We start from the raw sequence: 72,089 nt of genomic DNA, 5'->3' as shown, positions 1-72,089 counted from the left end.
ACAAAACATATCATAATTATATGACAGTGGTGAATATGCGGGCTACAGGGTGCTGCTTTGAAGCAAGGCATGCCACAGCAACCTTTTGAACTACAGGACTAGGGTCAACAGTCTAAGGCTGTCACCTACTGCAACACTATTTAATACCGGTCCACCCAATGTTGGTGCACAGTTCAATTTCTTGATGTTAGTATATTTCAGTTATTCTTAAAATTAAAAAGTTTCTATAAACTTAGAGGAAACATTTTTTTTATTTGCTTATATGTGGCATGAATAAAAACAGATTTACAGATCCTAGTGTGCAAATTTATCCTCTTATATGACGACAGGGAGAAATCATGCATGCAAATCGTGTATCAAAGTCATGATATGGGCTACAAATAAAATAAAAAATAAGGTATTCCAAATTAAACAAATGGGGGAGAGGGATGCTAAAGATGCTCTTCGCCTGGGGTGCCATTTGGTCTACGGCTAGCCCTGGCATCCCTGATCACATTGGCTAATAGCGATTGATGGACCATCCTCCATGAACTTGGCTAATTTTTTATAAACCCAGTTATATTTTTGGCCTTCACAACGTTCCCTAGCTACGAGTTCCACAGGTTGACTCTGCATTGTGTGATGAAGTATTTTCTTACATTTGTTTTAAACACGCTGCCTATTAATGTCATTAGGCGACCCCTGGTTCTTGTGTTATGAGAAGGAGTAAATAACACTCCCCTATTCACTTTCTCCATACCAGTCATGACTTTATAGACCTCTATCACATCCCCAACTTAGTCATCTCTTTTCTAACCTGAACAGTCCCAGTCTTTTTAATTTCTCTTAATATGGAAGCTATTCCATATCCCTAATCATTTTATTGCCTTTCTATATAGTTTTTGTAATTCTAATATCTTTTTTGAGATGGGGAGACCAGAACTGCCCATATTATAATGTTGGTTATTTTCACAAGCAACACAACAAAAAGCTTTATAAACCCCTGTGTTGTAAATTTACCATCTCTTTGCAAAAGTCCATGAAATGTTTTACTTGTGTTTAGTTTTTAAAATAACTTATTTATTTGTGCATGATAATTTGAATCAATTCCTGGAGCCTGGGACACATGAGCAACTCTAAAGTAACCAGGCAGCCTCTGTACATATGGGATGAAGCAAAAAACATAGCAGACACTGCTCTGTTTCAGGATTCATACTAAACAGAAATGATGGCCAATATTTCAAAACAAGATGCATAAGTTAGTCTCCTAAATCATAACTTAACATCTCTGTCTTTGTAGTTAATAACCTTGTTTTATTGTTCTATCTAATCTAGTGTGTTTAAAATAAATGGTCTGGGAAACTCCATTTGGGGTTACAAGTTGGGTGAATATTATTCCTTTAAAGAAGTAACAGACCTAATACAGTATCAGAGGGTTAGCTGTGTTAGTTTGGATCTGTAAAAAGCAATCTGGATGTGTTGCGTCTGACGAAGTGGGCATCCACCCACGAAAGCTTATGCTCCAATACATCTGTTAGTCTTTAAAGTGCCACAGGACTCTTTGTTGCTTTTTACAGACCTAATACATTTTATATTGTCCAGCAGAGGGCGGGGCAGTACAGGACATACATTTCTGGGGGGAAATCAAAGATTGGGTGTGTGTTGGAGTCACCCTACAGTATAACCAAGGCTGGTGAGAGCCAGAGCATAACCCACATTTGGCTGGCAGGCTGCGGTGTGGCTGCATGCTGGAAGAATGTTTTTGAGTGGGCCAGGTGGGAGCTACCTCAGGAAGACATTGTAAGGCACCCAAGGTCGCAGGGCAGGGGTGACACCACTACTCATTAGCCTGGATTGTACCATGATATATTACAATCAAGCAAGAGAATTGCATTTGTTTTTAACAGATGAATATACAGTATGCAGTATTTTGTGTTAATGTATATATTCTATGTTAAGTATTTATTTTTGGACAATGGACAAACAGAGACATACAGTGCACCTACTGCTTATAAATAAAGAAAGCTATATTTCAAAGGATTACTGTGGCAACTAAAAGTTCATATTATTTTAGTAATTATTGTGTAGCTTGGAGAAATAGAACTTAACGATTAATTGCATCCACAATAGGGGTTAGTGCTACCAGTAGGCAATGATGTAGCATGCAGTCTATTTATTCTGGGAGGGGGTAAGTCATTAGCTTTTCATAACCAACTATTTGCATTTATACTTTATAAAGTAAGGCAGTTAATGGCACAACTGCATTTATTTTTACTGGTGACCTTCCTTGCAGATTAAACCCTGATCCAACTGGAGTCAAATGAAAATTTTGCCACTGACTGCAGTGGGAGCAGCAAAGGCAGAATTAGTTTCTAAAGTGTACCAGTATGAATTGAAAAGCAACTAAAATTATGATAATCACATACGAGGAAATATTTAAGAAATTCTATTTCTTTAGTGTAGTAAAAACTATGCTAAAGCGGTGACAGAATGGTACTATATACATATGTAAAGATGTACCAGTTTGATTTTAATGTCAATAACTTATGTTTGATAGATACTAGAAATAAAATGAAGGAATTACAAAAGAGTCATAGGTTGACAGTGAGCAAGCTCTAGATTGACAATTCAGCCAGGATAATTAGCATTTTAAATTAGGATAGCCCAAAGAGCAGATGCTTCATGCGGTGGTGAGTGCTTACCTGGAAATAAGGGATGCACTTCAGTGTCTCTTTGTATCTTGTAGCCATTTACACTGATGCAAATTGATAAGCTGATTGCAAACTGCTATTAAATCAGAATGAAGATTTGGTGAATTGGGTCCAAGATATGAAGGAGGGACTGGAAGTCAATTATTGTCTTTGAAAAGGATGTTTACAGTAGTAAAAGTGGACCAGGAATATAAACAAAACCAAACCCCAGAAAATCATATCCAAAGCAACTAATAAAATCCTAAGAGGATCTGGAACACACCTAATGGACATTTAACAAGACACCAACATCTTCTCCCTTTGATGGCACATCTGGGTAAATATTTTTGTGGATAAATCGTGGGGACAATGGGAGATCTAAGTATCACAAAAGGAACAATTGAGAGAAATGGGAAAGGAAAGAGATCACAAAACACCTGAGATCAGAGGGCAAGTCACTGAGTTCTTATCTACTCTAATTACAACATGGTTGTTTATTAACCTTGTTATAACACAATTTTGTTTTCCCTGAAGGTAACATGGTTCCCCTGACATGTTTATAACATTATTTGGTCCGGTCCACACAGGCAAAAGCAAGTTGTGTCACAATATGATTAGGCCACAGTTGTATTGTAAACAGATCCCTACCATAGCTTGTAATAAGGAACCTAATATGACAACAGGGAAATAATGCAAGTGATGGAAAAGAATTATTCACATAGGATACTAGTCTTGTATTAATATGAAAGGTATTAGATTAACAGCCCTGGAAAGAGACTAGGAACAGCACAATGAGTGGCAGTGCAAACTTCCCCACATTTCCACAACTCTAAATTGGAAGGGCTTGGCTTTCTTTCGCTTTTCTGCTGAGACTACCAATGTGATTTAGTCTGGTATTTTGAGTTTTCATATTAATGCTTCTTGGGAAACAAATTATGATAGTCTATTTTGTTGCATTTCCACTAGAAGTTGGACTGAGATCCATACAGCTAAATTCGGATGGTAAATATATGAACGAATACCAGATTTGATAGGCTATATATCTCATCACTATTCTCTTAAGCCATTCAGCCCCGCCCCCATTATACAAATTTAACTGATTCCTATATATATTATTGTCTTATTGATTTGTCAGTTTTAATAAAAACCTAATACCTTCCATTAAAACCCATCTGAAAAAAACTTTCATTTCCCTCTGCAAATTTCCTTTAAAACAAATGATTATATGCACATTCATGTTGTAAATTCTGCTGCAGCCTATTAACTGCTTGATCCAGTTAGGAGAGATAAATTAAAGTGAACCTCAATTACATAATCTAGTGCAAAATTATGTAGTCTAATTGAGAAGCAACAGGGAGCTCAGAAATCAAAGAGGTTTTATACAAGTTGACTAAACTGAGTTAAAATCAATTAACTCCAACATAGGCAATAGAAGTCCCTTTTAAAGCCGGGAACATAATCTCTAGCTTGTTCAGTTGGTGAACAAGTTCAGAGTAGAAAACAAATGCATTTGTTCCTTGGTCCTGTTGGTTTGGGAAAACACTTTTCATGTCGAAATGACTGGCACATTTTCCTAAGGTGACCTAATGTATTACCAGGGTTATCTAGCACCATTCTATCCATCTAAAAAGAATGGCCTATTGTAGCATAAAACAGTGGCCATAAAGTTTAAAGTCTAGTGCTGTGAGGACCTTATGTTCAATGACCTCACATAATGCTCATTTCATAACAATCTCATCCTGTAAATAGTTTGGCTTCAAGGTCACTCATATTCATTGTGTTGTGTTTGCTTTGTTCACTTCTAATCTTCCTATGGTCACACCAGAAAGGGGGGGGGGGAGAACCATGAAGGGGTACAGTTTTCAACATTCTTATTAAACTGGGATGGAATATTAGTAGAACAATGTATTTTAAATATCAGCCAGAAGTAGATACACACACACACACACTAGGGGTAAATGCATTGCTGGAAGGCATTTGGCTTGCTGTCATAGCCTTAAAACAGACATTACAGAAACTTGCACATGATCTATTAATGATTTTGATAGTGGGAAAACAGTGTGCTATATGGTTTTAGAGGGGTAGCCGTGTTAGTCTGTATCCGTAAAAACAATGAGAAGTCCTTGTGGCACCTTAGATACTAACAAATTTATTTGGGTATAAGCTTTCGTGGGCTAGAACCCAATTCATCAGATGCATGGAGTGAAAAACACAGTAAGCAGGTATAAATATACAGCACATGAAAAGATGGGAGTTGCCTTACCAAGTGCAGTGTCCGTGCTAATGAGGCCAATTCAATTAGGGTGGATGTGGCCCATTCCCAACAGTTGACAAGAAGGTGTGAGTATCAACAGAGGGAAAATAACAGCCATTGACTCCCCACTTGGTAAGGCTACTCCCATCTTTTCATGTGCTGTATATTTATACCTGCTTACTGTGTTTTTCACTCCATGCATCTGATGAAGTGGATTATAGCCCATGAAACTTATGCCCAAATAAATTTGTTAATCTCAGAGGTGCCAGAAGGACTCCTTGTTGTTTTTAGTGTGGTATATGATATTCATGCCATGAAGGTGTATAATGACTCTTTTTTTAAACTAGTGTTTCCAGATGTACTGGTAAGTATATTTCAGATAATAGGATACATTTTTTTCTAAATATGCCATATAAAAACTATCATCATATTAGTAGGAGAGTTTGGCCCAAACCACACAGTTCAGGTTGAAACAGATTTTACAAGGAAGCTAAACTTGCAGGCTATAACTATACAGAGCAGTAGAAAGTTTGTTACCTCATTTCTGTACGTAGTTCTGTTAATAATATAGGGTTTATCTTGACACTGGTCTGCTCATCAGTAAGATGCTACGTGATACCAGGAGTGGAAGGCACAGCATGCTGGAAGACCCAGTGAGAGGTAACATTGAAATGACTGTTACGGAGCCTGTGCAACAGTATGTAACTCCCCAGCCCTCAGAATCAGGGGAAATGCTGAGTATTCCTGGAAACTGTACAGACAACAATTTGAACTGTATATGAAAGCCACGGGGGCAAATAAACTGGAGGATGAGCAAACGATTGCTCTGCTCTTAGCAGCTGGCACAGAATCCCTAGATGTCTGCAACACATTCCACACAGATGGCAGGGGTGGGCAGGAGAGAGAGGAAAGTTTTGCAGAAATAAAAGAAAAATGTTTGAGGACTGTTGTATCCCTAGAAAAAGTGTTACTTATGAGAGATACATGTTCAGGATGAGAACACAGAGGGAAGGGGAAACAATAGAGGAGTTTGTTACAAACTTAAAACTAAAAAGTTAGTCCTGTGAATATGGAATATTAACAGACTCATTAAAAACCAGATTGTTCTGGGGTGTAACAAAAAAGACCATGAAAGATTACCAAGGGAGATGGATCTGACACTAGAAAGGGCAATGTGTATATGCCAAGCAGCAGAACACACAGAAACACAAATAAAAAACCTAGAGAAAGGCACAGAACTCATGACTGTGAGCACCATACATAAACCAGTAAGGAAAAAGTTCACAGCAATTACATTGACAATGGACAGAGACATGTAAAGCAGGAAACAATGGCACTGATGTGGCAACCAGCATGAGTATAGGAAACACCAGCCTTCAGCAAATATGTAGAAACTGTAATAAACCCAACTGTTATGCTAGAATGTGTAGAGAAAGCATGTTAAGGTGGGTATCCTGGACTTTCTCCCCACACCACATTCTGTGGTATCTGAGTACCCGGCTGTAGAGAACAGATTTCTTGGTGTATTTAGGGTGGTTACTAGATCTCTGAAGGTAAGTACAGTGATCTTTGAATTTCTTGTATATACGGATCATCACACTTAAAATTGCCTTCACCAAACAAGGACACTCCAGAGAAGTAGATTGCATCATGGAACGAGCCACCCAAAAACCCTAAGAGAACCTGCTTCAATATAGAAGCCCCCCACCCTCTGCATGATCATACACTCCTATTTGTAACTTACCATCCCATGCTGGAACCCACACAGGGTACCATTAAACAATTACAACCCATACCCAATGGGGACCACATACTGAAAGAAATCTTTCCTGAACCCCCTCTTCTAGCTTTCAAATAACACACCAACTTTCCCAAGCTCATCATCAGAAATCAACTCCCTACAGACCAGGACCCACCAAGTCAAAGCTGCATCAGACCCTGCCACAACAGATGCAAAACATGCAGACATATCCCCATTGCTATGATGATCAATACCCCTCAAATCACTCCTTTCAAGATCCACGGGTCCTATACACCTCTCACGTGGTGTACCTCATCCAGTTCACTACATACCCCAGTAACTACTATGTGGGTGAAACTAGACTATCACTGTGCTCTCTCACAAACTCACACAGAAAAATGATAAAAGACAAAAACACCATATCGCCCCTGGGCGAACACTTTTCACAAAACCATCACTCCATATTTGACCTCTCAGTCCTTGTCCTCAAAGGAAACCTGTACAACATCTTTAAACGACGAGTCTGGAAGCACAAATTCATAACTTAGCTAAACACTAAAAATAATGGTCTTAATAAAGACATTGGATTTATGGCTTATTACAACAAATCTGTAATCCACTTTTTGTCCTATGACTACAAAGAGGTTAATGGGACACTTCACCTTGTATGGTGTCTTTTGTGTTAACTACTTATCTGTTCTATCTTGTGTTTAGCTGAGACACTGTGGGTATGTCTACACTGCAATGTAAGCCCAGGGTTAGTGAGACTCAAGGCAGCTGACACTGGGTTAGAGAACCCAGGCTTCACCATCTGAGTGTTAACCCTATGTTAAGAATTTTCTAACCCAGGCTCGAACCTGGGGGCCTGGTATCTACACTACAGCATGCAGACCTGAGTCACATCAGCCATATCCCAGACACACTAGCTCTCTCCAAAAATGTGCCTACTCTTCCCACAGTACGCCATGGTCAAAGGGCTAAATGTGACTGTCTACTCTGCACGTTACAGGTAGGTTTGAACAGCCTGCCAACACATCCTGCCAAGCAGCCATTTTGGTCTGTGCACTCCCAGCACCCAGAGTCAGCAATGTGGAGGAGGCGCCATTTGAAGAACTTTCCTTGCTTGCACTTTCACTCCTGTGCCAGGAAACGGGAAGAGCTTCTGTGAGATGCTGGTGGACATTTCAGCAGCATTTTCTGATCCACTGAAAGCACCTGTCAGAGCTTATGATGGAGTAGGAGGAGGAAGCAGCAGCAGAGTACCACCCAGGCATGGCAGACTTGAACTGGCTGATGCTGCTCAGGACACTCAATATAGCTTCTGATGCTCCCTATGTAGACCAGCGCTCCTGGTGCAGGGCCACAAGCACATACTGGTAGGATCACATCATCACACAGACCTGGGATGACCGACAGTGGCTCCAGAAAACTTTGTGAGAAAACTTGCCCCAGAAAGCTTGCCCCAACCCGCCAGTGTAAAGATGCACACCTGCGAGTGCCCTTGCCGGTCCAGAAGTGGGTTATTATAGACCTTTACAATGGGGTTTCCAAACTGCGCTGGGGCCATTGACGGGACTCATGTGCCCATACTTTGACCTCCTCAAGGAGCACATGAGGTACCAAAGGGTACTACTCCATTGTTATGCTGGCCCTCGTGGACCACAGAGACTGTTTTATGAATGTTAATGTGGGTTACACTGGGAAGGTTCATGATGCCAAGATTTTTTGCTGACTAGGAGTCTATATTCATGGACAGGCTGGGACAACATTCCCACCAAATGACATGGTCATAAATGGAGTTACTGTCTCCACTGTTATTATGGGCGACCCCACATACTCCCTTTTGACTTAGCTTATGAAACCATACCCTGATTTAAGAGGCCTGGCAAAAGATGGTTTAATTACACTCTTAGCAGGTGTAGAATGGCTGCTGAATGTGCTTTCAACAAATTGAAATCCTCTTGGAGAGGTCTACAGACCCATTTGGATGCCAGTGTCATCAATGCTTCCAGGTTACTGTGCTCTTCACAATCTTTGTGAAGCCAGAGGTGAGCCATTTCCCCCAAATAGATCTATGACAGCAAGGGGCTACTGAATCAGTTCCCTCAGCCAGAAAGTGCACCTACCCACAGCTGGAGCTCGATGCCCCTAGGCAACAGAAGTCAGGGATGCTTTGTGCTCCTACGATATGGGTTTCAGTGCTTGGGGAGGGAGGCGTGGGGAGTTGATGGTCATGCAATGTGCTTATGAATGACATGCCCACTTATGAAATGGGGGGAGGAGGGGGAGCGCCGCAGGAGAGAAGGAAGAAGGTGATTCATAGTATGGATCGATGTAGATAACTGTTTAGAGGAATGGTGTTTGCATGCTAATTCCTAATTGTCCCTGATCTTGTGTTTACCTTTATTATTTGAAATTCACATTGTATGATGTGATACAGTGATAGCAGTAAACTTTCTTGATGAAATACAAAGCTATATTTATAAAGATGTATTAAAAAAGTACAACCTGGACCTATTGCCAGGCAGGCCAGCTTCCATTACCACACCAACACTCCAGAATAAAGAACAGAACCTTACGGAAATACTTTTTTTAAAAAAGGTGCATGAACCAGTATAAACAGTGAAACCATGTACAGAAATGCCCTAGTATTGCATGTCCCCTGGTCCCCTTTCCTTTCTTTACCCCTTTGCTGTGTGCTTGGCACTGGGGGGAGGGGATTGGAGGACTCCACGGGGCAGAGGCTCAATACAGAGGGCTGCCTGGGGCACAGTTGCCAGGCCCATCTGCTCATAGGCCCTGATTGCATGGGCCACCCAACCATGAAGTTTTCCAAGCTGTTTCTGGACTGCATCACAGGGTACCGTGCTGGGGACTCAGGCTGTGGTGTCTGGGATGCATTAGCAGCTGATACCCTTGCAGCCATTGGTGGTAGCAGCCACCCACACAGTTTTCTGCTACGCTCTGCCCTCCTCCCTTAACTGCCGATTCTTTTCCAAGAACTGTGAAGCAAGTGCCTGCTTCCATGCTACAACACTGTCCTCAGGTTGTGCAGACAGACTGAGTATTTCCTCTTGCCATGCCTTTCCTCTAGCCCAGGGGTCGGCAACCTTTCAGCAGTGGTGTGCCAAGTCTTCATGTATACACTCTAATTTAAGGATTCGCGTGCCAGTCATACATTTTAACGTTTTTTAGAAGGTCTCTATAAGTCTATAATATATAACCAAACTACTGTTATATGTAAAGTAAACAAGGTTTTCAAAATGTTTCAGAAGCTTTATTTAAAATTAAATTAAAATGCAGATCTTATTAGTTCAGTGTGATCCTTGCCCTTGCTTTTCCGTGCTGAGTTTTCCAATGTCTGGCAGGTATTTGGATACTTTAAGCTGCACACGGGCTTCTGAGTTGATAACCGGCTGGCAGGAGGTCAGCGGCTGGAACCCCAGATCGGCAGCTGAGGTGAGTGGAGCTGGGGGCTGGTAGGGCCGGAGGCCTGGACCCTGTCTGGCAGGGGGCCTGCGCTGGAACTCCAACCAGAAGCAAGGTGATTGGGGCTGCGGCGGGGACCCCGGCTGGCAAGGGGCCAGCAGCCAGAACCCCAGAGTGGCAGCGGGCTGAGTGGGTCAGCCCGCCCAGCTCTGGGATTTCAGGGGTGGGCTGAGCGTCTCCGCCAGCCCCCCTCTGGGGTTTCAGCCGCCGGCTCCTGCCAGCCGGGGTCTCAGCCCGCTGCCAGCCTGGGGTTCCTTCCCCCAGGCCAGCAGCGGGTGCTCAGTGGGACCGGTGGCGGGACTCCGGCTGGCAAGGGGCCAGCAGCCAGAACTCCAGAGCGGCGGCGGGCTGAGCGGCTCAGCCCGTCCCGCGTGCCATCAAAAATCAGCTCGCATGCCACCTTTGGCACGCGTGCCGTAGGTTGCCGACCCCTGCTCTAGCCAATAGTCCCTCTGTCTTTAGTACTGGACCTGCTTGTTGGCCCTGTTTAGAACTTCAACTACAAGTTCACCATGGATATGCTTCCTCTTGGAACGGTCTGTGAAGGAATGTTGGCCCAGGCTTCTGCTGCAGCATGGGTGAGCTGTAGAGGTACTGCAGCCACTAGAGGTTGAGGGGTTCTTTGCTGGTATGCATAATCATCCCTCGTATTCTTACTGAAGTCTGCTGTTTTGCTGACCTTGCACCAGATATTTACCAAAATCTGGCTGTGCTCCCATGACCGTGAAGAGATGCACTTTACAAAAGGCTTGTTCTGTTCAGTCTCCATGGCTGACAGCTCTCTGATGTCAAGTATCAGAGGGGTAGCCGTGTTAGTCTGAATCTGTAAAAAGCAACAGAGGGTCCTGTGGCACCTTTAAGACTAACAGAAGTATTGGGAGCATAAGCTTTCGTGGGTAAGAACCTCACTTCTTCAGATGCAAGTAATGGAAATCTCCAGAGGCAGGTATAAATAAGTATGGAGATAACGAGGTTAGTTCAATCAGGGAGGGTGAGGTGCTCTGCTAGCAGTAGAGGTGTGAACACCAAGGGAGGAGGTTGTAGATCACTGATGATGCGTTGGAGAGGTTTAAGCTGAGGGCTATAGGTGATGGCCAGTGGAGTTCTGTTGGTTTCTTTTTTGGGCCTGTCTTGTAGCAGGAGGCTTCTGGATACACGTCTGGCTCTGTTGATTTGTTCCTTTATCTGTGTATCAGTACGCTGTTCAGTGTTATCTTGAAAGTATTCTTTGAGTCAGAGGCAACGAAAGTAGGCTTCCAGATCACCGCAGAACTGTATCATGTTCGTGGGGGTCACACAATAGCAGATGTTAAGGTAGCCATCTTACAGCAAAAAAACTTCAGGACCAGACTCCAAAGAGAAACTGCTGAGCTCCAGTTCATTTGCAAATTTGACACCATCAGATCAGGATTAAAGAAAGACTGTGAATGGCTATCCAACTACAGAAGCAGTTTCTCCTCCCTTGGTGTTCACACCTCTACTGCTAGCAGAGCACCTCACCCTCCCTGATTGAACTAACCTCGTTATCTCCATACTTATTTATACCTGCCTCTGGAGATTTCCATTACTTGCATCTGAAGAAGTGAGGTTCTTACCCACGAAAGCTTATGCTCCTAATACTTCTGTTAGTCTTAAAGGTGCCACAGGACCCTCTGTAGCTCTCTGATGGTGTGTTTGCAGCTCGGTGGTCAGAAGAGAATGCAAAGGTTAACTCTGACTCACTGAGCAGCTGCAGTACACCAAGAGGGGGTAGATTCTGTTTTCACGGGAGTCGACTGGAGATTCTTGGGATAGAGAGGACAACAGAAGTTGGCCCATGTGATTGTGGGATATTTTTCATGGGTTCCCAGGATCTACATTGAAAAGCATTAGAGCTTGAACCATTAGTCCTGACTTGACTGGGGAGGCCGGTTTCTGCAGATAACCAGACATGTAGTGTGTGGGCATCTGGGACTGGGGCCAGGCGGGACTGGGGGCAGAGCAGGGCTGGGTGGCGCTCGCTCCTTCCCTGCCCCTCAGGGGCTGACTCGGGCCCACCACGCCCCCCAGACATTCCCCTGTGCCCCCCACAGTTTGGGGACCACTGGATTAAAAACTGGCTAATTTATAGGTCTCAAAATGTAATTGTAATCAGGGAATCATCATCAAACTGGTATTTCCAGTGGAGTCCCATAGGGATCAAATCTTATCGCTATGCTATTTAACATTTTTTTCAAATGACCTGGAAGAAAATGTTAAATCATCACTGATAAAGTTTGCAAATGATACACAAAATGATTCTGAGCAATCTGGATCTCTTGATAAACTGGACTGAAGCAAACAATATGCGTTTTAATATGGCTAACTGTAAAATGTATACATCTAGGAACAAGGAATGTAGGCCATACTTTATTCTAGGATGGGGGACTCTATCTCGGAAGCAGTGACTCTGAAAAAAGATCGTGGTGGATAATCAGCTAAACATGAGCTCCCAATATGACGTTGTGGCCAAAAAAGGTAATGCAATCTTTGAATGCAAAAACAGGGAATCTCAAGAAGAAATAGAGAGGTTATTTTACCTGTTTTTGGCACTGGTGCGACCACTGCTGGAATATTTTGTCCAGTTCTTGTGCCCACAATTCAAGAAGGATGTTGATAAATTGGAAAGGATTTAGAGAACAGCCATGAGAATGATTAAAGTTTTCGAAAACATGCCTATAGCGATAGTCTAAAAGAGCTCAATCTATTTAGCTTAACAAAGAGAAGGTTAAGGGATTACAATGCAAAAGTATCTGAAGGAGAAAAATATTTAATAATGGGCTCTTCAGTCTAGCAGAGAAAGGTATATTACGATCCAATGGCTGGAAGTTGAAGCTAGGCAAATTCAGACTGGAAATAAAGCATAAATTTTTGACAGTGAGGGTAATTAGCCACTGGAACAATTTACCAAGGGCCATGGTGGATTCTTCATCACTGACTATTTTTAAATCAAGATTGGATGTTTTTATGTTACATCTGCTCTAGGACTTAATTTGGGAAGGTCTGTGGCCTGTGTTATACATGAGGTCAAACTAGACTCACTAGATGATCACAATGGTTCCTTTTAGACTTGGAATCTATGAATCTCCACAAGGTCACCGAATGGGCATGGTTGCCAGAGCATGAAAGAGAGTACAATGAGTACATTCTGACATTAGCTCCAGCGCTGCAATTTTTTGACCCAGTGAAAAGACTCTCCACAAATGCCTTGAAAGGACAGCTGGGAGCAGTACCATTAATGTCGAACTGATTTGTTGCCAGTCTCTCATGCATCTAGGTTTGTGACAGCTGCAGAGAAGACGTATGCATAAATTGAAAAGGAGATACTAGGTCTGGAATATGGACAAAATTTCAAGTCTTTCTTTATGGTTGTAGCTTCAAAGCAGAAACTGATCAAAATCCATTGACTTCAATATGCAGAAAGGGAATCAAAGAATCATAACCAAGGACACAGTGATCATTTTTGAAAATATAAAATTATGATTCCTGCTGTAGGATGATTCCAACCTGGATGCCACTTGGTAACAGCAGAAACACTCTCAAAAACATTTGCTCCATCTGACAATATGCAGCCTGATCTGGCACAAGTAGTAAATATACATGTGAATGTGATAAGTATCTTTGGCTGTATCTCCAGGCATACGTGATGAACTGTAGACAGAAATAACTAAAGATGAGATGCCACAAGCAGTAATACAAGCAATAAGTAAAGGAAGGGGGGGGGGGGGAAATCAACACTTCCCACCTGCATATTCTCACTACTAAAAAAAAAAAAAAAAAAAAGAGAGCTTTCAGTGATCTCATGAATGCTTTTGAAGGGGACGCAGGTTGTGGTTCCCATGGTGATGAGAAGGACAATACTGAAATGAATAAACAAAGGGCACTGGGAAACGACCAAATCAAAAAGGAGAGCTAGAGAAGTTGTATTCTGCCCACAGCTGAATAGCGACAAAGAAATGATGAGTAGGTGTGGAATGTATCAGAGGTACAGAGATTCACGGCAGAAAGAACCAAGAAAGAACCGCAAAACCAACTTGCAATTCCATGGGACAAAGTCAGAATAGACACGTTCAACCTGGGAAGATACGATCACCTGGTTACAATGGACAACTTTACCAATTTCCTAGAAGTAGTCATACCTGAAGACACCACAGCAGCAACAATTGTCAGGCACATTAAATCTGTATTTGCATGTCATAGAATTCCAAAATCAGTCATAACTGACAGAGGACCACAGCTCAAGAATACGGCGTTCCTTGACTTTGCTAAAATGTATGACTTTCATCCTGAGACATCCTAGATAGTCTCAATCCAATGGATTAGCTGAATGTGGAGTGTGTATAGTGAAGAACTTGCACAAAAAAAAAAAAAAAAGCAATGGGTGCAAGAGACAATCCATATTTAGTACTACTCAGTGTGGAAAGTCACCTGATGAACTCCTCTACAACAGACATATAAATACTCAGATTACCAAATATGGGACAAAACTAAAGGATTGCTAAGGAGTGTGCGATTGTGAGGAAAAGTACAATCAGGTGAAATATTTACAATAAAGGAGCAAATCCTCTCCACAGGTAAACGAAGACCCAGTGAGAACTTGGCAAGATGTGCACCAGCCAGTCAAGGCTACAGTAACCAAAGAAGAATCACCTTGCTCATACTCGCTGATTGCAGACAAAAGCAAAATCTTACAAAAGGAACTCGTAAGCATATCGTAAGATACCTGACAATTCAGCTGAGATAAGTGAAGTGAGAACAGACATACAAGTGGAAAACAATTCACCTGTTGTTGACTAAGACTGAACAGTCTGTTACAGACAAGGACTTGCCTAAGGAGGGTTTGCAATACAGCAGATTGAGAAGATTGCTGAAGCACCCAAAGAGACTGATTGAGACATGTTATTATTGCGCTGTAACCTGAAGGGTTGTTCAGTATTTGTTATAGTTTGTTAGTTTAGTTTAATAGTATTTTAATTCATTCAAGAAATTTAGAAAGGGAGCTAAAAAAGGGCAGATGTGCTATAAAGTAAGTCATCCGGGAAGTGTCGAGATGCCACACTCCCTGTACACTCTGTCACAGGAAACCAAAGCCTGCATAAACACTTCCTGCTGGGGGAGAAACAAAGAAGCACAGGACCGGGTAGTCACAGGCTGCAGCTACGTGGAGTAGTAGAACATTTGCTACCTCATTTCTGGACCTAGTTCTGTTCATAATAAAGAGCTTCTTGACACCGATCTGCTTGTCAGCAAGATACTACACCTCTCAAAGAAGGTGATCGCTCCTCACATCATATCACCAATAGACTGTTTTGAGATCTTGTCTTCCACTCAGTACTCTCACTAAATGAGTTATTGCTGAAATATACTAAGCTAAAATGTTCAAATTACAATGAACTAAAATGCTTATGCCAGTATTTATATGATATATTCCCCAGTAGAAGATCTAATGGATGATCTGAGACAAATTAGGAGGCGTTCTGAGAAAAGCAACAAACTGTTTAAGGGTCTAAAGGGATTGATTTAAGATTAAAAGAAGTAGCTATTTACAGCTCTGCTAAACAATGACAAAATATTTGAAGACTAAACAGGGAGTGGAATTATTTAGGGTAGTAGTCAAGGGTACTATGTAACTAAGAGCAAAACTTAAAATTAAAATCTAGGCTGCATATCAGAATTCCTAACAGTGAGATATATTAGGCTACACAATATTCTTTAAAAGGAAGAGTGGAAATTGTCTCATTTGGGATAGTTTAATATTAAATTACATTGCACGACTAGGCAACAATTCCACACAGGAAAAGGACTGGTACCTCCTCCTAATTATTGGGCCTTAAACAGAAATTTGAAAATTGCTTGGCCAAAGCTAGTTATCTGAAATTTGGCTGGAATTCAGATGAATAGCTATTCAAAACTAGATTTAAATACTTGTGACTCAGGTCACTACCAACTCAGAGATGTGAAAAAATTCCATTCTTCCAAGAATATTAACATACAAAGTATGTGGGTATTGTAGATGTATTAAAACGGAGGACAAGTGTTACTGGTATTAATATCCTAACTGCGAGTCTGTAATATAAAATGGATAATTAGCCATACTGATTCTTTTTAAAGTAACTCCAAGGATGAAACCTTGTAAGGCAATTTAATGTATCATAAAAAAGTGTTTCATGTACTGTGTATAATAATAATAATAATTTTCAGGGCTCTAGCTCAGTAAGTCAATAAATCCAAAATTTTCAACAACATGCAATCAAACTTTGAAGCTCACTGAGCTTCCATTATCTAGTATAATCCCTAAACGAACATCTCTTCCTAACACTCAAAGCTTAACGAAGATATGGCATTATAAAATGGGCTCAGTTTTCACTTACTTACTCTTGGCAGAATTTGATTTTTACTTTTAAAAAATCATTTTGACAGATAGTATTTGTATTTATTGTAAACATTTTTTAGATGTTTACCAGTTTAAATTTTCAGTTGTTCAAAATCATGAAGAGGAAAGGTGTAAACTTATATGTAAAAATATACAAAGTAAATATCCTTCAATTAAATTCTCAAGCAGTATTTCTCTTCGTCTATTTGCAAATTTCGATGATTATTGATGGAAATATTTTTTCATGGGTTTGTGTGTGTACGGTGAAGTCGACATTTGACAGTAAAAATCAAATCCTTCCAAGACTGCTTTTATTGTATGCCGTTTTTCTCTTAGTATCGGACTTCCTTTTGTTGCTCCATTTACAGTGTGTCATAAGCATAAGCATTACGGAAAATCTCTGTCTTGTGGTCAATTTGACAATAAAGGGCCAGATCCTCATCTGATGTAAATTGTCATAGCTCCAGTGAAGTCAATTTGCATCAGCTGAGGATCTGGGCCAGCCAGCCAATTTCTACCTCCTTTTACACCATTGATACCGCAGTTGGTTTCAGTTTGATTGCAAAGGTAAAACGGAGGCAAGAATTTGGCCTAAAAAACAGAGCTCTGCAAAATACAGGTGTCATGCTGTCTGGAGTAGCTCACAACTGTGAGTGCCTACCTCAAGGCAGACTGTCAGAAAACAAGGGCAGACACTCCAAACTGGTGGTATGTTCTAGAATTAGATTTCACCAAGTCAGAAACAAATGTGAACTCCTGTGTCACTATACCAGTCTTACCACGGAATCACAGACAGTCCCCTTAGACTCTCCAGCCTATTTTGCCACTCAGACAAATGGACCTTTGTTATAAAAGATTACTCAAACCTAAAATTACACCACATCAGGTTGCTCCCCGTTCCAAGGGACCAGCCACTTACCCCAGATCAAATGGTACTCCAGATTTTACACCAAAGACAATGCTGGCAGCCAGTTCTATAGTAAACGAACTAAGGATTTATTAGCTAAGAAAAAAGAATGAGAATTTATTGAGAGGTTAAAGCAGGTAAATCTCAGTTTGTAACTCCAAGTGGTGGCAGTGATGTAATAAACTGCCAGATTCCCAAAAGTCTTTCAGGGCTGCCCAGAATAACTCTGGAGATCTCTGGCTTCTTGTTCAGTTATTCTGCCCTGTTAGAATCCAAACAGTCCAGAGATAAAGCATCTTTCTTTGAATCCATATTTATAGTATCTTCACACACAAAGCAAGCGGACAGTGTCTCTACCCACATGGGCTTTTCCTTTGGCAGCGGTGAGTGAGGCATGCACTTAAGACTTTTGACCTCCAACCATATACATAATGGCTACTTGCTTTGAAATTAGCATTTTCTGTAAAAGTCCTTAAGTTCTTCATTAGTATTCCCCAAGGCTTCTTTAATGTCTGAGTTATTTAGTTACAGCGGTATTTACCATTTATCTTTGCTATTACATTATGACAGGAACAGGTAAGTGAAAACAATGCATGTAACATCCCATTAGTTTTTGGAAGTTTAAACACCCAAACATTCTTATACATCTAACAATTAACTTGTTCAGTTCAATTCAAAGTATCTGGGTGATAATGTCATGCTTTAGTCTCATTACAAACCCTTTGCATCGCTCTTTTATCTTCCTAAATTCCTCCCACCCCAAAAACTTCTCAAAGAGAATATTTTTTCTGCATAATGGATGCATTTCAATTTCTTCTCTCCCCAATCCAACAAGACACTTCTATTTTATATAAATACTACCAATAGTACCATGCTCATTACCATAGTACCCGAGCACCTTCCAGTAGTGCATTAAACGATGGGACTAACATCCATTATGTTGTGTTTGTTTTCTCATCCTCTCCCCAAAGGGAGAAGTATGTGCAGTAGTGCGTCTCATTTAGGTATGTTTTTTTAAAAATACATATACCTGTTGCTATGTATTTATTTATGTTAGATAAGGCAAGGTCAAAGATATACAGTGGGAAGGTGTTTACTTCCTCACTGAAAGCAAAATGGCAGCGTCAAACTTGTGTGATTTCCAGTATGTAGTGAATTCTCATTCTAATTCAAGTTAAATTCAAGCAAGTCAATGTTTGCAATGAGCCAGCTCCTGCTCCCACTGAAGTCAACTGTTCAAATTGTCAGGCAGTATTAAGTCTCAGGGATGATCAGACTTAAATAGGGGAGGAAAAGATGATAAAATTACTGTGATCACAAACCTCTGTTCTGAATCCAGAATTTTTTCATCCTTCTAGTTTACCTCTTTATTTCAAAATTTCCCTCACAATTCATTCTTTTAAGCAGACACCCCTTACTTATGGCTGTGACGAAATTGCAGAGTGCACACATGAACCCTTCAATTATCTCAAATGATGAGTAGACTGACTTTAATCAGATGTACATAAGCTTCATTTTGATTTAATGGAGAATTACAGTAGTACAACAATTTGAGTACGATGGATAATGGAATGAAATATGCAGGATAGCTAAAAATGTTCCAAATTATTCAGATATAACTTAAATCCATCAGGATAATTTTTGCAGTATACTGTTTCATGAACACTGGGAATCCTTTTCTATCTTCTGTTCTAAGATTAAACTGGATTGCACCTCTAGACTCCTTAACAGTTGATCATTTCACCTTGGAACACGTATGCGTGATCCACTATATATGTGTTGTTTAAACACACTGCCTCAAACATTTTGTCATCTGGGTTAGCTATTATATGATAGGATGATGTAGCATGAAGTGTTTTCCCATATTAAAGATATGGAGAAAACAGGACACAAAGATGTTGGCATGGCTATTTACAGCTAAGGATGGCCTTTATTTAAAATAGTGTCCTCTTATGCATTGTCTGGCTGTTCCCCCGGGGATTTACCACCGGATGTGTAGACGGTGCAGCCAGCAATGCAATGGTGAGTGACAGGCGCCAGTCAATAAACTTGTTTCCCCTTGGGAAGCCCCAATGGCGCCCAAGGGTGGGGGAATGGAACCCCCAGGATGAAGAAAATGTCTCCAGAAAGGTAGATGAGCCAGAATCTTGTTGGCCAACTGTACACGTTACTGGGACCACACCCATTTAGAAAAGGTGCAGTTGTGGATGCAACAAGACAGGTGTTTCCTTCAACTCAGAGTGGTGTTCTGGCCAGAAGCTGCAGCAGGCGTATACCCATCATCTTGACCTTCATCTTGCCATTGGAGTTCTATAGTCCTTGCTGAGAGAGAAGGTGGAGGGCCTACGGCAACCCCTTCCTTCCTTGTTTTGTCTAGGTGTACATATCGAAGGTCTATGCTTCACGGTCACTTGTCCTGGGGGGGAAGGACCCAGGTGCTTGGCAGCAGCTCAGATGTCCAAGCAGCCCTATTTAGGGGTGGTCTGCTGGCTCCAATTCAGAGAAGGTCCTAAAAAAGGTGGGCTAAAAAAAGCTTCCTTCCAACAACTTCTTTCCTGGCTCTAAACTAATCATTGCTTGTTGGAATGTTCACACTATGTTAACTGGACATGAACTGAAAGACCAAGAACTTTGGAAAACAGCCATAATTGAACTACAGTATTGAACTACATCAACAGGGTGTCTATTGCAGCCCTCAGTGAGATGAAAGATGCGAAACACAATAACTTTAGTCAAAAAATAAAGGGGACAGAGCAGACTGCAACAACTACTGAGGGATATCTCTGGTCAGCATGGTCGGCAAGGTGCTTGCAAGCATCCTGATGAAAAGACTCCAAGTTCTTGCTGAGAGAGTTTACCCTGAGACCCAATTTGGGTTCAGAGCTGAAAGCTCCATGACTGACAAGTCCTTCACAATGCGCTTGTTGCAAGAAAAAAAAAATCAGTGAACTACAGGCATCTCTCTATGTAGCATTCGTTGACCTACAAAAAGGCCTTTGATATGGTTAGCAGGAATGGCATATACAAGATCTTGCTGAAAACTGACTGCCCACAAAAAATGCTCTCCCTATTTAAGGAGTTCCATGAGGGAATGAAGGCAACTATCCAGTATGAAAATGAATCATCGTCTGAGTTTAGCATTGATACTGGCATGAAGCAAGGCTGAGTCGTAGTGCCTACTGGCTTTGGCATCTTCTTCTCGATTCTTCTTAAGTACGCTTTTGGAAACAATCTATCTGGCACACTAATTGAATCAAGGACAGATGGCAGCTTGTTCAACAGATGATTTCAGAGCAAAAGGCATGTCACCCAGATCACTATTTGGGATCTGTTCTTTGCAGATGATGCTGCATTCGTCTCTAATTCACCTGATGAATTGTAGATCATGATGAATAGGTTCTCTGATGCATGCACCAAGTTTGGCACGGTAATCAGTATCAAGAAAACAGTTGCCATGTCACTGGGCACTAACATCCCACATAAAATCTACACCAATAATGAAGCTCTGGACAACGTGGATCACTTCTGCCATCTTGGCTCAACTTTAACCAGCTCACTTAGTCTTGATAGAGAACTTGATGTGAGAATCGGCAAAGCCTCTGCCACCTTTGGCAAACTTACCTCATGTGTCTGGAGCAACAAGCTGCTAACCCTGAACACAAAGGTGTCCGTTTATCAGGTTTGTCCCCTCACTAGCCTCCTTTCTGGCTGTGAAAGCTGGGTCACATACTCCAAGCAGGAGAGGAGATTGAAGAGCTTCCACCTTTGCTGTCTTGGAAAAATCTTTGGAGTCACTTGGGACCAATGGATCACTAACAATGAGATCCTTGACAGAACTGTCCATGTGGACTATACTAGACACTTGTAGGCTTTGCTGGCTGGGGCACATGCCTCAAGATTGTCTGCTGAAGGTTGTACTCTATGCTCAAGAACTGTCCACAACACAGAGGAAGGCCAAAGCTTTTTTTTCTCTAAATATGGAGATATACCTATCTCATAGAACTGGAAGGGACCTTGAAAGGTCATTGAGTTGAGTCCAGTCCCCCGCCTTTGCAGCAGGACCAAGTACTGTCCATGACAGATTTTTGCCCCCAATCCCTAAATGGCCCCTGTCAAGGATTGAACTCACAACCCTGGGTTTAGCAGGCCAATGGTCAAACCACTGAGCTATCTGTTTCCCCACCTCCAATACAGCAACAAGGACAAGCAAGGCCTCAAGACATTCAGCATTCCCACTGACAACTGGGAGAATCCTGCCCAAAACTGCTCAGTCTGGAGAAGCTGGGTTAAGTCTGGTGAAGTTGTCATGGAGAGCCATCAGAGAGCCCAAGCTGAGGCCCGTAGGTGAGGCAGGAAGCAGTGTGTCCTCCAACCTCCATCTGGTGAGTGGACCTGTAGCTGCTATGGGAAGGTCAGACACTCACGCATTGGGTCCTTCTTCCACATTACTGTCAAGCACCAGTGACTGACTGATTTCGTCATGTTTCCTTTCATCTGTTGAGATGCTGGATGGCCATTGGATTGTCCTGGTGTGATGTTTCCAGGGGTACCTGGGGTTCTTAGGTACCTTGCTACCACCTGCCCTTAGCGTGAGGAAGCCTTGTCTGTGCCTGCTGTGGGTCAGCTCGCTGACTCCACTGACCAGAGAAAACACAAGCACTCCCCTTTAAACCAGCGTAGGTTCTGTTGTCCCTCTGCAGGTTAGGCAGCCCCTGGTCCACTGGACACTTGCAGTATTCCTAGCTCTGCTGCTCCCAAAGGAACAGTACACACCTGCTTACTGGTTGCATCTTAGATCACAGCTGTGCTTAGCACACAGCACTTAGATATGTACACACTGAAATCAAGTATGTTTATCTAACAGAGATTTGAGATATAGCAAGTAGAAGTGTTGGAAACTGTAGGGAGCCAGGGTGGCTTCCTTCCGAACTTGAGGGTAAAGAGCCAATCTCTCAGCTTGAGTGGGTGGGGCCAGGCCAAGCTTACTCCACCCCCGGAAGGGGAGGGGTGGAACAGGAACTACAAAGGGCGGGGCCCTCAGCCCAGTCAGGGCAGCACCAGGGAGGGAGGCAGACACAGACCGCTCCCTTCAGACCCTGCTGCCATGCCAGGGGAGGCCCTGGACCAGGAGAAACCTGACCTGGAGGAAGGACTGGGGCTATCAGGACTGCCTGCTGCTGAGTACCTGGAGGAACTGGAGGAGCCTGAGGTGGAGGGGGAGCTGGAGCTGCCAGCAGCTGAATACCTGGATGAGCTGGAGGGACCGGAGGGACTCGCACGAGCAATTGGGTAGGAAGTAGCCCAGGGACAGAACTACACAGCGTGGTGAGTCTGTTTGGTCAGCACGTTGCGGAAGGACCCCTGCTGACCCAGTGGCGGGATCCTTGCCCCACCACTGTCAGGGCCCTGGACTGGAACGCAGTGGTGTTGGGTGGGCCTGCGTTCCCCTACCCGGCCAACCTGCCTCGGGGAACAGAATCCCGACAACGCTACCGACTCTTGCCGGCACTCCCCTGCCTGAGGGGCGCTACAGACCCTTGCTGGCACCCTTCCTGCCACTAATTCCCCAGTGACAGAGGTGTGACCCAGGCCGCCCAGTGAGGCAGTAGCTCCCCACCGCCCCCTAGTGGCTTGGCGGGCCAACCGACATAGCTCACAGAAACAAATGGTCATGTGAAATAAAATCATAACATGCTTTCTAGAGACTAAACTTAGACCAGGAAAGCACTTTGTTAGCTAAGGAAGTATAGCTCACCCAAAATCTTTGCAGTCTTTTTCAGCTAGGTTGGCTGTGACCTCCTTTCATGAGACAGAAAATGCTGGTAGCATATTTCCTTGGTGGTTGTATCTTAGTACCTCCAGTTAATTCCTTCCAAACCCATTGTCTTTAATTGTAAACAGGATGCCTCTGTGCTGTTTTTGTTTTCCTCTCTTGTGATTTCACAATCTATTGATCACCATCAGGCTCGGTAATGCAAATAGGTCTCCATAGTGACACATACAATGCACAATACACACATGATCAGACAGAGAGAGAGATATAAGTGTCTGCTAGCCCCTGCCTGAACAAAACCTGTCCAAGGCACATCACCTCCTGGTGACCTGCCTTTAACTTCAAGACCTTAAGAACATAATTTGTACATACATAACTCCTTAAATTTGTACATACATAACTCCTTAAATATTATCTGTACATACATTTCACACGGAGTATGATGACCAGTGAGCAACTGGCTCTTTGTAGAGACCTTACGCATAACCCTTTGATGAATTAGTATGCATATGCCTGACCCAAGGGATCTCTGTAAACCCCTATAACCTTCTGTGCCCTCTGCCACTTGGCATCAAGAGATCCATGGGGGTCACACCTAAGAAAGCCTGAGTTGGCCATTCCTGTGTGACGGAGATCTTAAAATGAGATTTTCTATGTCCCAAGCCATCTTTCGTCAAGAAATTCTATTATTTGCTGTCCACCCTTAGAACTGGTCCTAATCATGGGACTGCATCCCCAACACTTCCTATTGGACTGTGGACTCTCAGAAATATTGGTAATCAGCATCAGTCTTGCACTGTTTCTAAAAGCACTCCCTCTGAAAGGTTTGCACAGACTGGTGTCATGTCGTACCTCTAGTGTCTTCCACTCATCTCTGCTTCTGCCTAGAATTTGTAGCATGGTTCTTTAAAACTGTGGAACATAGCACTACACCAGTATGGTCTGCCTAGCTATGAAACTCTGACAGCTTCTGTTTTATGTGTAGTTCCTCTTTATATTTTAAGCGTTCTCTGTGCAGGGTTCAGTAGCCATTCTGTTCTAAGACCTCAGTGCAGGCTGTCAGAGGGGACACCCACCTCTCTCTTAGAAACTTTACATTTATTTTTCTTTTGCTTTGTTTTCTTAAATTTAAAAGAAAGGTCTTCATTAGTGAAAGTATCCATTTGTTCTTTGTGTATGGAGAAGCACAACACACTGCAATATTTTGTATCACAGCAGGACCCAACCAAGATCAGGGCCCTATTATGCTAGGCACAGTGAAAAAGCGAAGTAAGAGACAATTCCTGTCCAAAAGAGCTTAAAACTAAATAGGCAAAAGGGAAGGAGGAGAAACAAGGGCCAAAAAGAAGTTAAATGACGTGTAGAAGGCCACACAGCAGGTCAGTGGCAAAGCTAGAAATAGAATGGAGGTCTCCTGATTCCTAGCTCAGTTCCCTGTCCACTAGACCACATAGTGAACTAAAGCTAGAATGACAGTCCTGATGCTGAATTTCCTAATGCTAGTCCTTTGTGAATTTAGACCACTGAAATTACTTTAATGTACTAACTTTTCCTAGAGGTGCCAGTAAAAATAGCCTTCATTCCCTCCCCCGCCCCCATCATTTTTTGGTATTAAGATATTGCTAGCACCAAGTGACAGCCTAGTGACTCTAAAATAATGAGATACTCCACCTTTTTTCTGTTGCAACTCTTCCTTCGGTCTCTTTCTTCCTCCTCCCCATGTTCTATTCTCCTTCCTGACATTGTCATCCACCCATGTTACATTAGCACCTTGTAGGAGTTCACTAGTTGGATGTGGGAAAATGTAGCTAGTAGTAATATGAACGTTCAGATAATTATGTGAAAAACACAGATATTTAAGCAACCCAGTTTATTGCAGCTGCACTTTTTTTAGTTGGTCTTTCTTCAAATTGATTAAATAGTGCTTGATCCTGGGAGGTTTTGAGCACTTATGACTTACTCGCCCACTGATTTCAGTGGGAGAAGAGAGTGGTCAGAACCTTGCAGGACTGAGCCCATAAAAGCATACGTTGGGATTGCCTTACATACAACACACACAAAAAGAAATATAGGACCTAATTTTCCCCTGCCTTATCTTTCGGGTAGACATTTACACAAATGTAAAATGTCACCAAATCAGAATCCTCCACTCTTTTATACAGAAGTTGCAGTTTTATACATACTTTGACCTGACTTTGCATATACCTGTTCAAAGGACAAGGCACTGGAGAATCAGTCTCTTCAGCCTGAGCCCTCACTGGTGTAGATTTAGTGAGGGTCAGTGTCGCTCATGCAGCTCTAAAAATAAGTCTGACATGAAAAGCAGCAGACTTTCATGCATTTCCTCTGTTAATTGATAACATCTGCAGCTTCTTTACTGATAACAGTGGGGGTTAGATGTATCATATTGAATGAGAACCACCAGCAACAAACAAAGGAAAAAAAGTCTATGAAATGTGAGGAAGTAATTTTGTAGCATTGGAGAACGTTGCCACTTCAGAGCATTAACAATGCTTGCCAGCTCCTCAGACCTGTTTCTATACACAAGCCAGGCAAAAGGTAAAACTCTGTCTTCTGTTCAATTATACTTCTAAGACTCTGATAGTGCTAAACCCCTACCATGCAAACATTTACATGAAAAATCATTAGATCTGATTCTTTGTAGCAAGCGGCCTAATTATATTGGAACACTGCTCACAATAAGAGGAGTTACTGACACTGTCAAAACTTCTCATCTGAGCAAATGTTCCGATTTTATTTTTTTCCATTTTGCCTTCTGCTTTATTTCCCTGTTTCTCCCTTTATATGAAGCTTATGTAGCATTTTGAGTGGATTTTATTTCATTGCTGATGATAGCCTGTTAATTTGGAATCTGTGAAGCTACATAAATAATGAAGCCAGAAGAACTTGACTCATGAGGACAATCTATTATCAGCCCTTACTGATTGTTTCTCTCATTATCTTCTAGCTTATTGAACTTTGTAAAAGGTGCTTTTTAGCTAACATTTGTGCAGCATTTTGAAGACAGAAAAGACCATACAAATGCTGTAATGTAACACAACTGGGACCACTTAGTATTATATTATTGTCACTATGCTGTCCTCTGCGGCCCTTCAGAACTTCACTATGATAGGATGGATAGAACTAATATTCTCCTATTCTAAAGGAAGAGGCCCCTACCACCTTAGCTAAAGGAGAACCACCATTAGAAGGGTAACATTACAGAGTCTGATGAAGTGGGTATTCACCCACGAAAGCTTATGCTCCAATACATCTGTTAGTCTATAAGGTGCCACAGGACACTTTGTTGCTTATTACAGAGTCTGACACACAGGTGAGCATTTATAATTTCCTCCAGTAGAGGGCAGTGGTACAGACCACACTAGGCACCTCATTACATTTATTTAAACTTTTATGGGGTGAGCGCAACCCTATATAGACAAAAACCTGACTCTGAAATCCAAATCCAATTGAAAAGAGGGGGGGGGGCAGGTTAAAAATCCCCAGATCTGACTCTATACCAGTGATTTAAGGTTTACATTTAGGTAGCATTCAAAACTGGAAGGGTCTTGTTTTGCATTTGTTGTTTAGATGCAGATGAACTCTTGTAAAAAGCAGTCACAGTTGATATTATTCAAGATGGCTAAAATCTCTGATCCTCCTGTTTGAAATATTGAGGAAAAAATGCAAACCCAAACTCTAGCCATGATTCAGCCTCATATTGAAATATCAGCATAATCTAGATCCCGATCTGAACACCTCTTAAACCTGGGCCTGATAGCAATCAACCTTCTAAAAGGGCTGGTTCCTGCAAAGCACCAATTGCTCTGATTCAGAGCCCAGTGCTACAAGGTGCTGGACACTCTGGCTTCAATAAAGTAAAGCACTTGCTTTACTTTAAGTATGTGAGTTCATTCGGATCAACAGGACTACTCACAAACATAACTTTAAACATGTGGTTAAGTGCCTTGCTGGACCTGGGACAGAATGCTTATCTCTTGTAGAACTGGGCTTTTATAGTCTAGGGTATGTCTACACTGCACTAGGAGGGTGTAAACGCAACACACACAGGCTAGGTCTACACTACAGCGGACTTCCGACCTAAGATACGCAACTTCAGCTACGTGAATACCGTAGCTGAAGTTGCGTATTTTAGGTCGGCTTACCTGGCGGTGAGGACGCGGGAAAGTCGACCGCTGCCGCCGACTCCGCTACCGCCTCTTGTCGAGGTGGAGTTCCGGAGTCGACGGTAGAGCCATCAGGGATCGATTTTACCGCGTCCTCACGAGACGCGGTAAGTCGATCCCCGATAAACCGATTGCTACCCGCCGGATCGGCGGGTAGTGAAGACGTAGCCTCAGACATACTCCCAAACTAGCTTTAATCTCACTAGTTTGGGTACCGATAGCAGTGGTAGCACAGACTTCAGTTCTGGCTAACTGCCTGTCTAATTACCTAGGGTCCCAGGAAGGCTTGTAAAGCCTGCACTGAAGTCTGTGCTGCTGCAGCTCTTGGTACCTGAACTAGCTAGATTAAAGCTAGCTCAGAACACATCTACATGTGCTGCCATTCCCCCTCCCCTCCCGCCCCATTGCAGTGTAGACATACCATAAACCTATGGTATTCTTGCCACATCTTTCACAAACATCTTTACAAGAGAGCTGAGCAAAAGACTCGGGTCAAAATCATAAAAAAAAAAAAAATAGCAGCAACATGCTAAAGATTATAAGGTTTCTTTTAGCATGTGGTATCCAGGGAATCCCCTGTGCTCCCCTAGTTACTGCTCTACAGATTATGGGGCTTCACTGTTCCTATATAATTTACAGAGGAACAGGCTTTCCTTGCTCCAATAACACTAGAGATAGGGCATGATGCCCTCCCTTCCTCTGCTTCCCCAAAAGACCCTTTGAGGTTTCTCTTACCCCCAACAACCTGTACCACAAAGAACTTGGGGTAACCTGATCTGAAGATGAAAGGGTAAGGGCAGAATGGATCTCCAACATATATGGACAATAAGATGAGTAGGGGGTGGGAGAATGTGGAAGGAGTCCAGCAGGCCCTTGGAGGAAATTAATTTAATCGATTTAGTAGCTGTGTCAACCTCAGCTTATACTTACAAGTTTGAACTTGGGCTGGTGTTTGCAGATTCACTGAACTTCAAGTTAAAGGCTCAGCTCAAGCAGATCTGAGGTTCATTGTCTAAATTTTGTGTGAATTATTCAGTATATGTCAGCAACAGCTGTTTCATTTGAGCAAGAAGGACAACATACTGATCCTTACTGCATGTCAAATGTCCCAGTAAAAGGCCAGCCCGAAAAAAGGAAATGACACTGATGGAAAATAAGAGGCGACTGTCCTCAGCAGAACTTCATGGCAAGATCATAATGCTGTTCCCCAAAGAGATTGTCTGTGAAACATCCTCAGACTTCCAAATCCCAGTTTTCCGAACAAGACAAGGTCACCTAGATTATAAAATCTTTTAGAAAGGGACTAATTGTCTGTACAGTGCCTAGCACAATGGGGCTCTGACCCTTGCTTGGAGTTTCTAGATGCTACTATACTACAAATAAAGAGGCAAATTAAAATATATCTTTGCCTTCCTACTCGTTCTAACAGGCAGAAAAAAGAATAGTGATTTTTTTTTTCGTGGTCCAAGGTTGTAGAATACCCTTTTCCCTATCCCCCACACTCCTCTCACCCCTCAGTGCTGTTCCACTGTTTTATCTACTGAGAACAGCAGGTAGCTAAGGATTAAATTCAAAGCCTGGCATTGTGCTGAGTGAATTGGTTAACAAATAATGCCAGCTACTTTCTAGTACATGCAGTTTGGAGTGTGCTAACTCCAAGGGATCTGCATGTCAGTAATGAAATGTGTTTGTACACCTTCATGAAGCCTGACAGTATGCTTTGAAAACACTGTAATTGGAGAATTACATATTGAATGCTAATAGTGATATGGCTTTTGTACAAATTGACAAGGTTCTCTGGGTTACTTATTTTTCTGAGAAATTAGGTTTTTCCTGTCAATTTGCCAAACTGAAAATCAAAATCCTGCCTATGACTCAACAGTGGATTGAATGAATTAAAAATAAATAGCATGCTTATTACTAAGTTGCAGTGGCTCTGAAAAACTCTGTAGAAATATACTAACAGCAGCAAATGGTACTTGCATTCTGATTAAAAGTTATCATCTTTGGTAAGTTTGGAAGCAAAAGGATTTAAAGAAAATACATGTCTTTATTTATAGTGATGGAAGGGTAAAAAAGCATAGAAAATGTATGGGCACACTACAAAAAATACTGAGTAGTGATTTCCTATTAACATTGTATATCTTAAATGCACATTAGATATTAAAAAACAACTAAAAAGTTTGGGTGATCTTTATCAGTGGAAACAGAATTGGCAAAAAAGAGTACTTGGAAGAGCAGAAGAGTACTTTGACTATTACAGCGTTTAAAAAAGAACTGGATAAATTCATGGTGGTTAAGTCCATTAATGGCTATTAGCCAGGACGGGTAAGGAATGGTGTCCCTAGCCTCTGTTTGTCAGAGGATGGAGATGGATGGCAGGAGAGAGATCACTTGATCATTGCCTGTCAGGTCCACTCCCTCTGGGGCACCTGGCATTGGCCACTGTCGGTAGACAGGATACTGGGCTAGATGGACCTTTGGTCTGACCCAGTACGGCCGTTCTTATGTTTTTATGTAGCAGTAATTTTTACAGATATAAAATATTTTTATACAAAACATAGTCCTCCTGAAAATTTATTTGCCACCAGGAGCCCATTGAGAGACATACTGCAAGACTGGATAATTTTAGGAAAAAATTAACAGATGCAAACAACAGAAATGCCGGGGGTTGATAATCAAATACTGCATCAGAACTCAATCTGATCGCCCGATGAAGAATTAATTTTCCTCATTACTGCATAATTAGCTAAGTCATTATGGATGTTGTCTACCTCTCTCTGAAAACTCTGATATTAACTGTTATCAAAGGCAAGATTCTGAATGAGGCCTGATGCTGCAAGGCAACTATTAGGTTAAGAGGGTCCAGTTCAGAAAAGCATTTCTGCATATGCTTACGTCCATTCCTATTCAGCTGAGTCCAACGGAAGTCAAGCCAATGTTAAAGTTAAGCACATGCTTAAGGGCCTTGCTCAGTTGGTGCCAGAGAAAGGAAGAACATACCACCTTAAAAACAAAAAGGACCATTATCCTGAAGTTCTTTCTCCCTCCTTACTCAGGCAAAACTCTTACTGGAGTCAACAGGAATTTAACTGACTAAAGCTTTGGCCTAAATTGAACAAATGCCTTCCTGCAAGAATCCACGTATGACCAAAACTCACCATAAGAGCTGGAACAATAATTGCCAGTTTCCTCAACACTTAGAGCTACTGCATTAGCTTTAAAGAGGTCCAGAAGTTGAAATACCTGGTGCATGTTCTGGGCAGATGGGACGGGGAGGGTGGCTTACCTAAGTTTTTATTTTTTTATTACTTGTATTTACAGTTAGGTGAAATACATAAAATCCAGTGCATCCAAACAAGTCATACTAAATGGTATTGCATCAGTGATTTCCCTACACCCACCCTGAATTTCCCCAACACACTCCCCCCCAGTTTTGTGAACTAGTTACATGCCAATTTAGTGACTGTTTGGAAATTTGAATTGAAATTGAAACATTAATACACACTTTAAAAGCATATACAGTGTATTATAAAATACGTGTATCTGAAAAAGTATAATAGATTTGAAAAGTATGAACATAGACTAGCTTTCTTATACAGCTGTTTTTTATGACCATGTCAGTGAATTCATTTTGGTGATGTTGGCCAACCTAATAATTTCAAATGATGATTTGTAAGCAAAGTCTAAATGAGCTCTCCCTGACAGCTAGTGATGAGCTGGGGCTGGGGGGAAAGGCTTCAGGACCAGATCATTACTGTTCAACATATTCATAAATGATCTGGAAAAATGGGTAAACAGTGAGGTGGCAAAATTTGCAGATGATACAAAACTATTCAAGATAGTTAAGTCCCAGGCAGACTGCGAAGAGTTACAAAGGGATCTCACAAAACTGGGTGACTGGGCAACAAAATGGCAGAGGAAATTCAACTTTGTTTTCCAATGTGCATTACTTTGCATTTATCAATCTCAACTATACATACAAAATGATGGAGTCTGAATTAGCTGTTAACACTCAAGAAAGAGATCTTGGAGTCATTGTGGATAGTTCTCTGAAAACATCCACTCAATGTGCAGCAGCAGTCAAAAAAGCAATTTAAATTAAATACATTTTTTTTTAAATTATATTTTTTTAGAAATCTAGACCTGTTATGTGTTTTGGTGTAACTTGCATTATCCTTATGTTAAATTTGAATTATCCTAACAAAACATTTACTTTATTCATATCTCTTTTATATATCTCATTGGCCCTGACACACACACACACACACACACACACCCTGTAATTCGAACACTCCCCCCACCAACCCCCCAATTTCAATTCCTGGGGAAACCACTGTATTGCATTGCAGCACTACTGCCACACTAGGGTTCTCTGAACAGGTTCAGTTGCAATGCATTCTGAGTACCTATCCCACAAAGTACCAGTTGCTGCAGAGGTAGCTGGTCTGGGTACAAAGTTGCTGGGGAAGGGTGAGGACAGCTGTCAGGAGCAAAGCCACCAACTCTTCTCCTCTGGCAGCTGCCTCACCCAGACAAAGAACCTGGCAGTTTGCCAGCTGGGTGTCCCCTCTCTGCTCACCCCCTGCCACTCGCTCTACATTATCCCCCTAGATTCCACTAGCGCCCCCCCCCATAGCTTGGCTTTTCATCCAACAAACTACAAATGGTTCAGTGTCTGCAAATGTCAATCTGAACAATGAACCACCTGTGATGTGTCAAACTGAATTTCATCTGACAAGACACAGGTGGCTCACTAGCTAGGGCTGCTGCAGGAGGAGCGTGGTGTATTGAGAACTGTAAAAATTACAAGCTGTCACTTTAAATCCTGGTCCTGCCTACAGGCTAGAGAGTTCTGTAGGTAAGTGTACAGTCTTCTCTGGACCTAGCAGAGGTAGTTTGTAGACAGCCAGTTTACAATAAAGTGAGATGAACTGTTCACCTCTTATCGGGGCAGCCTGCTTTGTCTCTCTCTGTTTTTGATCCTTCTATTGTTAAAGTTCTGGAGTTTAAGAAATAAATTAGGGTTATTGTGCAACCTTCCACAAAGAGCATTCTTAATCTGACTTCTCTATGTATATGCTGTGAATTTAACAAGGATGATGCTTCTTGCAACCCTATAGTTTTGGAAAGGGCAGGAGAAAGAAAAGAGCTGCTAGTTTCAGGGCTGTCATATGAATGGTCAAAGTGAAGGGTTAGAATGGGAGTCAGAAAATCCAGACTGTTCTGCCACCACTGACTTCTTGTGTGATCTCGGGCAACTCATATAACCTCTGTCTCAAGTTCTCCATCTGTACAATGGTGATAGTATTTTCTAACCCACTTGGGTATCAGGCTTAATTCTTTTAATGTTTTTAAAGAGGCTTCAGATCCTCATGTGAAAGGCACTATCAAAATGCAAAGTGGTGTCATACTATAAATGCTGACGAGTGGCCTCCGTTCCAAAGTATGACGTTTGTGAACAATCTTCCAATTACATAGGATTTCAAGCACTGCATTTTACATACTTTAGCTCAGAATTCCCTTACAGTCAAACCCAGATCTTGGATACATCTTGATTTTGTTCATCAAAATGTTTTTATTTTTGCTATGAGAAAAATGCCTTTAACTAGTAGCAATAAACAAACGTCTTGGATTTTAGTACTTTTAATGTTTCTCAGAGTTGAGTAACTGCAATCCTGGTTTTTGGTTGGGGCATAATCTTCTTAGGGAAGGAAGCATCTACCTGAAGCAACTCAGAATTTCTGCAGGAGGCAGCGAACTTTATCAAGCAGATCATCATATTGCATGATGTTTCCACCATAAATTAGCAGACTATTCAGTGAATCTATTATTGTGTGGCCTTGGGGCTTCAGTCATCACCTCACCAGTCATCTTGCATCCGTTCATAGGTGTTGCAAAAAGGTCAGGCAAGAGGGGTAAAAGTTTCTAGTACATCTTGACAGTTTTAGGAAAAACAGGTCCGATACTCACTCCTTCCCAGTGCTTAATCTGTGCCAGGGCATGCCAGGGCTGAGCCCCAGCAACTCTAGGCTTGGCAGTTCATGGGCTCAGCACCTCTGGGCTGGCCACATCAGTTATGAATGTAAAAAAATGGCTTGAGCCCCGGCACCTCTTTCATTACAAATTAAGCACTGCTCCTTCCTTATTTTAGGCCCATGATCACTCAGTGTGTAGACTTAGCCTACTAAAGCATGGTACCATTTGGTTTTCTTTTTGTTTTTCTTTTGGCTAGCAGGTCATCAATGGCACAATGTCATTGTCACCAGTTATGACAGGAAAAGTAACTTAGCCAAGACTCCACAGCAAGTGAACAGCAGAGGAAGTATTAGAACTCAGGGTTACAGTTCCTTCCTCCCCACCCCAATAAATGCAGATTCAGGTTCACTAGGAGATGGGTGGACTGCAAGGCACAAGCTTTATCATGATGGTTACCACCCACACCATCTCCATGGACCCTGGGATCCTCCATGACACAGCTGGACCTTCATCATCCTGATCATAGAGAAGTCCTGACCGGACTGGGCCAGAGAAAGGAACCCAGCTGGCATCATCACCTTCACCAGCTATGGCTGAATCCCAAACAGCACCTGGAATGTGAGACTTTGGGTCTTGCGGTCAACCCTTCCCCCATCTGTCCTTTTCCTTCTGCACCTTACTTTTTTTTCTTTCCTTTCTCACTCTTTTTACCTTGTATTTAATAAGAATTTGGCGTAGCCAACCAAGACTGGATATTTTGCAACACTGCTGTGAGCCTGCTACCAGAAAAGGTGGCTAAAAACAATGCCTTGAACAGCCCAATACTGCTATGAAGTTGGCTAGGTTTTGGAGTGGCTAATACAATTGTGCACTGTGCCGGTATTTCTTCAGCCATGAGGGTTTCAGTAAGAGTCAGCTTCCAAAACAGAAAGAAGCTGCATTTTTAAATTTTTGCTATTCATTTCTCTTCCCTTTTCTCTCTCTCTCTGTGTGTGTGTGTTTGTTTTGTCTTTTAGGAAACGGAATTGGACTTCAACATCAGCAACTAGAGCAGCTCCAGCCTATCTCAACTAATTTCTCTTTTCCCCCAAAAGGACAGTTATTTCCATTTTAAATACCATCTAAGAGACTGCCAGACATGGATTATTTTCCTTCTAAAAACTCCTTACAGCTGAATGGAAATACGGGATGTTGTTAAAATGAAAGCATTAACACTTTACATATCAAATGCTTTGTTTCTCCTTTTTCTGTATCTATAATAAAAGGTAGCGTGCTTCCCATGGCACTAAGGCGGCCAAGGTCTCAGTATCTCCTGCTGACTGTTCCACTTTGTATAAATAATTAAATATTTTTTGGAACAGGGACTGGAAACTAGGTGTCCCTTTTGCCAGGTGAATACCCTAACCACCAGGCTTTAGAGTCACTCTCCGTCTCTGACCCAATGACTATTCAAGTTTTATACAAAGCAGAACAGCTACAATAGGAAAGATAGAGTCACCTGAAAACACCCTATAGCCTGGTGCATATACTCTATAGCTAGGTAGCATTCATCAAGGCAAGATGGTGAGCCCTGGGTTCAAGTCCCTGCTCCAGAGTGGTTAGTGCCCTAACCACTGGACATAAGGGTACATCTCCTCAGTTTTGTGAATCTAGCCCTTCATTTCCTTTTATTTAAAAAATGCCCTAAAACAAAACTTTTCATTTAACCCATAAAACGTTTCCTACTTTGAACCTGCCAATGTTTTTTTAATAAAGTCATTTTAGGTTGAACTGAATCCCCCACCCCCGCTTTTTTGGAACTACCAGCAAACTGAAAAATCAGTTATTCACACAGTTATTTGCTCTTCTCAGCATATCATGGCTACCATTCTGGAGTTCAGCCCTTACAATCACACTGGTTCTCTGATCCCTCATTGTTCATTTATTATTTGTACCACAGCAGCAAGAACCTGCATCTTGTCTTCTTTCCTGTGTTTTTTTGTTTGTTTGGCTTCCTCAGTTAGGGGAATTTATCCCAGTCTTTCAAAACAGAAAGAACCTGGGGCCCCTTTGTGATATTTCTTACACCAACAAACTGTAAGAGAAAGTAGTGCACCCAACAGCTAAAATTCTAAATAGACAAGATAAACAGAGTGGAAGAAAGTATTATCCTCGCTTTCACAGATGGAGAACTGAGGCAGAGAGAGATTAAATGACTTGTCTAAAGTCATAGGGGAAGTCTGTGGCAAAGCCAGGAATTGAAGCTAGATTTTCTCCATCCCAGTTCAGTACCTTAAAGACCATTCTTCCTCCCAGGGGTACAAATCCTTCTAAGACCTCAAGACAGATTTCAACAAAGGTCAGAAGCCCAAAAGAACAGCTCGACATTATGGAGATAGACAAACAAACACACCAGCAACAACATATAGAAACTGAAACTCCCAATTGTTTCTTTAGGCCCAGGTTAGGTTTTCTGTGACATTATTTCCAGCTTCAATGGCTCTGTTATTACAATGCAGCCTCACCAGGTGTGTGTGGGATGGAGGGAGATTTTGATCTCAAGGAGTGTTCCTATAAGGAAGAGCAGCTGGCAGTGGGGGCACTGTATATGGTGTTTGTAGAACACAATGACAGTTTGTGAGGAAAGACTTGTCTCCACAAAAGCAATGAAAGGCGGAATGAGGTATTCTTAATGGCTCATTGAACACACACACACACACACACACACACACACAGGCGCCTCTTCAGATGGCAAAAGATGTAACAATTAATTCAATTTAGCTACCTGCTCTTTTTATGCTTTGACAATGATGAAGACTATTATTTTTCAGATAAAGAAAAAAAGGCAGCCGACGTCCTGCAGAAAGAAAGTTCTGGAAATCTCTGCTCTCTTGCGCACAAATCTGAGGCAGAGCAGCTGTTCCAAGTCTAACCTTTAGACTTTTCTGTGAGTGAAGAGCTAGCTTTGATCTCTCATCAATAAACAAATAAAAGAGAGCCTGTTTCAGTGGATGGAAGCAGTTCTGTATCCAGGTAACCATGTCCTTTCCTCATTGATCACTATGGTAACCTAACTCCTTCCTTCTGTTCCCTCTAAATGAGAAAGCATGTTTCCCTGATAACAGAGATGGGAATTCTTTGATTTGCTATTCCATTCCTTGACTTCACAACAGCAAAAGGTCACTTCCAATTCCAATGTGAGGAATTTAAATTTAAACAGTGTTGAAATATACATACGTCCCTTGCAGTCCCATAGCTGTCTTAAAATATCCTGCTCAAAATTCACTGCAAGAAATGAAAACCCTATCTTAGAGAGCCTTCTGTTATGAATTGCAGACAAATATATAAAACACAGTTCGGTTCCCATGTGTCTTAATGACCCTCTGTGGTTGATAGGGGTTTCTGAGTCTGCAGCTTAATTAGATTTTCTGTTAGCCAGTGATTTCAGCAGTCACAAAGGGCTTTTGGAAGACGTTGGTAATGAACTTTAAATGGGTCAAGGTCAGCAATACTTTCCAAGAGCGTGGATCACATTTTAAAGAGTGTCCCATGAACCACCTTCCATCTGCAATTGGACAGCCTTCTTCCTCCCACTTTTCATTAGATAACATCCCTGTGGCAACTACAGCAATTGCTGATGTGGAAAAGTAGTATAAGGAAAGCCACAAGTATTTTAGTGCTCTCTAGTGTGATCAGTTTTCTTTCTTCTCCCCCACCCCTCAAACTAACCATATTGTCTCCTTTACTTTTCCATTAATCTCCACACGCTGATCTCCCAGCTTGGAGCAAGAAGGAAAGCCAGCACCCTGTGATCTGTGTGCTCTCTGCAGACCTCTAAGTGGTCCATGCATCAGTGGTCCCAGTTTGTAAACCTACCGTCTGGCATGTGCATCACACACATGCAGCAGTGCAGGGATCAGTTCTTACAATTTATAAGTTTTTGACTATGAAAGCTGAAACTTTTGGCAAGTTTCAGTGTTATCATGATTTTATAGCAAGCCTTTCAATATTTGGTGTTTGTTAAAGATACAGCTCCTGAAGTCATGTTATTACATGACAATCTCATTTTATACACACCTCTTTTTCTCATTTTTTTAGGGAGAAAACCTTGAAAAAATGAACCTTGAAGGTTTAAAACCCAGAATGCAGATTACCAGCACACCAATTTTTTACTTTTATTTTAAAGTCACATGATTTCAAGCCAATCTCATTATTTTCAGGCATCTGACTCTTGTATTTTTGAGTGCTTAGTATTGGCAAGTTTGAATTTTTCATGAGAACCTGAAAGTCAGTTCCAGGTTTAACATTTTGGTATTTCCACCAGTGGATATGGGTTGTTTTAAATGGCTGCTGTTGAGATGCAAAACATAGCCAACAGTACATTGCCCCATACAGATTTAACAGAAAAGATTTGCAGTTTAACGTTCAAAACTTTTCAGACAACAAGTGTTTCCCAGTGATAAATTTGAGTTGAAACAAGATGTTTCACTTTTTGAATAAATTATGAAAATAGGATTGTTTATTCCATCTGGTTTTGCTTTAAGTGTTATTTTTTTAAAATTATTATTTTTATTTGCTAGCCATCTAATTGCAAGATCTATATTTACCTAATATAGTGACAGGTGGAAGGACCACCTGTCAGTTCCGTAAGCCACCATCTGAGTTAAAAAAGTTCAGTCTCTGCCCCTCCCACCCCGCCATCACTTTTTAATCTCCTTCCAAGCATGTTGCTGTTGCATTACCAGGGAGTCTCCACATATATTTCCCGTATTAGTACAATTAGTTTTCTAGACACATCCAAGGAGAAATAACTGCCATGAGCAAAAATCCATGGAGCAGATTCCCTTTCTGGAGTTTTCCAGAATATACTGTCAGAAGACTGGGGAGTGCTTTCTGCAAAAGAAGCCAATGCCACAAATCTTAGCTACTCTAAGAACTATTAGTTGAAATCCTGGCCCCATTGAAGTCAATGGGAGTTTTGACTTCGACTTCAAACAAGGCCAGGATTTCACTCCATATGAAAACTTTTGGCTGGAGCCTCACCCCTGTTTCAGCCCCTTCACACCACATAAGAGGGCGAGAGTGATGTAAAGGTGCCCTAAAAGCCCCAGTTCTGGTGAAGAGAGGATTCCTCTGGTACAGGCACTATGGTAGAGAGCTGTGCATAATCTCACCCCTTATACCTGCACACTTCTGCTTCAGACCACTGCTGCTTTCCTAGCTCCTGACAGGGCTTGCCTGCTTTAAAGGTGGTTCCACAGCACTGAAGGGGCCCCACTCAAATTGATATAGCATGCAATTGCATTATTTCAGTGGGAATCTAGTCAGAAGTTTGGTGGAGAAACAGTGTGCCCTCCTCCACCTCTGTATATTGCCTCCTCCTCACTTGCGTGCTGAAGAGGATGTGAGAATGAATGGTGCTGCAGAAGTGACTGGCCCATCTCCTCCATGCACACACATCACATGGACGTAGGAAGCTATATTCTGGAATTACATTCTCATTTGTTGGCTTTGTGTGTTAATTCAGGAGAGAGCGAGCCAGATCTTCATTGGAGCTACACCAATTTACACCAGCTGGTGATCTAACATAATATAGTTTGATTAGCTTTAAAAAAACAAAACAAAACAAAAAACACACTCCTCACATCCTTTCAATTTCCAGAGTTCAAACTGTCAAACAATGTGAGTCAACTGCTACATAACCATCCCTGTTTTGAAAGGGTGGGATAAATTCCCCTAACTGAGGAAGCCAAACAAACAAAGAAAAAAAAACACAGGAAAGAAGACAACAGATGCATTTCTGAATCCTAAATCAGGTCCAACTTCAGTTTCATAACATCAGACTAACTAAGGGTCTATATTATTATATCAAAGTACCAAAACATGCAACAGCACCAAGTCTGTGTGGGATGCAGGGAGATTTTGGTCCCAAATGCTGTCCTCCCATAAGGAAGAGCAGCTACTTGTGTAGAAGCTTTGTAAATGTGGGAGTTTTAAAAATGAGTAAAATTGCAGGTTGCAAGGAGTCTTGTCTCCACATTCACCGTGAAAGATGAGAAGAATATTACAAATCCTGATCACTGCTATACATTTTAAATGTACTCAAATTATAGGTATACCTGTGTGTATATTTTATTTATTATGTCCACACACAACTATATATTTGTATGTTGAATACATTTAAATTTAAATACATATATATTATGTATACAGTACCGAAGGTCAGTGATGCCAATTCTTGTGATCTTCGATTTTGTCTGGAGACGTCAAAGATCGAGGAGTTGGCCATCCATACGATACTCAATCCTGATTCTGTCAGGAAGGCGGTCACGAATGAGAATCAGGATCACGACAAGGTAAATGGAGAAGAGTGTTGGAGCAATGACACATCCCTGCTTGACACCGATTAAGTTAAGTCTCTCAGTTAAATCAGGGAAGAAGGGCTCGCGGAGGGCAGTGGAAGCATTTCAAAGACATACTGAAAGTACATCTTAAAAAGGGAGGCATCAACCCAACAAACTGGGACGATTTGGCACGGAACAGAACACAGTGGTGCCACACCAAATACCAAGCCACAGCTCACTTTGAGAATAGATGTGCTCATGAGACAGAGAAGCGACAAAGGAGGCAATAAAGGGCACAACAGTCCAACCAACAACTATGTCTCCTTGTAACAGGTCGTGCTCTCACTGCCGCAGCACCTCCTGCTGGTCAGTCCGGGAGCTCATTCCAGCCTCAGGGCGCCTCCTGCTGTTGCTACTTGTCTTTCAATCAATCTCCACCACTATACTGCAGGTCCCACGTCCCTTCCAGCCTGCGGTGCCCCTTCTCCTGGGTACTGCCACGTGGCAGTGCCCCCACACTTGGGGTCCTCCCCTCCCTGGGGAACACCAATCCCCTAAGTCCACCTGGCCTCAGTGAGTGACCCACTGCCAGTCTGCATCTAGACCCTTCTCTCAGGGGCAAACTGCAGTCTGAAGTGGCCATTCATCATCAGCAAGGGGGTTGGACCTGTTGCCTCTTCCTCCCCACAGCCCTAGTACCTCCTCCGGCCCTGACAGCAAGGCCTTGGCCTGGGGATGTACCAGGCTGGAACTCCCCCAGCTCCTCCTGCCCTTCCCCAGCACTGCACTGTGCAAGGTACCCTTTGCTCTTTCAGGCAGCCAGATCCATCTCTCTCCAAGGCTAGAGAGAAACTGACTGCCTTCTGGCCTTGCAGTCCTTTTATTGGGCCCAGCCTGGCCCGGATTGGCTGCCTCCCAGCCTTTTCTGATTGGCTCTCTGCCCCAGCCCTCTCTTCCGCCCGCCCAGTTCTCAGAACCCAATAGGTACACTCCTACAAGATTACACCGGTCACTTCTGTGGAAAATCTGCAGGGCAAGAATTGGGTTCCTCAGCCACTTAAAAACTCACCAATGAACCCCCTGGGCAGACATCATCCTCACATATCATGTATATAAAGGAAAGAGATAAATACAGTAAACAGAACTCTATCTGGCTACTATGACCCATTCAGATTCTATAGAATATAAGATCTCTTCTAAATAAACACTTTCTAGCCCTTTTGTTTATGAAGAAAACCTGCTAAACATCAGCTCATGCAGCACTTATATTGAAACAGGAAAGCTCTAAAAACAGGCAACAACTGGCCCCCTGTATGGGTTTAAATCTGAAGCTGAATGATACAGTTTAAGGACCATCTCTTCAAATAGAATAATTACCGGATATACTCGTTCATTAGCCCGTTTGTTTATAAGCCGACCCCCCAAAATGGATAGGTAAAAACAGCAAAAACTGTATGACCCTTTCATGAGCTGACCCTATATTTCAGGGGTTGGAAAACTTTGGCTCCCGGCCCGTCAGGGTAAGCCACTGGCGGGTTGGGACGTTTTGTTTCCTTGGAGCATCTGCAGGCATGGAGCCCCTCAGCTCCCTGTGGCCACGGTTTGCCATTCCCAGCCAATGGGAGCTGCAGGAAATGGCAAAATGTGGCCACAGGGAGCTGAGGGGTTCCATGTCTGCAGATGCTCCAGGTAAACAAAACAACAATGTATTAGATATTCAATTCAGTGATTCGATAGAGTTTAAAATCATCAAATTTTGATGCATCACTTTTTTACTAAAAATATTTGGCTTACGAACGAATATATACGGTATAAATAATTTATTCTGGCAATGGCACACCTAATTTGCACTTCTAGTTCCTGCAGTTGTCACTGCCACCCGAGTATTTGCACGTGGAATGGCGAGGAAGGACGGTATTACAGATTAGGCACTGGGACTTCGGAAACCAGTTTTGAGCTCAATCACACACTTCCTGTACGACTTTGGGCAAGATTCACAATAGAATTACAGTATGTCAACAAACTTCCCTCATAACTTCTTTAGCTCAGTGGCTCGGCTACTCACACCCCTTCACCTGAGGAGGAAAAGGTATTTGAACAGGCATCCCAAGTGAGCACCTTAGCCACTGAACTATGGGATTTGCTGATGTGGGGCTCCCATGTTGAAGCTCTTCTACTTTGGACAAATAATTAAAGAGAGTCATTGGGTGAGCAAAAGAGCGAATGCAAATGTACGCACTAGCATGAGAATGACTCTGCTGCTTGGTGGTTAGAACTCTCACAGAGGATGTGGGAGACCTGGAATCCAGTTCCCAGGCTCCAATGAGTCATTATTTGTCCAAGTGGAAACCAACCTCAACTGTTGAAGGGGCTAGGTGGAAACTTTTCCTGGAAGCAAGTTATCCCATGAATGCCTACCACAGAATTACTTTCCTATGAGGCATCTGGTACTGGCATCTGGTATTGGTAATAGGATACTACAGGTGGATCAATGGCCTGATCCAGTATATGGATTCCTATTTTCCAGTGACAGTGCAATGGTTAGAGTATTTATGGAAAAGGCCTATCTAGACAATGAGGTAACTTTTTTTATAGCATCTAAGAGACTTAGGCTCCTAAATCCCACTGACTTGCAATGAGACTTGGGCGGTTTTGAAAACTGTACCCAATACTACAAATTATTTGGTCTACCTGCAAAAGACAAGACTAGGGGGGTGACACATGAGGATTAGGTGATAGGAACCTGGTACAGCTTCAGCTGGGATAGCAACAATGGGAGCAGTAGAGGAGATAGTGGTAAGGACACCAACTTCTGTGTTATCTAGCCCTAGCAACAGTGATCAAATTTAAAAAACCAGCCAGCGTAGACACAGCCTGTGCTGCCCTAAAGTCAAGCACATTATATGAAAATAGGGCTTCTGTTATTAAGGAAATTCTTCCTATCCGAACCTAGTAAGCTATCAGCCTTCCAATTCAGTGTGATTTCCCTTTGTTCCACCAGGTAGAGCTACAGCTTCAAACATTTTCAGTAGAGCAGAGTTGGTATATGCTTTTGGATGAGCTGTCTGCCCAGCTGGATGGCTTTCAGTTTTAGACAGAAGCTACTAAGAACACCCTTGTTATTAAAATGCACTTTCTACTGCTTCCTATCATTTGTAGGAGGCGGAAAGCTGGAGTTGATCAGCAGGACAAGTCTTAATCCCACTCTGATGTTTGTAGACTGACCACAAACCAAAATAACAAAACAAAAAATAAAAGTAGTTGTACTGGCTGAAAAGCTGTGCTAAAAGCCTGGCAATGCGATGAAAGGGTCTTGCTGCAGATGTTAGTCACGTTGCTTAATGCATTTTTGGAAGGTGCTCAGGTAGCATGGTGATGGTATAAAAATCTGAACAGAACAGAATGTGAACAGCTGTGGGCTTGGTTTTTGGTTGTTTTTTGGGGGTTTCGTTTTTACTACCAAACATATAGCAGCCTGGGCATAGACCTTCTAAACCCTTCTGGATTTATACTGCAACCTTTACTCTCACCAAGTGGTTCGTAACTCTACAGGCAGTCCTGTTTTCTTCAGTGGGACTATCATCAGAGTTACTCAATGTAAGCATGGCAGATTCTTGTCCTTAGGGAAGTGGTAATCCTGTCATCTGAATCCAGCCCAGGACTGTTGTGACCACCTTACAGATGTTCAGTGGCCTATATGAAATGTGGTCTGGGTTCGGTCTAGTTCCTGATGGAGAGGTGTCCTTATTAGGAAGACTGCCCTAATAATTGTCACTTAAGCCACAAGAGCTTTTCAGTGAGCATGGAGACTGAATCCTTAGAAATTGCCTCTCCAGACCCAGCATGGATACCTGGTGACAGTGGGGAGGGGAGGGAAAGGAGGCTGGTATACAGGCTTGCAGCTATTTTTGACAGCTCTGGAGACAGAAGCAATCTGGCACCTCTGGCTACTAAATTAACTTTTCAATAAGAAGAGATAACTATTTACATTTTTAACCCCTCCAGATTTTAATTTATAGGCTTTTGATAGTCTGTTTATTGCTTCTGAAATGTATCAATCCCACCCCAGGCATAATATTTCTGTTGCAGAACTGTAATTATTGAGCTGTTTGAAATTGCTAAGGAAGAAAAGTTGGAGGCAATTCAGGAAAATATGAACATGGGGTATTTTAAACAGAAATAATAGCTGCAGTGCAGCAATAAAGATAAATTGAATTAATATGTTCCAGCATCAATGAACAGCTCTGTTTTCAATATGTGCAGTACTAAAAACTGTTCTTTTCATGGAATCTTACTGATGGTATTAGTGTGGGAAGTACAATTTATAGGGCCAATTCCTCAGCTGATGTAAAGCAGCATAGCTCCACTGAAGTCAGTGGATTGAAGCTGACTGAGGATCTGGATCACATATTATTCTCCCCTCCATTTCAATGGCTTTTCAGGTACAGCAGAATTTCAGAGCTTGCTTAGGCAACTCCAGAGATGATGCATTAACCTGAATAATATGACTTCCTTAATCCAATATTCGAATTGCTATGGAAACCCCTCAGCAACGTGAAGGAATAAAATGGATCCAAAAAGAAAAAAAAAAAAACCCCAACAACCTTACAACCAGTCAGCTCAAATGGTAACACTAGAGACAAAGAAAACAAAACCAACAGACTTTCTAGCCTCAGGGAAACAGAACAAACAATTGTGTCACCTGATTTAATAACTCAAATTTGCAGCAGAATAGCTTCAAATTCGTCAGTGGATTCCCCTTGCCCCCATGGCCTTCACATCTTTCTGACTTTGAAGTTTGCACTTGGAATAGTAAAGTTGCTGTAGTGTCAACTTCGGACACTGTGCCAAAGATTTCACTGTTCCCCTGTTCCAGAGGGTGTGTTCTTGCTTTCTGGAAAGTAATGTGCATTTTATTAGGAGCACACTGTGTCTCCAAGGAGGAGCTTTCAGCAGTGATTCTCTGTTGGGCTCCATGACAATACAAAGACCTTCCCTACGTTTTCAGTCTTAACAGAAACCAAACTTTAGGGCCTTTGGCTTTGTGTGGTGAGCTTGTTTACATGGTGAGAATTCCCTCCACATAGAGTCTCTGTCATCCTATAGAAAACATTGAGCAATATCCCCTCATATGATCCTTCATATACATATACAACAACTTTCAGCTTCTTGGCCAGGATTTTCAAAAGTGGCTAATGATTTTGGTACATTTTAAAGGAGGCTGAATTTCAGAGTGCTGATGCTTCACACTTCCTGAAAAATCAGGTGCCTTTACAGTATTTGAAATTGGGTACCCAACAACTGAGGCAACACCCTCCCCGCCCCCCACAAAAAAAACCCCCACAAACCAACCAACCAACCATTTATTACCTTTCAAAACCTTGGCCCTTATCTTTAGGAAAATTCTCTATTCCTCTAGTTAATCTTGGTGGCCCCATCTAAATAGAGTTTTCCAGCTCTACAGCATGTGCAGCGCTATTTATATACTTAAGTGACTTCTGGCAAACTTCTGTAATGGAGTTCAAAGAATAGACCAGACAGGCCACCTGAGCAATTATTGTGCCACTGTGGGGCAGTACTGAGGAAACGGCATGCACTATTGTGTATGCATACAGCGGAGGATGACGGAGGGCAATGTGGTAGTTACCCTAGGTCAAAGCATATCTAATTCAAAAAATGATGTGAATGTCTCTAGGACACTAGATTATTTTTGAGTGTGGTGTATTAAAGCTGTACTGAGGAGGACCATATGGTGGTTAGCCCAAGCATGTTTCTCTGATATAGAAAAGGCCATACATACATTATAGATCCTTTTACAATATCCAAGCTATTTTCTGTGTTTTGGGTACCACTTTCAAATTGGGGAATTCAGCTGTAGTTATCTGTGGGTGGGGAGGGAGATGAATGTCTTTCAAGCCTGAATTAATAAGAGGTTTAATAAATAAGACTGAGAGAGATGAATAAAATTTATTAATAAAGAGGCGAGATAAGCCATCCCAGCTGTCTATCAAAAACCCTGATGGGATCATGAATATTTAAGAGGCAAGCAGCTTAAAGGCTTAATGTGTTCCTTGATTTTCTTCAACTATGTCTTATCTGCCAATAAATTATATAAAAGAATGGACATGAAGACGTATTGGAAATCAGTACAGTTGCTTTTATTTATTTATACTAGGCCTTTGATTCACAAGAGACCTACTGCTGGTTTTGCCCTTATATGTGCGCACACAGCTGCCATAAAAATCCGTGTCCATTGCACACATGTAATTGAGGGCCGAGTTCTCCTTACAATAGCATCAGTTTTATTCCTTTATATATCTGACTGTCATCTAGACTACCTTCTCAGAAAAACTGAGATGTAATTCCCCCACCATTTTGAAAGTATGAAATCCAGTTTTGTTTAGAATGCATCTAGAGATAGCTCTTCAAACTTTCTTGGGGTTGTTAATTAATAATAGATGGTTACAAAATAAAAAACATTATTAACAACACACTCTCTCTCTCATATAAAAATGCCTCCAGCCTGGTAGTGTGTTGAGCAAGGAGTGATTCTTAATTTACAAATACGGCACACAGAACTTACTTCCAGGTCTAGAAAGTACCAAAGGATCAGACTTTAATATTATGGCATTTGTCCAAGACATGGAGTTCTTATATTGTAAGACTCCAATGTCAGTGTTTTTTGTACTAAAGTATTTTTTCTTGGTCTCACACCATCTCTACGATATTGAGTTTTGTATTTTTAAACATACATTACTACTTCAACTGGCTGAAAACCCATTCCAAAAAAGTTTTTAACAGAAAAATAACCACACAAGGAGCAGGCAATTAGGAGGTTCTTTGAATAGAACTGGAATAAAGATTAGATCTTCCAGATGATGCCCATGTTCTTAAGAAGACCTAAGATTTTGCTGAAACATCCTGGGGTGATGACATTAACAGCTATCACACTGTGTATTTGTCTACTTGCAAGAACCAAGTCTGTAAAGTAACAACCTGACAGTCAGCTCCTGTTGTATGAAGTGCTATATGTTGTCCACTTTTTAAGGCACATTTTAAACTCAAGTCAAAGCACAGGTAAGCAGAGAAAGGTATGTTTCAGAAAGACTTCAGATGTGACAGAAGCACTTCTTAATAAATTGGTACAACCTCCCTCCTCCCCAAAACCTGAGGCCAAGAATAAAAAGACCAAGGCCTTAAATACTGAATCCTGGTGAACAGGGGTCTCCTCCTTAGCTTATTATTCTCTTCATCTCTGTTGACAGAAAGCCATTACTTAAGTTTTCAGGAACTGAATTCCTAGTAAAGCCAAAGATCAATTTATAAAATTGAAACATTTAAACTTATAGCAAGCTGGTTGCCTGCAGTACACAGACTTGATGATTATCTGAATTGGTGAGTAAGGATTGGTCTTCAGCTTATTGCCAACACATAATAGAGACAGAGGCGTTCCCAGACCTCATTAAATCTATCTGACCTCGTAACCTACCTGAGACTGTAGAGAAAGTTGAATTCACACTCCCATACCAAGTGATGCCTCTAAATAACACTGCAGTGCACTTTATTAGGAATTCTCAACCTGGGAATTGTTTCCCAACTGTTTCCATATTGTTAACTGGGTGCAGGATCCCAGCCTAGATAGAAGAAAGTCTCCAAGGGGTCTCAGTATGGAAAAGACTGAGAACCACTGCACCACATGGCAGTGCTAGATGTTAAAGTTCCTTCCTGTCCCCACATAGGATCAATTCACTGTGACACTCTGTACCCCAAAGCAACATCCTGACACTCCCATATTCACTATGGTGATATAATTACAATATGTTCTGTTAAAATTATGCCTTGTGAGGAATCATTTTAAAAGTCTTGATCTGTTGAATGTTAACATCCTGTTGGATTGTATGTGCTATCATTGTATGGGAGGCTGTGTGTGTGTTACTGAAATACATTGTGAGGTTGGGAACACCCACAACCAGCCTTTCAGGTACAATAGTGGAGAAGCCAGACACTGATGATGGCCCATTAAAGGAAATACACACTCACAAGAACTACCCCAGAAATTGTATATAATGGAGACCTCTCAGAGAGAGCAATAAACAATGGAGACTGTTTGACTCAGTCATAGCAAAAGATCTTTCCAGAATGCTGGAGGAACCTATAAAGGAGGGGAAGTGACATCATCATTTGGCCTCACTCCCACCACAACTCATAGTTAGTAGTTGTCCAGAACCATCTGGAAAAAAAAAGACTCTGAACTGGGAGGTGGTCCCAGGCTGGAAAGGAGAATCCCAGCTTGTGTATTAAGGAACTATACCATCAAGGTGAGCCATTGCTTGATCCAAATCCTGTGTAGATTATAGAACTCCAATTGTGATTTTACTTTTATTTCTTAGGTGACCAACTTTGATCTGTACACTTATTACGTATAATCACTTAACATCTTTCTGTAGTTAATAAATGTGTTTTATATCTTACCTAAAACAGTGTATTTTGCTTGAAGTGCTTGGGGAAATCTGCTCAGGAACAAGAACTGGGGCATGTCCTTTCCACACTGACGGAGGGGAGGACTGTGTTATAAACTTACACTGGGCAGGCTTCTGACCAGGGCAAGACAGGATGGCTCCGGGGTCCAAGGCTAGGGAGCTGTGGGGAACTGGCTGGAGCCTCTCTGTTGTTGATTAATGAGTGGCTGGCAAAAGCATTAATGTAACTCAGCTGGATGTGTCCCTGCCTGTGGATGGCTGTGTAAGTGCAGGACCTGGAGAGGTTTGCAGTTTGTCACAGCATCACAGTGTGAGAGGGAGCCCAGGTTAGTAAGACAGAGGGCTCAGCGACATGGCATGTTAATGGTTCAGGAGTTTGCTTAAAAAGTGAGTTTTTGCTGTCACTGGGGTGGATTCTTCTCCCAGGTAGAACAATGAAAGCAGGATCAGGCCTTTAACCAAGTTTAGAGAAGTAGCCATAATTCTGCTGCATAGGGCAGCTAACCAGGTTCTAGATATTGCAAAGCATAAACAATTTGTTCTGTAACAAAGATCCCAGAATAGTGATTTAAATAGTGTCTACTCACTGACTTATGGAAGTATCTAGATGCCAACTCAGTTCAAAACAGAAGTAATATGATGATGTGTGGTAACAAGAATTCATCATCTCATAAGAACATAGGACCAGATTCTAGCTCCTCCACTCATGTTGAAAAGTATCCGAACTCCCACTGAAGTCAGACAACTTGAGAAGTAAGGTACGATTCACCTTGAGTAAGGGAGTAAGCTTGACTAAGGCTATGTAATTAAGTGTCACTACCATAGGAAAAATTTAATATCAGAGGCATCCATTTAGATTTATACAACATCTTTCATCCCACAATGTCTTAAGAAACCATAGGTGGAAGGCATCCATGAAATGCAACCACCTCAGGAAAGGAAGGCAGCAAACAAAAGATGGTGCAACAACATAAAGGAGGAATCAGTTTAGCCAGGACAGCAAGACAAATCCCTTCTATTGGTGTGTAAAAAGTGTTATACATTAAACAGTGGAATGTTTAATGTCTGCAGAATAGGCAGGAACACAAGTCTCCTCCTGAAGAGACTTCCCTGCCTCATATGATAAGGGCATGGAACTTGATTTAGCTTGATCAGTCAGAAAGATGAATCAACACTAACAGTATCTGCGCCACTTTTGGAAACCTAGATGTTTTAATTACACCCTCTACCTTCCATATCTGTACTATTGCATTTTAGAGAAAAAGAGGATAGTCACAACAAAGTTTGAATCATACATGACAAAAGAAGAGAACCCAGATTCTAATCCATCATGGCATGACAAAAAAGAGCCAATAAACATGAGCAAAGGGAATAGACTTATTTGGAGTGCTGGTCTCAGAATGTTTCCTTCGTTGTTATATTGTGTTCACTGCATTATTTTGTCATGCTGCTTGATCAGGCTGTATAGAATGATGCATCAAATTGCCATGACATTCTTTTTTCACTTCCTGGTTTTGGGGAGCTATGAATGTTGCAGAGGAAGCACCCTGAGCCACACTGGGAGGTTGGGGTGAATGTGCCATGAGGAAAATAGGCCAAAGAATTCATGAGCCTCAGCTGACTCTGTTGCTACCCCTCTCCTTTTGCAGATCCAAGAGTGTCACTAACTGATTCTGAAAGGGGCAGTAGCTGTTTGCAGCTGGTGAGGCAATCACTATGATGAAAATCCCTTGGAGGATAAGTCATACAGAGAGGAGAAAAAATAAAAAAGACTGGGCACCTTGAGAGCAGTGTGTGGGGCTCTGAGTGGGGCTGAGAGGATCACTTTGTGGGGTGGTGATGTGATAGCCCTGATTTGAAGCTTGCAGGAAATAAGCACCTCTGGTCTCTGCTGTTCCACTTGTAGTTGGAGTGTTTTGCACAAATTTGTCTCTTATGAGGAGGAAAAAAAACCCTCATCCCATCATGCATTCTATTTAAAAACTGGTATTAGTGTAGCAGTCAACAAGGCGCCTCATTAATTCTGGAGATGCTCAGCAGGGGGTATTCTTTTTCAGCTTTAAAATAGCGGGAATTAGAGCATAATAAGAAAGAGGGGCTTTCACTTTTAACAAAGCCTAATATATTTCCGTTACAACGTCAGTCTCACTTGTTTCATTTGCTTTTGCTTGATAGCTCATAGGCTTTCATTTAAAAGGAGTAAGCGCCTCTCCCCCATCCCATCTCTTAGTTACATTTCTTAAGGATTTGATATGTGGCCTTAATACATTATTCAATCTTTAGTCTACTAAATATCCCCCACAAGGGGATGGGTAATGGGATGCAAAGCCTTTCACTTCTGCCACTAACACGCACAACTCAGGTTCAATAATGGTAGTGCTGAGCTCAATCCCTTGTGACAGCTGTTCATTGATCTGCGAAATGAGTTGGTAGCCTCGACAAACTGATCAACAAAACCCCCCACCAACATCAGTTAAGAGGACACAGTTGGATGGGCTTGAGATCTAGCCACCCTTCAAACACCTTGGGCATGTGTACTAAGAAAAGAGGTTATGTTTGTAGATGTGTCAGCTAAGAAGCTTTAAACTCACACAGTTTTAAACAAGACTGCATCTCGGACAGATAGGGCTAGTCATGTTTAAAAACATGTTTGCTGATCACAATTAACCCTGGGTGTGGAGGGCCTAGGGTTGACCACACCAAGTTAACATGTATTCAACAATTACTTTGCCCACACTAGGTTCCGAGGCAGGCTTAAAAAAATGTTGGCAAACAAGTTTTTTAAATCATGACCTATCTTCCTAGTCCAGACGTGACCCTGGAAGTGACTGTTCAGGAACAGTGTACAAAGCAGAGCTGCAAGCCAGTGTGGGGAAAGCTGGCCATGCTATTGCCCTGTTCTATAGCCACTTTGCAGCAGACCAGTGCTTTTTACAAGTACTAAGGCTAGTGAATATATTCTTTTTAACTTGCCAGCTTCAGAATTGAGGGGTACATTGGGTAGAGTTAATGGAGGCAAAAAAAAAAATCAATATTTTTGCTTTTGTGACTAACAAAGAAGGCATTTGTAACCCCCTTTTAATCTAGTTTCAAATGAAACCAGTGATGTATCTGGAATACAACAATAATATTTTCATTACCTAGACAGACAACCTAAACTCCCTCATAGATTTCCATCACCACATCAACCCATTCTTTAAACTCTCTGTACAACACTCCCACACTAGCATCAACTTCCTGGACATCATGATCAGCTTCAAAATGGAACCGTAGAGACCACTATATACAAGAAATTCCTGGGTCACCACACCTACCTTCATTGATCCAGTAATCACCCCAAACACACCAATAAATCTGTTATCTACTGCCAGGCACCCAGATACCACAGAATATGCTCCAAGGAGAAAGTCCGGGATATACAACTTAGCACATTTAAAACTGCCTTCACCAAACAAGGACACTCCACCAGAGTAGGAGATTGTATCATGGAACAGGCCACCCAAACACCCCAAGAGACAATGCTTCAATATGGAAACAGAACCCGCTCCAACCGAACACCTCTGGTTATCACCTACCACCCCCACACTGGAACCCATAAGAGATATCAAACATTTACAACCCATACTAGATGGGGACCACATCCTGAAAGAAATCTTTTTTTAACCCCTTCTTCTGGCCTTCAAACACCCCCCCCCCCCAGTCTCTCCAAGCTCATCGTCAAAAACAAGCTCCCCATCGACCAGGACACATCAACTCAAAGCAGCACCAGACCCTGCCAGAACAACAGATGCAGGTCCTGTAGATATATCTCCATTGCTGTGATGAGCTACACCTCCCCCACCCCCCAACATACCTTGCTAGATCCATAGGTCCTACACATGACTATCACAACATGTGATATACCTCATCCAGTGCACTAAATGCCCCAACAAAATCTATGTGGGTGAAACGAGATAATCATTATGCTCTCAAATGAACTCTCACCGAAAAAAATGGTAAAAGATAAGAACCCCCTGTCACCTGTGGGCAAACACTTTTCATACAGCAATCACTCTATATCTGACCTATCAGTTCTCGTCCTTAAAGGAAACCTGCACAACACTTCCAAAAGACGAGCATGGGAGCTGAAATTCATAACTTTGCTAGGCACTAAAAATCGTGAACTGAACAGAGACACTGGATTCATGGCTTATTACAACAATCTATAACACACCAACCCCCATTTCCCAACTGGAGAGGTGTCAACAGGCCACTTCACCTTGAATGGTCACTTGAAATGTGTTAATGAAACAATTTAGTTGTGGCACTCTGAATACCATTCCCAGACCTGAAGAAGAGCTCCATGTAAACTCAAAAGCTTGTCTATCTCACCAACAGAAGTGATCCAATAACCCCCTTGTCTCTCTAATATCTTGCGACCAACATGGCTACAACACCACTGCATACAACAAATAAAATAGTAATATATTTCCCATATTTATAGACCACTAGCATTTCTCTAGGTTTCCCAGTACACCCTGTCTCCTTAAATCCTTCTTCCAGATTGTAAATGTTCTGAGAGATGGACTGTCTTAGACCCTGTACAAGACACAAATTATACCATATTATTTATCATGGTTATTATATTGGTGCTTGGGGCAAACCAAGATCAGGACTCCATTGTGCTAGGCACTGTACAAACACAGAATAAGAGATAGTCTCCTGCCCCAAAGAACATATATTGTTGGTGCTTAATAAATTTTTTATATAAAATTTATTATAGATATTACTAGCCCTCATGGTTACAGGGAAAAATCTTGAAAATGTGATTCTCGTGCACTCTAAAGACTCAGATATCAGAACATAAAGAACTCAAAATGTATTTTTTTTTTATAAAACAAAAACATGTAATTGATTTAAAAAATCATCCATTATTGGTTGGCCTGATATGAATTTTGAATGGTTGGGGTTAGCAGTATTGTATCTAGTCATTACAACAAGAAAAAATTAACATCTATTTTAATTAATTCTTCACTTTAATCTAGCCTAGCATGAGAGAGATTAATTTGGTACGTATCTCCACCTCCCCATTTTATCTATTTCCTAACCACCCTCACAAAACAAGAACAAAAATCTCACTGTAGTGTTCCTCCTATAGAGTGAACCTTCTTCTCTTATTGCTTGGGTATTTCCTTGTAAAATAATATCTGTATATATCCTAATTTCACTCTTACCAATCGGGCTCATTTTGTCTATAAAAATACTGAAGCAGCTCCTGGTAAATTTTATTCTCCATAGAATAGACATCAAATGAACACTGCAGGGCTGCTGCTGGCAGTGTTGCTCGACTGACTACTTACAGTTGTGACAGGCTACCAATTTTTTTTTTTTACATTTATTTACAGAATTAGACCCCTCTGCAAAATTTTGCTCCTGGCTAAAGCTTGTTTTACAAGGTCTCAGAAGAGAATATTTGTACACAGTCAAGGGGGGGGAGGGTCCTTTAAGTTTTAGAAGCACCAAAAGATTAAGTTCTACCCCAAAATTTCCAGCCCATTTGGTAGGTTTAAAACTGAAAATGACAATTAATTTTGAGAGAGAATGGAACCAAAATCCCAGATCAAAACACCCTCACTTTTTTCAGAAGAAAGGAATCCAAACCCTGAGTTTAATTCCACAACTGGCCTGTCTCTGTAAAGGCATGATCCCCATTTAGGGGGTCATGGAAGAAGACATCAAGATCTAGATCTGAATTTTGCTGCATGGGCCAATATCTAGTTTGCTTCAACACAGTGAACAATCATATCTAAATTGTACCTGTGTTTTGGGAGCTTTTAAAATTGCAAAGCAGAAACCATCACCACTGCAATCTAGGAAGGTCAGAATAATGGAGGGCCTATTTTATGAGAAGACACAAAAAGGGCATGGCTTGTTTAACCTAGTGAAGTGAAGGCTGAGAGGATATTTGACTGCTCTCTGTGGGTATGTCTACACTGGAATTAAAACCTGAGGCTGGCCTGTGTCAGCTAAGGGGCTGTTCAATTATGGTGTAGATGTTTGGGCTCAGGCTGAAGCCCAGGGTCTCTCCCCATCACATGACAAGTGTGTCTGCCTTTGCTTCCCCTTCCAGAGTCCCCTGAAACAGTCCCAATTGTTCTCCTGGGTTCACATGGCCCTTATGGAACTAATTTATTACAGAAGAAAACCCTGTGCACATAAATCCCAACACATAATCCAAGCAATACATGAAATACAGCTCTTACATCTCGCACCACACCCCAGCACAGCCCTCTCTGGCCCTCTGGCTTCCATTCTCTAGCTCTGAGAGTCAGCCGCCATTTCCCTCATCTGCTTTCAGCCTTTAGTCCTCTGCAGCCTTCTCTGGCTCAGGAAGGAGAGCTGGCAAGCCCCGCCACTGTCTTTGGGTTTTGCAAGTGATCAGGCTAGCGCTTCCACCGTCTTCCTAACCTTGAGTCCTTTCCAGCCTCCTGGCACTAGCTCTGATTCAGGAAGCTCAGGAGGCTAGCCCTCCACTGACTTCCTGATAATTCCTCCTCCTTTCCAGAGAGGGCCTGTGGAGAGCTTTCTGCAGCTTTCCCTAGGAGACTGGAGGAGGTCTCGGATTTTTCCTGACTCTGGCTACGTCCTCACTACGAGGCGGGGGTCGATTTAAGATACGCAAATTCAGCTATGCGAATAGCGTAGCTGAATTCGACGTATCGCAGCCGACTTACCCCGCTGTAAGGACGGTGGCAAAATCGACCTCCGCGGCTTCCCGTCAACGGCGCTTACTCCCACCTCCGCTGGTGGAGTAAGAGCGTCGATTCGGGGATCGATTGTCGTGTCCCGACAGGACGCGATAATTCGATCCCCGAGAGGTCGATTTCTACCCGCCGATTCAGGCGGGTAGTGTAGACCTAGCCTCTCATTCACTGGGTTTCTCTCTGATATTCTATAGCCCCCAAATGCCAACCTGTTTCATTTACAGGGACCAGCCACACCTGGGTTGCACCTGTGTCATTTAGAGTTGCCAACAGGATTAAGAGTTTAGGATTTTATAGTTCATGGACTTTCAAATCAAAGAGGATCGGCCAATATGCAAAAAGGTGAATAAGGTGACTCTAGCCTTTTTTTTTTTTTTTTTTTGAGGACTGTCTCTAAAAGCAACCATCACTAACGATATCCTACCATACACCATTCTGCAACAGAGACAGGGATCTGATCCCGCAAGCCCATTTATGCTTAATTTTACTCACATGCATCATCCCATTGATTTCTCACTGGACAACATACCTAAATAGCTGCAGGATTGTGCCCATGTTTGTCAGAGGACCCAGCTGGCACAAATCCTTAAAATACAAAACCAATGCAATGATTCCTCTGCTCAAACTGAGCACTTAGATGGATTTGTAATCGGTAAACCATAATATTTAGCAACTTGATCTCATAATGTCTGATCTTAACGGCTCCTCCTGTTCTTCTTCACAGCTCGCTGAGCCCTTTCAAATGTATAAGAAAGAAAAATTGATTTCCATTCACTATCTAAAGGAATCACTCCAGGAAATGATTCTGAACATCTGTACAATAAACAAATCAATAATATATCTTCACTGAAAGCCATCTTCCCACTGCAGCTATCATTATCTTTACTTTGGCATTTTGGTAGATAATTGGTATGCATTCATAATAGAACTCTGCACTTTACGTAATGTTGAGAATGTCAGAACTTTACCGTCAATGAATTAGGTGACAAGACACCTGCGGAATGGGTGAATACTATAATCAGGGATCCTAGTTTTCTGTGATTAAAATACCCCCAAAATTCTCTGATAAGAAACCATAAATGTGTGTTTTTCCATGATTAAAATGAAACGCTGAACTTTAGTTTCCCTAACCACTATATCTATCTAGATCTCTATTTATCAGTTGAACACATACAATACAGAACAGTACATTACCATCAACGTGAAATTTGTCCTTGCCAAACTCAGTGACATGGTCTTTAGGGGTGATTTTTAAAGTTTTCAGCATCTTTTCATAACTTTAAATACTCACATCTGGAGGCTGAAGTGAAATTTGAGATGCATTAAAACAGTAGTGCCCAACATTATTACATAGGAGGGCCACATAAACCTAAGCACAACCTTATGTGGGCCAAACAGATTCTGCCTTCAGACCTGCGTGGCTGGGGAGCGGAGGCTTCAGGCCAGGTGCCCAGCTCTGAAGGTAGAGCTGCCAGCAGCAGCAGAGAAGTAAAGGTGACAATACCATGACACTCTTACTTCTGTGCTGCTGGTGGTGGCGGCACTTCCTTCAGAGCTGGGCTCCTGGCCAGTAGCTGCCTCTCTCCACTCTGCCTTCAGAGGTGGGTGGCCAGAGAAAAACTAAAGATTCTCTGTAAAAACACAAATTCCATGTTTTTCCATGGCAAATGGATTTCTAGAATCCCAGATTAGACTACCCATGTTACAGATGGATAAATGGAGAACAGGAGCAGTTTACCCCATTCTCACACAGTTAATTGGGGTATAGTATGGAAGCAAACTGCGATAGTTCGGAATAGTCTTGATTCCCAGTTCCATACTGTAAACAGTATGGCGCCCTTTCATTTTAAAATATTCTTGTGGCCCTAAATTCTATAAGTAGCTCTTAAAAAAAAAAAAAAAAAATCACTAGAGACCTTCAGTTTAATTGATAGGCAAAGAAGGAGTGGAGGAGGGAGAAAGAAAGATACAGTTTTGCCATGCATTTTCTTCCTTGATTTTGACAACTTTAATTTAGTTTAATTTAAAATACTTCACAGGATTCTTGTAAATGTACTGTGGCATACAGTATCTATAGACGCAATGAAATCTTTGGGTTTCTCTACACAGTGCCTTAGTTTGCACTAGCTCAGTGTAAATTTTAATGTGCACCAGCCTTTTATTACTAAGTGCTTGTCTACATGGAGCTTTAATCTGCACCAGAGTGTTGCATGCTAAATGGTCCATGTAGCCCCTGCTGGCATGCACTGGACATGTGCACTGTGATGGGTTTGGGCCCTTTGGGGTGTCACCTGATGTGCTGGGATGCCTGGGTCCCCTTTACCTGGCCTTGCTGGGTTAGGCTCACAAGCCTCTTCCAGCCAAACACAGAGGCAGGGCCACACCCAGCTGCACAGAGAGAAGAGATCTGCTCTGGAAAGATTCAGCCTTAGGGGCTTGCCCCTACACTGTGGTGTCCAAAGGGGTACAAACCCAAAAGTTTTATGAAATTCGCTCCCTCCCTCAATGAGGAGGGAGATATGCCTGACTTCTTGCCCCCGCAGTTAGAAATTACATAAACTGGGTTATATTATAAACAAGAAATAAGTTTATTAACTACAAAAGGTGAATTTTAAGGGAATATAAGAGATAACAGACAGAACAAAGCAGATTACTGACCAAATAAAGCAAAATATGCAAGCTAAACTCAATATACTTAAGAAACAGGTTACAAAATGTAAATTCTCACCCTAAATGTTATTTTAGGCAGGTTGCAAAGTTTCTGTGATTCAGAGTTCCAGTTATATTCCTTTTCAGGAATTCCAGTTATATTCCTTTTCATTCTCTGAAATGCTTGCAGTTCCACGTGCAGGGCCAGTTAGACAGGCAGAAATGCAGGGTCTCAAAGCATGGAGGAGACGATGGTGTAGGGAGGAGGGGTTTAGATTTATTAGGAACTGGGGAAACTTTTGGGAAAGGGGGAGCCTATACAGGAAGGATGGGCTCCACCTAAACCAAAATGGAACCAGATTGCTGGCGCTTAAAATTAAAAAGGTCGTAGAGCAATTTTTAATCTAAGGGCTGGGGGGAAAGCCAACAGGTGCAGAGGAGAATGTGGTTCGGACATCCTTTAGGGGAGGATCTATAAATTGAGATTCCCTATGTCCTAATAAGGAGGAGAGGATGGAAGATGATAAAATACAGGTAAGATCTGATGAGAAACAGTCAAAAGAAAAAAAGTCCCATTCGATTACATCAAGTAATGGCAGATGGCTAAAAAGTGACAAGTTTTTAAAGTGTTTATATACCAATGCTAGAAGTCTAAATAATAAGATGGGCGAACTAGAGTGCCTCGTATTAAATAAGAATATTGATATAATCGACATCACAGAAACTTGATGGAATGAGGATAATCAATGGGACACAGTAATACCAGGGTACAAAATATATTGGAAGGACAGAACAGGTCGTGCTGGTGGGGGAGTGGCACTATATGTGAAAGAAAGCGTAGAATCAAATGAAGTAAAAATCTTAAATGAACAAAACTGTACCATACAATCTCTATGGATAGTAATTCCATGGTTGAATAAGAAGAATATAGCAATAGGGATATATTACCGACCACCTGACCAGGATGGTGATAGTGACTGTGATATGCTCAGGGAGATTAGAGAGGCTATTAAAATAAAAACTCAGTAATAATGGGGGATTTCAACTATCCCCATATTGACTCGGTACATATCACCTCAGGAAGGGATGCAGAGATAAAGTTTCTTGACACCTTAAATGATTGCTTCTTGGAGCAGCTGGTCCTGGAACCCACCAGAGGAGAGGCAATTCTTGATTTAGTCCTAAGTGGAGCACAAGATCAGGTCCAAGAGGTGAATATAGCTGGACCGTTTGGTAATATTGACCATAATATAATTAAATTTAACATCCCTGTGGTGGGGAAAACAGCTGTGGGCTGTTTGGGGCATGGCCCCAGCTGCACCTGCTTCCCCAATCAGCCTAGCTGCTTTTTTTTCCGGCCACAGCCCTCTCCCAGGGCTGTTTTAAGCCCCCTCCGGGCAGGAGCGGGGTGACCACCTTGCTACAGAGAACCACACAAAAATGAGGAGGTTAAACAGAAATTAAAAGGTACAGCACCAAAAGTAAAATCCCTGCAAGGCACATGGAAACGTTTTAAAGACCCCATAATAGAGGCTCAACTTAAACATATACCCCAAATTAAAAAACATAGTAAGAGAACCAAAAAAGAGCCACCATGGCTAAACAAGAAAGTAAAAGAAGCAGTGAGAGGCAAAAAGGCATCCTTTAAAAAGTGGAAGTTAAATCCTAATGAGGAAAAATAGAAAGGAACATAAACTCTGGCAATTGAAGTGTAAAAATAGAATTAGGAAGGCCAAAAAAGAATTTGAAGAACAACTAGCCAAAGACTCAAAAAGTAATAGCAATTTTTTTTTAAGTACATCAGAAGCAGGAAGCCTGCTAAACAACCAGTGGGGCCACTGGACGATCGAGATGCTAAAGGAGCACTCAAGGATGATAAGGCCATTGCAGAGAAACTAAATGAATTCTTTGCATCGGTCTTAACGGTTGAGGATGTGAGGGAGATTCCCAAACCTGAGCCATTCTTTTTAGGTGACAAATATGAGGAACTGTCCCATGTTGAGGTGTCATTAGTGGAAGTTTTGGAACAAATTGATAAACTAAACAGTAATAAGTCACTAGGACCAGATGGTATTCACCCTAGAGTTCTGAAGGAACTCAAATGTGAAATTGCAGGACTACTAACAGTGGTATGTAACCTATCATTTAAATCAGTTGTACCAAATGAATGGAGGATAGCTAATGTGACGCCAATTTTTAAAAAGGGCTCCAAAGGTGACCCCGGCAATTATAGGCCGGAAAGCCTGACTTCTGTACAGGGAAAACTGGTTGAAACTATAGTAAAGAACAAAACTGTCAGACACATAGATGAACATAATTTGTTGGGGAATAGTCAACATGGTTTTTGTAAAAGGAAATCATGCCTCACCAATCTATTAGAATTCTTTGAGGGAGTCAACAAGCATGTGGACAAGGGGGATCCAGTGGATACAGAGTATTTAGATTTTCAGAAAGCCTTTGACAAGGTCCCTTACCAAAGGCTCTTAAGGAAAGTAAGCCATCATGGGATAAGAGGGAAGGTTCTCTCATGGACTGGTAACTGGTTAAAAGATAGAAAAAAAAGGGTAGGAATAAATGGTCAGTTTTCAGAATGGAGAGAGGTAAGTAGTGATGTTCCCCAGGGGTCTGTATTGGGCCCAGTCCTATTCAACATATTCATAAATGATCTGAAAAAAGGGTTAAATAGTGAGGTGGCAAAATTTGCAGATGATACAAGATAGTTAAGTCCTAGGCAGACTGCGAACAGCTACAAAAGGATCTCTCAAAACTGGGTGACTGGGCAACAAAATGGCAGGTGAAATTCAACGTTGATAAATGCAAATGCACATTGGAAAACGTAATCCCAACTATACATATAAAATGATGGGGTCTAAATTAGCTGTTACCACTCAAGAAAAAGATCTTGGAGTTATTGTGAATAGTTCTCTTAGAACATCCACTCAATGTGCAGTGGCAGTCAAAAAAGCGAACAGAATGTTGGGAATCATTAAGAAAGAGATAGATAATAAGACAGAAAATATCATATTACCTCTATATAAATCCATATATAAATCCATGGTATGCCCACATCCTGCATCTTTGAACTATGTCCGCTTTATAGTTATAAACTCACAGATAACATTTTGAGAAGGTAGCCTATAATTCTATTTGATATACAATATACATTTGTGATGCAATCTCCTAATCCATTCCTTAGCATATGTTCCTTACCTATGTTCTGTGGAACTTCTTTCCTAGGAAATAATCTTAAGAAGGGGCATCTTATTTACTGCAAAAGAATAGAAGGATGTTATTTTGCCTCTGAAGATAGCATGATACTTTATACATGCAAGAAGATCAAAAGGCATCCATTGGTTGTAGTTCCAAAACAAATTAACCTGGAGGTCAAGCTTCCTAATTATAATCCGCATAAGAGTGTGTACAAAGGGTATTAACTAAACTTTCTGTACATTTCCAGTTTGCAAGAACAAGACATATTCAGTCTCCCCAATCCTGCAAACATTTATTGAGGAATTTTATACAGGTGAATAATTCCATTACAGGATAAAGGACCCTAGTCAATGTCAAAACAATAGGAGCTTCTGAATGAGGATAGCATAGATCTTGACAGTGGTTATATTTCTGATATTTAATGGATCCATAATGGAAGAATGTTCTGAGCTGACAGGTCTCCTGAAGCCTTCTTAATTGTAGGCTATAAAAACATCTGCAGCATTAGAGCCATTGATGACTCTCTGGTTCTTATATGGGGCACATGGTGATCTGCCTCAGAACCCAAATAAAACACAAATCCTTCAGTGTCATAGCAAAGTAGTCCAAAGAAAGAAAGATCATGTAGGTGATCAAGCAACTCTGCAAAAGCTCTGTAGAAGTTTATGGTTGGCATGGTCTTCCTCTTCCTATCCCTAGCTATCTGCTGAATGGAGTTTAATTTCATAAACATTATTAAAGAAAAGCCAGTCCCAGGAAGGGCATATACAGGAGGGAAGTTGTCATCTCTGGCAGAAACAGCCTGCTCACCAAGGATGATCTCCGTAGAGATGCCCCTTCAGTGACCATGTTAGAATACTCCTCATGTTACTAGTACAATTTTGTTTGATCTTTAGCTGAGGACAGCCTCTTCTAGGCCACTTTATTGGGCAGTTTATTGCTGGCCCATTGGACTGAAGACATGTTTCATTTTATCTAGTTCCAAAACATATTTAGCATCTAACTAAAGCATTCCCAAGCACTATAGTTCAATACCAGGAGTCAAATATTTTATGCAGTGTGTGACTGTAACACCCATACTCCACCGTTTCAGAGAGAGCTGCGCACACACATCCAAGGCCAGATGCTGAATTGCCACTTCAAGAAGCCTATTCAGGAATGGGATTCTCAACATGGGACTTCAATCACAGGAAATGAGAATGAGAAGGGAGGGAGGGAGGGAGAAGAAGCACCTTTTCCCCCTTCATTTATGTATCCCAGCAAAAGAAATACTAGTTAGAAGCTGATTTAGTATATTTTGAAACACAAAGTGGTCTCATATTAACTGGGACGCCATGTTCAAAACAACATCTTGCAAAACACATACTGATGTGGGCTTTTAAATTATCATCTGTCCTCAGTGACTAGAGGTCAGGTTACAGCCATGGGAGCATATTAATTTATAAAAATTGTAATGCAAATCTTCTGGATTTGCATATTACCATGCATCCATATTAATTCTAGCTGAATTTGTATTCATGATTGGAATTATTACACTGCCTACCAAAGCATGAATAATGATAGCCACTTACATGGTGAAAGTGCTATGCACTCAAACCTTCACAGTTACATCTGCAACCTAGGATGAGTGCCTAATAAAAATAAAATAAAATGAAATGATTAAATAATGATGTAGATCCTCTTTCCAACACCACCAGCAAGGTTTTCTGCAAACAGTCAGAATATGATATAATTAAGCACACCATACAGGAGTAAACATCAAATAAAATATCTCAAAGTTAAAGACAGTGGCATTTTTTTACCCTCTATCAGCAAAGGGGTAACTTCCTGTATTCTCATCAATGTTTTCCTCTCTGATCTTTTAGGACACATATCTCTTTTCTGATATCCTGAACATATTCAATCTCTCAACCTATCTTTGTGTCTAGGGAGAAATTTACAATCCCACATTAAAATATTTACAGGAGAAAAAAAGAAAAAAAAACCCACCAGGAGATGAGTGAGGTTCAGAGAAAAACATTAAGGCCCCGACTCAGCAAAAGATGTAAGCATGTGCTGACATAATTTGTTGAATCAGGACCTTTGGCCTATCATCTGCTCACGTCTGTTTAAAGCTAAACTGGTGTGTGAGATTAGGAAAATTAATCAATGTTATACAACACAGCATTCTCCTCTCTACTCTTGTGGAGAATGAGCGGACCCTTATATTCCCCTTTGTTCCATAGCATAAATGTGTGGCTAGCTCCACAACTAAGCCCTAACATTTTCTAAGCTCCCTAATGGCAATTATAACTTTGAATTTACCTTGATATGCAAACATTTGGAGACTGATTTGCAAAGAAACATCTGTCGTCAGTACCTTTCAGACTCTGCCCTGGACATCATGTCTTCCAGAAAGATGAGTCCCTCCCCCCCTTCATTGAATTTGATTGTAAATGGTGCTGGATTACAACTATGGAGAATAAAATGTTCTATTTCTCCACAGAATAGGAAATGCAATAGCAAAGGCAGTTTCTTCAAAACACATCAACCCTAGCTTGTAGGCAACCCCTCTAGTCCTTTTGCTGAGATTGCAACAAGGGGCCAGTTATTACCTGTTACAGTGGTGGCTGGCAGATGTGGATATCTGAACACACAGCACTGACCTTACTACACAGTCTTACTTCATGTACTTAATGCTACTAAAACAGTTATCAGACGATAACAGTTTAGGCCCTTATTCAGCAAAGCACCAATCTGTAAGCTTGGGTGACCAGACAGCAAATGTAAAAAAACCGGGACGGGGGTGGGGGCAGGGATGAAAGTGAGCCGGTAGTGGCTGGTACTCCGTATCGGTAAGAACCTGCACCGGCCCATACCCAGCCCACATTAAAGCGCTGCCCCAGCAGCACTTTAATGTCCCTGCACCTTTTGCCTCCCCTGTTGGGGGCCCTGCCAGTAGGGTCCGTACCGACAGAGCCGCCGACAGGGAGGCAAAAGGGGCAGGGACATTAAAGTGCTGCCGCGGGATGGCAGCACTTTAAGGATGGCCGCACTTTAATGTTGCTGTGCCCCACCCAGTTGGCGGGGCCGTTGACGGGGGAGGGGGGGCGCAGCAATGTTAAAGCACTGCTGCATCAAAGGACCCTGCAGCGCTTTAACCGCTGCCCCTTTTGCCCCCCCCCGGCTGCTGACGGGTGGGGGCAAAGGGAGCAGCTGCCCTGGGACCGGCGATTTAAATGGGCCTGGGGCTCCGGACACCACTGCCACTACTGCAGCAGCGGTGTCCAGAGCTCCAGGCCCTTTAAATCACCACGGGAGCCCCAGGCAGCACAGGCCAAGGGCTGGCTGGGGGATGCTGACTCCCAGCCCCGCCCCTTCCACCAGAGGCCCCGCCCCTTCTGGGGGCCAGAGCCACCCCCCCGTACCGGTAAGTGGCCTCAGTTACTTTCACCCCTGGGTGGGGGGTAATAGGAACCTATATAAGAAAAAGACCCAAAAATTGGGACTGTCCCTATAAAATCGGGACATCTGGTCATCCTACTGTAAGCATACACATAGTCCCATTTAAATCAACGGGACATCTGTGCTTTGCTGACCATAGAACACCATATAACACCATAGATATCATAGAGATGTTGGACTGGAAGGGACCTTGAGAAGTCATCAAATCCAGACCCCTGCACTGAGGCAGAACCAAGTAAACAGACCATCCCTGACAATTTGTTGGCCCAACTTGTTATTTAAAGTCACCAGTGACGGGGCTTCCACAACCTCCTTTGGAAGCCTATTCCAGAGCTTAACTACACTAAGGCCTGGTCTACACTAACACCCCAATTCGATCTAAGGTACGCAACTTCAGCTACGTGAATAACGTAGCTGAAGTCGACATACCTTAGTTCGAATTTACCGCGGTTCAGACGCGGTCCACACGCGGCAGGCAGGCTCCCCCGTCGACTCCGCGGTACTCCTCTCGCTGAGGTGGAGTACCGCAGTCGACGGCGAGCACTTCCTGGTTCGAATTATCGCGTCCAGACCAGACGCGATAAATCGAACCCGGAAGTTCGATTGCCAGCCGTCGAACTACCGCGGTAGTGTAGACATACCCTTAATGTGTTCCCTAGTATCTAAGCAAAAACTCCCTTGCTGCAGACGAAGACCATTTCTTCTTGTCCTGCCTTCAGTGGACATGGAGAACAATTGATCCCAATCTTCTTTATAATAGCCCTTAACATATCTGAAGATTTATCAGATCCCCCTGCCCCCCATCTTCTTTTCTCAAGACTAAACATGTCCAGCTTAGTTAAGTTTTTCTCATCAGTCAGGTTTTGTGAACTATCATTTTTATTGCTCTGCTCTGGACTCTTGCCAATTTGTTCACATCTTTCCTAAAGTGTGGTGTCCAGTTCTGGACCGAGTTCACTAGCTGAGGCCTCACCCGTGCCGAGTAGAGTGGGACAATTACTTCTCATTTCTTACATACAATAGTCCTGTTAATACACCCCAGAATGATAACAGACTTTTTTGCAACTACATCACACTATTGAGTCATATTCAATTTGTGATGCACTATAATCTTCAGATCCTTTTTAGCAGTATTGTCACCCTAGCCAGTAATTCCCCATTTTGTAGCTGTGCATTTGATTTTTCCTTCCTATGTGAAATACTTGGCATTTGTCTTCATTGAATTTCATTTTGTTGATTTCAGACCAATTCTCCAATTTGTGGAGGTCCTACTTAATACTAATCCTATCCTCCAAACTGCTTGCAACCCCTCCCAATTTGGTGTCATCTGAAGATTTTATAAGCATACTCTCCACTCCATTATGCCAGGCACTAATGAAAATATGGAATAGTACTGGACCCAGGACCAATCCCTGTGGCACCCCACTAGATATGCCCTCCCAGTTTGACAGTGAACCACTGACAACTACTCTCTGAGTATGGTCTTTCAACTAGTTGTGCGCCCACCTTAGAGTAAATTCATCTAGACCACATTTTTCTAGTTTGGTTATGAGACTGTCACATAGGACTGTGTCAAAACCCTTACTAAAAATCAAGACATGTTGCATCTACTGCTTCCCCTGTCCACTAGGCCAGTAACCCTGTTAAGGAAGGAAATTATGTTGATTTGGCATGATTTATTCTTGGCAAATCCACGCTGATTATTCCTTATAACTCTATTATCCTCTAAGTGCTTACAAATTGATTGTTTAATAATTTGTTCCAGTATCTTTCCAGGCATCAAAATTCCCCCTTTTAAAACATTGGTACTACATATGCCCCTCTTCAGTCCTTTGGGACTTCACCCATCCTCCTGGCATTCTCAAAGATAATTGTTAATGGTTCTGAGATTACTTAAGCAATTTCCTTAAGTGTACTAGGATGAATTCCAACAGGCTCTGCAGATTTGAATACATCTGACAATATTTTTAATCTATTCTTTCCCTATTTTGGCTTGTGTTTCTTCTTTGTTGTGAATATTAATTGTATTGGTCACCATTCACTCTTTTAGTGAAGACTGAAACCAAATAGGCATTAAACACCTCAGCCTTCTTGATTTTGTCCATTACTAGCTCTCTTGCCCTGCTAAATAGAGGGCCTACACTTTCCTTCATCTTTCTCTTGCTCCTAACATATTTTAAGAACCTCTTTTTTATTCCCTTTTATGTCCCTTGCTAGGTGTAACTCATTTTGTCCCTTAGGTTTTCTGGTTTTGTCCCTGTGGACTTGTGCTGTTCTTTTGTATGCCTCCACACACACGTTCACTTTTTGTAGGATTCCTTTCTGATTTTCAGGAAATTAAAGAGCTCGTGATAGGAAGAATAGTAAGAGGCCAATATGTCTCTTTCTTCACTTCATATTGGGATAGTTTGCTGTTGTGCCTTTAATATTGTCTCCTTCAAAAACCGTCTTTTTCCCTTAGATTTTCTTCCCATGGGTCCTTTCCTATCAATCTTCTGAGTTTGTTAAAATCTATTTTTTTAAAATTCCATTGTCCTTTTTCTGTAGCGCTCACTCCTTTCTTTTTATTTATCATTTCACGATCACTTTCACCCAAACTGCCTTCCTCCTGCAGATTCGCTACCAATTTCTCTCTGTTGGTCAGTATCAAGTGTAAAATGGCTGTCTCCCTGCTTTATTCCTCCACTTTCTGAAACAAAAAGATGTCCCAAAACATTCCAAGAACTTATTTAAAATGTTGTGTTTTGAAGTGATTTTCAACATGTCCTGTGGTCAATGCAGCTCTTACTGGTACCAGCTCTCCAATTTGTTTCCAGGTGCTCAATCTCATAAAAAGAACCCAAATTCTTTCCTAATATTACCTTTCCATGTAAGAGCACTTGCAGTAGTTATCAAGAGACAGAAGGGGACAGAATGGGACACGAGCTGTTCAATAGTGTCATGATGAGGACCATGAAACAGTTTTTCTAATAAGCTGTAGTTCACAAAAAGTCTGAAAACTCTGTTTCACAGTACACTATAGTGGCATCAAGGCAGGGACTACTTGCTCAGCATATTTTACCTATTCAGTGCCAGGTACATCTGCTGCAGTTTGGGTTTGATACTTCAAATGTCTGAGCAGCTCACACGCTATTATAAATAATAATGTTTTCTGACTACCAAAGTAAGCTGAATATGAAATGGAGAACTAGAATCCCCCAAAGCTTTCCAAAAAGACAATATATTGTGAGTTGTGGTCTATTATTTGAGTTCCAATAGCACCTAAAGGCCCTGACCAGGATTGGGGCCAAGTTGCACCAGACACTTCTGCACACACACATAGCATGAGAGAAAGAAACAGCCATGGAAGGCAAGCAGCGGTAGAAAAGAAGTCTTTTATGCTCATTTTACAGATGGGAAATAGAGGCACAGAGGGACTAAGTGACTTCCCAAGGTCCCAAAAGAAGTCTGTGGCAGAGTCAGGAGTTTAACCCATATCTTTCAAATCCCAGCCCATTACCTTAACCACAGATCCTCGTCCTCTCTTGTGATCTATTAATTCTATTTAAAAACAAAAACAAAACCATCCCCCAGGAGGCAACGGAATGAAAGTCTTAAAACCCGTGATATATAGAGTTCATCAGATAGTTGGGATGAGAAGAAATACAATGAATAACCTCTGCTACAATATGAATAAAACATGCATCACAGGATATGCTTAATCAAGCAAACACTACAGCTAATCAATATGAGTCTCATGGTGGAGGCGGGGCAGCTTTTATGACAGGAGATGAAAAATGAATAGAAGCTAAGGATATTTCTCTAGTGAAAAAAATTTGGTATGACCATCATAAAGCAAACTGTCATTAGTCCAACCAGGAGCAGCTGCTGTCATAGGAAGAGTGACACTGATTGCCTGATCTCTATGCCAGAAAAATTGCCACTAAATTGACAGCACTAAGAAAAAAATATGGCAGCGTGGTTGATAAATAGCTTCTTTTGTGACAACAGATCCTACAACAGAGGGGGAAAACATATTGTAAGTGAGTCAACTTTACATTGTGTCAATCTCACTCTAATTATCATGTTAGTCCTCAGGCAAAATGAGCCCTCTTATACATCCCAGACTCCCACATTTTTTTTTACATTTTAACAAAGGAGATTGGCATCAGACAGAAGAATGAAACCCATCTATCAACTCACTATAGTCAAAAGTAGTTCAGACTGTCACAGCCCCACAGAAACCGACAGCCTGGAGGTGCAGACTGACTATAAATTCTCATTGGAGGCCATTTTTCATTTCCACTTTCCATGTTTGCTGGAGAATTACCATGGCACACAAGTATATTTCTAAAAATCACAAGACACCATTGGGAACCAGCGGTATAAAAGGGAAATTAAGTAGGATTAAAATTATGATATATTAGGCTGGGTATGCATATGCAAGATGAATATTTTCATTTTAATGGCATTTGTTACTGCTGTAGATGAGCCAAAATGTGATGTATTTCTAATCCAAAATGGAAGTAGGAATAGACGAGAGAGAAAGATAATGGAAACAATCACTCTCGCAAACAGGGACATCCTTAATGGCTTGTCATATGCCAAAGACAGTGAGATATTGTTAACTCAGTACTTGCAATAAAATTATCCAGTTTTTAATGGCAACCTCTGAATTTTGTAAACAATGGGCCACATTCTCAGCTAGTGTAAAGCAGTGCAACTCCATTATATCAGCGGAGCTATACCACTTCATACCAGCAGAGAATCTGACCCAGTATATTCTGGATGCACCTGTGTGTAAAATTGGATATAAAATATTTGGACATGGCATACAGGTAATATAATAGGGAAAATAGCAGTTCCCATATTTTGTAACGGTACCAACTTTTCTATGTTTTCACAAAGGGATTGAACTTAATAGTCCATTTGTATTACGTACGTAGCCCCGTAAATGCTGCGCTACTTTCTGTTTGATAATCATGATTGGCCTCCAGCTTCCTGAGTGCATATATACATACATACACACTACAGATTTAGTTAGAATATCACAATCTCCATAGTTTAATATACCTCTCACACTATTTATATTTTTAATCACACACACATACTCACGGTCAGGGTGGCAGCAGTTGGACTCTGTTGCTCTTTGCTGTGATGGATCCATTGGGGATTAAGCCAGCTGCTATTCAACCAAAAGACTCCAGGTAGAATTATGATGATGTTTATTTGACTTCATAGTTCTCTATGAAGGTGCTAGTGGGGTCAACAGCCAGCTAACACTGCCAGGAATGGAGTGAAAGTAGGGCTCAAGAGAAGGAATTTCTGATCCATGAGGGCTGACTCTGCCCTGAGGGTTATGGATCTTAACAGAGGGACAGGATTTTCCTGTTGCCTCATTCTGTTAGCAGGCATTGGAACCCTACAGAGAGCTTCCAGTTAATTGCTACTGACTCACTGGGTCAAGTGTGGTTCATTAGATTCATTGGGAAGGTGGGAGTAGCACTGTGGCAGAGAACACTAGGGTTTGTGACAGACACTCTTAAGAAAAAAGAATGCTAGAAGTGCCCAAGCCTAGGAAGGTCACAGATTGAGGTAATGTTATTTTTGCATCACTCTCCTGTTAATAAAACTAAACCCTCGAGGGGATTATTTTTTTTTTTTTTACTCTTTACAGCAAGTATGCCATGTCCAAATATTTTATATCCAATTTGCTTGCAGCTGGATTGGAACTCTGGCAGCCTACAGGATCCAAATTGGACCTTAAATTAAGAATATAGGTCTTGACATAGAAAGCCAAATTTTAACACCTTCCAAATTGAGGGGTGTTTGGATTTGGGATTAGAATTTGCATCTATCGCTAACACATATGAATGCAGGGCCTCATCCTGCACTTCTTGCTGAAGCAAGACTCCTGTTTGTTGGAGTTTTGTCTGAATAAGAATTGAAGGACTGGGCCTATTCCCTGCAAATCTTCACATGTGGGCAGAATAAAGCATGAAAGCATCTATGCAACCCATCTGAAAAGATGCAGGTTCTTGTATTTAGGGAGGCAGCTATTAAGGTGGTACAGTCATGAAAAATTACCATTTATGTATCTTCAGACCCAGAGGCCACTTTCATTTCAATCCTTATGGTGTTTATTTTCTTCTACATTTATTTTCAATAAAAACCCAAAGAGGATATTGCATAAAATGTCAGCAACATTAAACAGTCCTACCCAAAAGCTCAAGGATTCAGAATGTTACACAGCTCCTTGCTGGCCACTGGAAATTAAATCTGTTCCAGAGCTTTTGCTTCTTTTTGTTTTTTGTTTCCCCAGAAGAGGATAACAGTGCTTTGAACAATAAGCTGAATTCAGAGGTGTGATTTGCAATTACCAATTCTGACAGTTCACAGTACTGACTTATGTCTGTATGTTATTTCTCTGAGTACATTATACTGCTTCACTGAAATTAAAATACAGAAATGCAATGGAAGATGGGCATTTTACTATCCAAAACTAGGCAAGTACAAACTGCAAAACTAAACCCAAAGCAAAACTTTTTTTTTTTGAGGATTCGAATAACTTTTGCTAGCTGGTGTTTCCATTACGTTTGTTTGTTTGTTTGTTTTTTGAATATACATGTCTCTGAATGCTCTTGTTGCAACTTTGACCGAAAACACAAATGCCAAAATACCATCTGTGGGATCCACAAAAGTACTTAGGCACATAAACTCTGGTGCAAGTGGTGCAGTTGCACCAAGGCCCACAAGATTATGGGGGCCCAATCAGATGAGAGGCACTTTGGCACGTCATCTGGCTCAGGAACCATAATGCCACTTACTCAAATTTGGCCCGGCTGCTGCTCCATCAGATGGAGGGGTTGCCTGGCCATATGTGGGTGGTGTTGCAAATGGGTATTGGGGGTTGCTCTGTCGCTCAGGTTTGGCCCAGGCCCCTCTGTCTTGGAGGCAATGAAAGGGGGGGCTGGGTCAAATTTGAGGAAGTGGGGTTGCAACTTGGTACCTGAGATCACAGCACCACTCAGGTTTGCCCCAGCTGCCTCTTTGTCATGACAGAGGGATGGTCGGGCCAAACCTGAGTGATACTGACTCTATGCATCAAGTTGCAACACCACTCAAATTTGGTCTGTTCTGTGTGAGTGCAGGGCAGGCAAAGGGAGTGAGCAGAGCCACTGCGTAACCAGGGTTGGGAGGAGCTGCCCTAGCCTGGAACAGGAGTGGAGCTCTGAGCCAGGGGAGCGCTGGTGAGTGGTCAGGAAGGTCCCAAGGTGGTGGGTGAGGGACTGAGACCGAGTTGTCGGTGAGCGGGAAATATTGGAGAGCTGGGAGTAGGGAGCTGGAGGTGAGTGAGGGTTGTTGGAGGGGGGGGTAAGTGGGGTGAGTTGTTGGAGGAATGGGGGATGATGGGAGGGAATGGGGTAGATTAGGAGCTGGGATGTTGGAGGTGAGAGGGGGGACTTGGGAGCTGTGGTCAGTAATCAGGAAGAGGGCCTCTAACCTAGTCTTACACCAGAGCCTTCTGTGGCCTTATCATACCACTGCCAGACTTAAGTGCCCAAGTTCCAGTTTTGGCTTCACTGAGATCCACAAAATTCCCACCAGACTTTAGATGCCTAAACACGTTCACAACCTAAATTTTTCAGAGTAAAAATTCCCTTGGCTCCTACGTTTCTGCCTTTGGCCACATCTACTGCTGCTTCTCTCTAGTTGCCCAGACTCCTGTCTCCCTGCCAAAGCCCCAAAGTAATTCACTAACTAGGGGAAGACAGGCATTTGTCAGCCTAACTGCATGTGGGGCCTGATCAGAGTGCACCTACTGGATCAGGCACCATTTAAAACTGAGGCGGCGTAGCTGGTGCCCACCT

The sequence above is a fragment of the Terrapene carolina genome, unplaced genomic scaffold, assembly GCF_002925995.2.
Source record: "Terrapene carolina triunguis isolate 2854851 unplaced genomic scaffold, T_m_triunguis-2.0 Scaffold112, whole genome shotgun sequence".
NCBI classification, from domain to species: domain Eukaryota; kingdom Metazoa; phylum Chordata; order Testudines; family Emydidae; genus Terrapene; species Terrapene triunguis.
This window is presented reverse-complemented; position numbering follows the sequence as displayed.